At 38.2% G+C, this 72,089-nt stretch overlaps 2 pseudogenes across 2 annotated transcripts; both read left to right on the forward strand.

Moving 5' to 3' along the window:
- Positions 1-13,395: 13,395 nt before the first annotated feature.
- On the forward strand, positions 13,396-43,517 carry LOC308422869 (shugoshin 1-like; annotated as a pseudogene). Its single transcript has 4 exons — positions 13,396-13,521; positions 16,231-16,335; positions 41,777-42,784; positions 43,009-43,517. The product of its transcript is annotated as a shugoshin 1-like (transcript).
- An 18,476-nt stretch (positions 43,518-61,993) lies between these two features.
- LOC308422427 (developmental pluripotency-associated protein 3-like) lies at positions 61,994-62,439 on the forward strand (annotated as a pseudogene). Its single transcript has one exon. The product of its transcript is annotated as a developmental pluripotency-associated protein 3-like (transcript).
- The last annotated feature ends 9,650 nt before the right edge of the window (positions 62,440-72,089 follow it).

Below are 72,089 nucleotides of genomic sequence, written 5' to 3' on the forward strand. Positions count from 1 at the left end.
TCAAAAAAGGGGGGGAAAAGTCTTTGTAATCTCTGTATTGCAAACTCTTAGTGGTCCAAAATAATGCCAAATAGTGATTTCTGAAGCAACTTTAAGGATAAAGATACACAAAAACGTTTAGAAATCAGTAGGATCTTCTGGTTTAAATGTATATTTCTGCCCTGCCTTGGCCTTATATATGTACTATTTTCCTGCTTCTGGAGATGGCTCTTAGTTACTCAAACTTTATGTATATTAGAGTAGGGGGTATTAAACCCAAACTCAACTTTCTCCCTTGAAGATATATAAAGATAATATATATTTATGTACACATATGTTGTATGGAATTAGGAAATGACTGTTCGCTAACTCATTCTACTATTACCAGCTCTTGTCAATTCAACAACTTTATGCTAGGTATAAATAATCAATCATATATCCTATTACTCTAGCTTCCTGAATCATAGTGAGTTGGTAGAAAAAATGTATTGAAACTAATAAATTTGTTCTTTCTAATTATGAAAGATAACAAGTAGCTGATACTGTGTCTACATTTAGAGTTAGTATGTTGAAAAGCAATATCATTTGAGACATATCACTGACAATAGGACATGCCCAAGATCATACAACTAGTCAATAGCAGTCTCTACTAACTCTGCTTCCAGATTTTTGATCCTATACAATAAAGTAAAAAAATTAAGTTTAAGCTAGAAGGGATTGAAAAGGTAGAGAATAACATATGTTTTTAAAACTTCTGAATTTAATGACTTTTACTTAATTATCTAACATTAAGAAAGTATGTTTATAAAACCAAAACTAACTAAAAGTAATTAATATATATACACTTTTCCTTACATATAAAATACAGAAAAAGACATCTCTAATGTCTAAAAAAAGCCAGAGATATACTGAGCATGAGAAAGAGAGGGCTGGGCAAAAAAGAAAGTAAAGGAGAGGGAAAAGGAGAGACAGGAAGATGGGGGAAGACTGAAAAAAGAGAGGTACCATAAGAAAACAGAAGGAAAGAAGGAGGGAGGGAGGGAGGGAGCGAGGAAGGGAGGGAAGGAAGGAGAGAAGGATATAAAGATAACAGCTGGTTTTTTTCTTTTGTTTTGTCATGCATTAGAGGTTCTTATAGCTCCTTTTGCAATGTTAGTCTGCATTCCAAAATGTACAGAGAAAATTAATTTCTGATCATTTACAAAAAGCTGTTTAATAGAAATTAGTAAATCTCAACAAACTTACTAATAACAGAAAGATAATGGACACCAAGAACATTAAAACTAAAAATTCCAATCTTTTTTGTCTTTTGCTAAATCAAAACTTTTTCCTTTGAAAATAAAAGCCAAAAGCAATTGAAGAGATTAAGTCAGTATACTCAGCCCTAAACTGTGTGTACATTTTCCTGATGTACATATTCATGAGCTGACAATAAAGACAAGCTGCCTGCTTTGTTTGACTATAGTTCTGTTTACTTCATACTGTCAAGAATGGATTTTGACACTCAGTATTAATATTGCTATTTTTATTGATATAATTAGCATTGCTATAAATAATCTCTTGCCCTGCCATATTTATGTATATTATTATAATCAGCAATATTAAGACATAACTTCCTTACATGGTCTATGGGAAATGGACTGCTGACCCAAACAACCAAGGTGACCTCTAGATGTAGGAATTACTGAAAAATAAAATAATAATGTTGTTCTGTCAATAGAGACTGTTTTGTGTATGACTTCACTAAACAAACTAGTTTATATTTGTTTGAAACTCAAGTTTCTCACCAATCTGCTGTTTCAATTTCACATCACACCATATTGTACCTAAAACAGGCAATCTGGATTCCTATTGCTACTTTTTTTCCCTTCCAAACAGCTCAGGGATGGGCTAAAATATAAAGCTTGAATCTATAAAGCTAAATAAATAAATAAGAAACCCAAAATTGAGACTGGGTGGGTGAAAATAAGCATGTTTGAAACCATTTGAATAATTGCTAGTGGGTGGCCAACCCACTTGTGAGTTTTTGATCATTGCATGAATGCAAAATCAAAACATATTTTATCTTGCCTCTAGATCTTATCAGCTGTGACAATAACCTTATCTGGCCTTGAGTGGTTTGTTCATAAAACAAAATGGGGTGACTGACCCAGTACATATTCAACACAGAGTATAAAGGCCAAAACAAAATGACAATACAACTCAAAACAAGTTTGTAGAGATTTTTACACTAGTATATTAAAACCTTTCTTTGTCTCTATTGCTTGACAGATGGTTAGCCCTCACACAGCCTAGTATCTCTGGCAAAGAAATTACTAGGTCTAGCCAATAACACCCCAAATTTTGACTTAAAATGCACTGTACACACGCTTAGACATACCTTACAAATATGAAATCTAATACAATTAGTCATACTTCATTTATTACCATAAAAAACTGACACATGTCAAGATTTTATCTTTTGTACTAAGGCCATCTCACTTTGACACTCAGACATCTTATGCAGACTCCAGTCCATGGGCTTCCCACTTCAGTCTCCATTTATTTTATTCACTGCTTGGGAATCCTACTTTTAAAACTTCCAAAATGTCATCTTAGCTCAAAGTATTACACAATTTACAAAGATTTAATTAGCTTGTGTTTTTATGTTGCTCACAAGAAAGTTCTGGTAACTAACAAATTGTGTCAAACAAAATCACTTAGTAACATTGAAAACATTCCATGTCAAGGACCACAGGGCAAGACTGGGTTTATCTAGCACTAAAAATGTATTTACCCTAAAGTGTTCATCTGTAAATACATACTAACATATACATTGATCAACCACTCTTACTAGAAACAGAAAAACTTAGCTTTAAACATTGTTCTAACAAGAAAAATCAGCTGAAATTATTCTAATAGATTAAAAGTCTCCATTTTTCTCTGTTTTGATTAGAGTCTTCCTATGCAGCGGTCTCTGTATGTGAACCACGAGGTGCTCTAAATGCAGTATTATTAAGGTAGGCCTGAAAAGCCAAAACCTCAACAGCAGAGAATGGGGTGGGCTCTGTATAATAAAAGTTTTCTCCTATAAAGAGTAAGTTTATATATTGATAAAAAAAATCAGACTCATAACTGACAAAGAAAAATAATGAAAATCAGAACTTGTCATTTGTGGCTATCAACCAATGTCTAGCAAAGTAAGATTCTCACTACTTGAAGCCTAACATTTAAATTCAATCACATATGCAACTGAACCAGACACCAAGTTTCTGTTACAACCTAGGGTTTTTTCTACTTATAGACAAAAATGGCTAAAACTTCTTCTATAGTATTCTTTAATCATATAGGTTTATTAAACAGAGAAGTGTCAATCAAGTGATTTTGGAGTTCGAAAAGAATGAGATAAAAACAAAGCTTATTTATTTATTTAATTAATGTCCAGGCTTTTCTCTCCCTCTTTAAGGTCACCTGGAAGTTAGTTACAATCGCCATCTTCCCTTCTGAAACTAAAACTTGGAAAAGTTGAGATACTTGATTTTTCAGGTACATTCCTAAAACTTAAAATGCATGTTAGTGAGTTAGTGTTTTCTTTATCATTTTTTTCTGAGACCATGCTACAAAAAAAATTTACAGTTAATGTAAAGACACAAGATTTTACTAGAAGGCAACATTTTATTTATTCCAAATATATGATAAAAATAAGAATTTAAAGCCCTATGTGTCAAAGATTTTTCTGAAATTTTATGAAAACATTTCACAAAATCAAGGAGTACATATAATTTAAATAAACCAAGTTCTTTCAGACTGTTTGGTAATCATAAACACTCTATACCTTCAAACTTGGTAAGTTTAAAACTTGATTTGGAAAACACAAAAGCTGATGCATTTTTTAAGTTTAATTTTTTTTAAAAAATCTCTTAGTAATGTGGAGTAGAGAAAAGTATATGATGTAAGCCCCACAGAGACCAACAATTTCCCCTTTGATTCACTGTTTCATCCAAGAATCCAGAACTGCCTTCCACAAGCTCATGATGTCACCATCCATGTAAGAAAACCATGATTATTTCAGAAAATCCAACTTTCCTTCCAGAGCTGAAATCTTTTAACAATCAATTATGTTGTAAATAATTTACAAGAATTTAGTTGTAGCTTTTATTGCTCTTTTAAATGACCTAGTTATTCAGTCTAGGCCTTTATCTAGGAGTCTAATTCATCTGGAAAGTCTTCTGAATATCTGCACAAATGACACAAAAACAATCCACTTGAAAAGGCACTACTTTTCTATCTTCTTCCTTTATCAGGGAGTCAAATTCCTATAGGCCAACGAGAGTAGGCTATGTGTCCCAATGCTGTCCCACCTATCTAGGAAAGCATGGGGCACCATATCTAACCCATCTAAACACCCACTCCCATCTTCAGCAATAAACTCAGGATCTGGATCTGTGTTTTCTTGGTAGAGTGATAGTCCCAAAATGCTGGCCTACCTAGACAGATAAATATGAAAACAGGTTCGATGAAGTGGATAAAATGTACTAATTTTTAAGCTTCTTTATCTAACCTTATAACATTAGAAGGTCAACAGGAAAGGGTGTTATTGTTGCAGGGTGTGGTGGGAATGGAGTGCAGTGAAAATCTGAAGTCCAATCTTGGGCTTTTACATTAGAGCAACTGAAGAGAACATCTATGGTTCTTCAACAACTTTAAAACCAAGTTTCTTGGGAGTATTCAAGAGATGATGACCCTGGAGTACCACCATCTACTACCTGTGTATGCACTCTGATTTATTAGGAATCCTACTGAGTAAGGGTCTGAGAATAAGTGCCCTGTTTGTTGATTTATCCACTTTTCTTAGAAGTCAAACCTAATTGTAAAGCAGAACTACAAAATGTAGTCAGATTTTGACATACTCATTTGGGACCGAGGGTTGGGATCTATTCCCACAATATAGAAAAAAAAAAAAAAAAAAAAAAAAAAAGTCCTTGAGACAAGAAGCTAAACTAGGAATACAAGTAAATACTGTGAGAATTTTAAGTAGCCATTGAGTCCTTGAATTGAGAGTTCACACTATTTTCCACAAATTGGCATCTGGATATTTTAAGTTTGTCAATGGCAACAAGTTCCAGCAGAAACTTGGAACACTGTTCACTTGAAATCACTGTATACTCTGAAATTTTTATCCATCAGCAGAAAATACCAAAGTTAAAAATTCCACTTTAGCAACATTTTGGTGTGTGTGTGTGTGTGTGTGTGTGTGTGTGTGTGTGTGTGTGTTAAAAAATAGTAAAGGCAGATTTCACTGTGTACAAAGGTAACATGTTCAACTTAAAAGCTTGGCCAATAATTCTGAGGACTGTATGTACTTCCAAATGTCTTCCCATGCCATTCAGATTTCTGCTGGAGAACTGTCTTGCTTCTTCAGACCTCATTTGACCCGGTTCTGAGTAAGAGATCATCGGATTACTGAGCTAGGTAGCGTAGCTGTTCGCCATATTGTGTTTTTCGCTAATGTTTATAGTCTGTGTGTGTGCCTAGCATATGCTTGTGCAAGTGTGTTTATCAATACAACTTTTACGAAATCCCTGCCTCCTGCCTCTTCTGCATCCTTAAGAAGGGGAGGGACTGAAGGGGACCCTGAGAGCCACACACTGAGAAACCCATTAAAACAATTAAGAGTATCAAGTTTGAACTTCAAAACCATCCTTCACTATTTGGGAATGGGGTGGGTTTTTGTTATTTTGTTTAGTTTTATGTCTCAAGGTATGAAAGAGCTTTAACATTTTTTTTTTCTAAATATTTCAGAAGTGGCTCAAAGGCTAAAGAGAGAAGGGCACAGCTCATTCCTTGCCAAGCCCCCCCTGTCTAAGGGTGCGAGCACGGCAGGCGGGGCTACACGTCCCAGCCCGGGTTCTCGGCAGCCAGTCGTCCGCGCGGGAGGAAAGCGAAGGGGAGGGCCGAGGGAGGGAGAGGAGAGGGGCGGGAGCCGGCGCTGCCAGCAGCTCCGGAGCCCCGGCCGGTGCCCCTCAGCTCCTCTTCTGGGAAGCCGAGAATCCAGGAGCGGGGAGGAGAGACAAGACGCGGTGGCAGCGACCGGACGCCCCGCCCGGGCTGGCCGCGGACCCTCCCCACAGGGTCGCCTGAGGCCGCCGGGCGGGCGCGAGGGGGGGGGCGGGAGGGCGCGCGGGGCGGGGCACAAGCCCCAGGCTGCGGCTCGGAACTCGCGCCACGGCCCCACCCCGCCCCCTCCTCGGCGGCCCGCCACCCCTGACTCCCCGCGACTCGCAGACGCCCGGCCTCGCTCCGCACGCACACACCCCTCCCTCCCGCCGGCCCCACAACAAATTAGAGTTTTTGGCGTTACCTCCTCGCGCTCTTTAATCTTCTTTCCTCAACTCCTAAACTTCCCCCCGCCCCTACTTCTTCGGCAGAAGGCCCACATTGGGCGCCTGAAGCCGCGAACCTCTAACTTGCACAACTATTGGGTGGATCGCACGCCACTCGGTGTTTCAGCTGACCAATAACGATTGGACAGCCCTCGTGAGGTTGCCGCCCATAAACAAAATGCACTCTTCCTCCTCCCCTCAACGGCCCCGCCCCTAAATGTCCCTTCCCTCATCTCTGTCATCTTTGATTGGTCTAAGAGACATCCAATCCGCTATCTCAAGCACCGATTGGTAAGTGGAAACTTCACTCAGAACACTTTTAACACCCTATTGGTCAACGTTCTTAACACTTGCCGCCCACCAGCGCCCTGTGTAGAGAGGCCAGACGTCTCTCGTTGTTCAGTGATCCAAGAGCTGGAAAACTATTGGTCGACAGAGGCCGTCAGACCGGACCGTAGTGATCGGTGATTGGTCAGGCTAGGCACGATCAAGTTTGGTTGTTTACTCCTCCACTTCCCCACCCTCCTTTTCAACCAAGTCCCCGCCCCCTCCGACTGCTTTTACTTTCTACGCATTTCTATTTCCTCCTTTATTTATTTATTTGTGATAAACTTAAATGACCCGAGGATAGAGGCGGGCCTCCAAGAGGGGCTAGAGGATGACGGGCGGCGGCCTGGGGCCAATTGTCGCCGGGACTGCGGGGTGAGGGGCAGCGGCGGCGGCCAGTGAGAAGCAGGTGTCTGCCGCGCGCCGCCCCTGGAGCCGGGATGCCCCAGCGGAGGCGGCGGTTACCCGCTGTCTGGCTCGCCAGGAGGGGGAGGGGCGGGAGGGGGTTCAGTGCAGGGAGGGGGGTGTCGCGGTCACGGGCAGCGGCTGTCCAGGCGAGCAGGGCGGGAGGCGACCTGCGGCCCAGGGAGACCGAGAGGCGGGAGCAGTGTGAGGACTCCCAGGGAATGTGTTCCTACAGAAACACACCGTGTAAAACCGTCTGCAGAGAGCCGCCCTTAATATCAATGAGGATTTATTATCCGACCGGAAAAAGCAGATTATGTTTCTTATTACTAAACGCCTGAAGTACTGACGACCCAACTGGAGCCCACAAAATTCAATATCCTGGGAGCTAGAAGGAATAAAGCAACACGGAAAATTAAATGCAGTTCAGATGCTTCAATAAAACCTTCATCTTCATCCATTTGTCACTCAGCATAGTTACTCCCCAGAGCCAAATTCTAACAAATACTGGTCAGGCAAGGGCGGGGCGGAGGAGGAAGGGGGTGAGGCCTGAGACCAGCAGGAAGCCAAGGATAGATTCCTGAAAAGAATTCCTTAAAAGGACTAAGATGGAAAAAAGAATGGCTTTTCACTCTACAAAGAAAAAGAATTCCTGCCAAAATAGAACTAATACTTTTTAAGGAGCTTAATTTGTCACGAAAGGGATTTGTCAGAAACACCAAGCATACAAAGAAACTGTATTTGTAATATTAGTTTTTAATACAGAAAATAATCTTAGAGATTGTAGACTGGGAAAATAGCTTCTAGTAAACTGGAAGTAAGTTTAAGTCTGGATTTTACTTAGGCTTCCTTGCCACATACTGAATACTTTGAACACCAAATGTTTGCTTTGATTAAGTAGAAGTCTGGCATACCATAAGCAAAACAAAATTAGCCCTGATTTAAAAGAAAAAAAAAAAGTACAATGCCTTAACTTCATTAATACATTAGGGCCGTCCTGAAGATTATGGATGTGAATATCAGAATCCAGAAATTGCTTAAAATATAAGAGAAATGAAGGATGTTCACTGTAAAAAGTGCTACTGGGCGTGGATTTAAATTTGTGCATAAACACAAACCCTAAGTAAAAGTTTTACAAGAAATAGTCAATGCAGCACAATCAGTTTCACATAAAAAAATTTAACAGAAAAGTTTAACAGAAGTGTGCAGGTAGTTAACCCCATAACTTTAAGAAGAAATGACTACTTCAAATATTTAACGTTTCTCATACATTTTTGAAGATACTTAGCGGTGTTTTGTAAATGTGAGGATTATAATGTGGAATCATGAGGACAGCTGTGTAAAATAAATAAGTGATAAGGTGAGGCCTTAGGTTTTTACTATTTGTACTTTTTAATACCCCATTCTGGTGTTAAATTTCTTTTGACTCTAAGGAATACTTCTGTGTTCCTGTTTACATATCATGGCTACCCTCACTACAGTGCTTTTTGCTTCTCAGCTGGAGACATCCCAAACATGAATCAAGACCCCCCTCCCCAATAGTGGGGCATGAGATATTTTCTTCTTTAATACTTAAAACAACTGGAGAGTGCTTTTCTGTAGGCTGGCTTGGTGGTTCAGTCTGTGAAGGGATTTCTGCCAAGACTGATGATGTGAATTTGATTCCCTGTAGCCCACTTGGTAGAAGGGGAGAGCCAACTGTCCCAAGTTGTCCTCTGACCTCTAAACTTGCATCATGTACCTACACAAATACACAAACACAAATGAATAAATAATTTTAAATTGTGTGTCCATGAAGGTTAAGAAAAAAAAATTTAAGGCTGATCAAAAATGAAATACACGGAAATTATCACTATGTTGAATTAAAAACTAAAATAGTACTGCTCTCAAGGGGTTTAGATTCTAATGAGGACACTACATATATGCAGCATATAATATATAAGGTCCTCTATATCATAATTATATATACTGTGTAGCATAATTAATGGCACTACTTGGTGAAGTAGAAAAAGTGTCAGTGATGGAACAAGTAAAATCTTACAGAATATGAGAAGATATAAAATATTTACATTTGAGAGACAATTGAAAAAATATCAATGGCCAGTAAGCAGTTAAAGGAAGCGCAAGAGAAAGCAGTCAGTGCCCAGCTTAACGAAAGGTTTAGGAACCTCACAAACCATACGAATCTACAAACCCAGTTTTGCCTCAAAACGATTATTCTCTAGGAGGGCCATACTCTATTGTCAACTTAATACGGTATTTAGAAAATCCATTAGGGAAGTTACCACCCTGCATATCACACATCACTTAATATTTTTATCCTTTTGAGAACAGGCACTGCCTTTCTGTACCTGAGCTCACTAATAACAAAACCACATTAACAGCATTAGAAAATATGAAAATAAAAATCTTCCGTTCCTAGAGGCATAAAATTGAACTAGACAGAAAAATGTGTCAGGACAATATGCAAAACATTAAGGTTAGATGAGTCATTCGAAGCAACTTAAGGAGGATACTTGTAAACACACACGCACCCCAGATGTGAAGCAAAGTTCTCCTGCCCCTGCAAATGTTATATACAATTGCTTGAACCACGAAACCCACAATGTGGTAAAAGTCTGAAGCCCTTTATAATATTTCTTCATGGGAGTTGCAGGCCCTTAGCCTGTTTTGCTCTGTGCCCAGATTCTCCATCCAATGCCTACTCTTTGTTCTGTTCAAAGCTTTGTTTTAAATGGAAGAATCATCACAAAACCATAAGCAGTTTCCAATAAAACTTCACATAATTAGGATTTAATCTACTTAACTCCAGAATGTGATCCCAGGAGAAGAGGAATAAAGGATATGAATTTAGGTATGTATGTATGTACGTATGTATATTGTGTGGTATACAGATTACATTTATTGGGATAAGGGAAAGCCTAGAAATACAGTTGTGCATAAATACAATTTGTTAAAATTCCAGATTAGCAACAGAGATCATGAGGGAAGAGGCTGTTTGAGTGAGTAATATTAGATAAATCAGAACTGATCTCTAAATAATATACGAAAATTAACTTTGGGTAATTTATGGATAGCAGGTGGAGAATATAATTGATAGATCTATTTGAAACGCACAAGCAGATGTAGGGAGACATCAGTGTTCACTGGAAAAAGCAGAAACAGATCTCCAGCATAATGAAAGGTCCAGGAACTTGCTGAGATCCACAGATCCACTTGGCATAAAAACCCAATAAATCTGTGTGATGTCAAGATAACAGGTTCAAAATCGTGTAAGAGATCCATAAAGGCAAACCAGCAAGGGCATTGTAAGAGATGGAAGAGGAAGACCAGTGGTATAGGTGGGACCATCCCACTGACGAGGGTCCAAAACACAATAAAATGTACCATAGGACAGGTGACAGAGAGCCTGCAATCTGTCTCTTCCTGTTTCGTGGTCAGCCACGACTTAGACCACTCTTCCTTTCCATGTCTTGCAACTGACATGACATTTGACATTTGTCCTGTGTCTATTGTCCTAAGTGATCAAGAACTCAAACATCTAAAACAGTGAACCCAAATAAAATTTCCCTCCTGGAGGTTGTTCTGTTGGATATTTGGTCACAGTTGGCACAAACGTAACTGGTTCAGTTGCTGTGAATCCAAGAGCTCATGAACTCCATGAGCTCTTGTAATTTCTTGTAATTGATAGAGGTATTTTTAATTAGATTCATACAATTCAATAGTTATCTTAGTTGATGTTCACAGACCATTTTACTGTTTCATTAAGATAGACTGTTTCATTATTATCACGAGAAATATTTTACAGTCTGGCTAGCCTTGAATTCACTTTATATTCTTGACTAGACTCCAACTGAGCCTGTACTCTCTAAAGATGGGTTTGTAGACATGTATCCCCTGCCTTGATAGACAGTTTTTTTTTTAATTTTGCATATAGAGTTTGTATCTATTTGTCTAGGCAAACTCTGTTAGGACTTGCAATTTATTAGTGCTCTATGTTTTCTTGAGATTAATAGCATATGGGGTTTGTTCCTATAATTCATTTGTAAGTTGTTCCTATAGGTTTATGTGATTCATGATGTAATAACACCAGCAATGTCCTTTTTACTATGCAACACATACACTAGAATGTGACCAGACATTAAATATGGACATCTCCATCTGATAGCAACAATCTTTCAGCCCATAACAGAGGACCACACTTATTATAGTCTCAGATACACTACAGAATATAGGATCCACATGTTTTTAAATTAACTTTAATTTTCTAGGAGAATTTTATAAATTGAGGACAGAATTGCTGCATGTCTATGGCTGAATGTCTGGATTGTTTCCTAATATATAGACACTGGCAGAATATAAAGTAAACAATATTTGTTTATCAATATGTTTTAAAGAAAATGGGCCAACATTTTAAAACAAAAACAAAAAAAAAAAACCCTTAAACTGGCTTCAGTTTGAAAAAATATCTCAGTGAATAAAAGGCTAATTACATATCTTCTGCACATGAAAACATAATGGTTTCAGGTCATGTCAAGAATATGAGTGGAGAAGAAATGAACTCTGTCACATCCATCCTTTCTCTCTCTCAATAAATGCTACAAGCCTATTCTCTGAGAATGTTTTGTTTTCTGCTCACTAATTGCTCAGAAGAAGCAGAGTACCCTTGTTATTTGTCTGTCTTGAAGTTTCACTTTACCTGAAACTTTACCTGATGGCAGGGCGCACTAACTCTGTACCCGGTGCTGAAAACAGATCGCGCCTCTCCGTAAACACCATCACTTAGGAAAGCGACGCACAAAGGAAACTTGAGATTAGCTGTTTCTTCAAATGGTGCAGCCCAAACTTTACAAACAAAATGTGGTCTGATCTTCAGTTCAGTCACCAGAGAAGATTTGTGAAAACCCTCTTCAGTAACTGAAGTGTTCAATACCTTAGTTAGAAGTTTAATGTTTCCAGGCTTATGAAATGCACCTCTATTGTAAATGATTTATATTTCAGATAGCAAGTTATTTTAAAGCTTATAAACAAGATGCCTACTTGAGGTACAAGTTGTAAATATACAAATATTTAACTTTCCTTTTCCTGGGGAATTGAGAAGTCATGCCCATATTCTCTGGTTATACTCGAAAAAATTAGGATTTTTGGTTTTTTTTTTTTTTTTTTTTTTTTTTTTTGTCTTTTAAACTTACCATGTTCTGTAATCGCTCATAAACTGCAAGCTTACACATAATCTTGAAAATTCTGCAACTGCAATACTGTAATTGGAATAAAAATATCATTGAACACATATACACACATGGGTATGTGTCATTATGATTGATACTAATAAACTGATTTGGGGACAGGAGACTGATTCTGAAGCTAAGCGTTAAAAATGTCCAAGGATTAAAAGAGCAAACAAACAACTAATGCTGTTTAAAGCACATCGGAACTATTTGCTTGAATTAGGTAATTATATTCTTGGGAACCTGGGATGGTCTAAATTTTGAAAACAAGCAAAGGATTGTACCTAGCCTACAAATATTTGTAAAAACTAATTGTATATGCAGCCACTAGACATTTAATAATCATGGAATGGAATTATTACACTTTTTTACAGTAAGGTTGCATGTTCTACAAGGCCAGACAATCTACTTTGCAAGTAGGTGTATGTAACCCGTCTTTGCAGGAGCCCCCAGTATTTTTCAAGCCTAAACCATTTTAGGGCTTCCCACATTAGTAGTGAAAGAGGACAAATTCAAGTTATTCCATGTAGAAACAGGAACTCAAAGGACAGGCCTAAGACCTACTTCCTATGATTTTCCTCTGATTAATTGTGAACAGCCTTGTTTACTTAATTTTTTACATACTAAACAAATGTTTGATGTTGTTGTTGTTGCTGGTTATGTTTAGCACAAACTCACAGACCATATAAAATTTTGATTTACTGAAATGCCAAAAACATTTTTACTGCATTACATTGCTATTATTTATAAATATACATGGTGATTTAACTGTGACTTGGATAAATTGTAATAAATAAATAAATAAATAAATAAATAAATAAATAAATAAATAGATAAATAAATAAATAGAAATGTGCTTTTTCTGTTGTGCCCCAGGGACAGTGTATTTATAGTCTTCTTGACTGGTTCCCTCCTGTTCTGCTTGTTTGTCAGGGTGTCGGAGTTGCAGTGACAAAGTATGGAGGGACAGGAAAAACTCTTAGAAGACAGTTATGATCTGAATCTCAAACATCCAACATAGGCTCATTCTTTTTACCGCTTGCTCTCCAATGTATATGGGGCCTTACACATAAGGATGAGTTCCATCCAACGTGATGGAACTAGGTAATGCAGGGCAAGCTTCAGGAGGTTATGCCGGCTGCTCGTCCCAGTCCAAACATCTCTGCTTCTTGATCAGCCATAATGTGAAGAGCCCCAGCCTCACACCTCCACTGCCCCAGGCAACTCTCACCTGACGACTGAAATCTCTCTAAAACCATAAGCTAAACTCAACCCTTTCTTCCTGCGGTCATTCCTGTCGGGAATTTCTGCCACAGCACACAAAAGTAGCCAGCTCAAAGAAAACAAAGCTCTAGCAGCGATAAGTTTATGGAAGGCAAATCAGGAGTAGTATCTTCCTATAAAAAGAGAGAACTTCTCTATAGAAGCAGGGCTGGTGACAAGGTTCAGTAGATAAAGGCATACACCACCAAGACCTGACAGTCTGAGTTTAGTCACTACAGCTCACATAGGAGAAGTAAAGTGCAGATTCCTATAAGTTATCTTTTGGAGTCCACAGGCACCATGGCAAGTACACACATACACACACACACACACACACACACACACACACACACACACACTAAATAAGTAAATAAATGTAAACAAGTAATTTTTTTTTTTTAGTTTTCAAAAACTTCCAGAGAGATTTAAGAAAAAAAAAATGAGTAAGAAAAAAATGAAGCCTCATAGGTACCAAACATATTAGAAGATTTAGCTCTTAGCCTGAAGCCTAGCAGAGCTCTTAACATTAATACAGATAGTCTTTCCCTGTCTTGATGGTGCTTACATCTTGTTTCACATGTACTTTATGCTCATTGTAACTAGCAAGATTTTAATGCATACTATCAAACCTTTGAAAAAAATCAAGTACTGACAAAAATGTATTCATATACTTTTATGCAAAAATGTTTTTAAAATCTGTATATTTATCTCTGTTTTTTAAAATAAAGTTTGGTTAAAACAGAAAGAAAGAAAGAAAGAAAGAAAGAAAGAAAGAAAGAAAAGAAAGAAAGAAAGAAAGAAAGAAAGAAAGAAAGAAAGAAAGAAAGAAAGAAAGAAAGAGGAAGCCCTAAGCCTTTGGAGCCTGGGGTCTAGAGCAGCCTGTAATTCCCTGGTGGGAACAGACAGAAGGAGAGTTAAGCAGATACTAAGAAGGCCGTAGAATTTAAGCCAGTTTTTAACTCTGCACAGAAATTTTGGTCAGTACTAGAAGTTAAACTGGAGTAGCTATTTTATATTCAATTCTGAAAGAATATGGTGTTTGTTTCATTTCTTTGTTCTGTTTTCAAACTTATTTTTCATGATAGGCCTTTCAGTAAAAGAATCATGAATAATTTCTCAGGGTCCCAGTATCATACAAGTTAGAAAACACTACTGAATTAGGAAGGACTGCATTTTGCAAGTGGAATAAACCCAAATAGTAAAAGACACTGTGTTAATTTTCACTAAAGAAGGTACCTCAAGTGATGTCACCAGGAATCAAGTGCTCTTGGCATCCTTCACAATGGCTTTGTTTAGTTTCACTTTGATATGAATATCATACAACAACAAAAATGGTGAAAAAGAAAAGAAGAAAAAAAAAAGCTTTTGTAGGTTCTGTAGCTTCCATCTAAGGTAGCTACAGATCTTCAGAACAAATCGTAATTAATGGCAAATAGCAAGTTTACTGGTTCATGCAACAGAAATCCAGAAGTGATGGCAATTTGGATATGATTTGATCAAAATTCTGGGACATATTTAGCCTCTCTCCGTGTGTCACTGGAAGCAATTTTGATGGTTCACATCCTTGTAGACACATGACACCAGAGCAAGATGACAAATCTTTGACTAGTTGGATAGGAGTCCTATATTCCATAAATACCAATGTCACCCATTACCTATCCTGAATTTAGCGTTGAATTCTGCTGACTCGTTTCTAGTAAGCTGGATAACCCTTTAGACACGGAGTTTTGTTAGTGCTACCCAAGCCCCGTGGCACTGTATGATAGAAAAAAGGTAAGACTGAAAAAGACAAGGTAAGGGCCTGAGGTCCCAAAATGATAAATTATATGCTTGCTGTTTTATTAAAAGACCTGGGGCTGGAAGTTAGCACAGGAATAGCTCTCAGATAAGACTTTCTCAAACCTCAAGGTCTTCTAGGTTCCTCTGGACTGAGAGTGGACGCTGAAAGGATCTCTGTAAGAAGGAAGGTGAGTGGAAGGGAATCCAAACAATAGCTGCATTCTGCTAAGGTACTCCACAGACCCTTGAGCTTTAGTTCCAGACTGCCAGAGTAAAGTACATTTCTCAATAAATCAAGTCACAGAATGTTCTGGTTTCCTGCACCAGTGCACATAAAAATTATTTATTAAGCACTGTGTCTACAGAAGCAATGTACATAAAGACTTGGTTGCTGAAGTTCCAATGGCCATCTGAGCTTTTAGTGAGTCAGTAATTTTGCTATTATAATGTTGTGGCTCATTGTTGATGGGGACACATTGAGAACAACAATGATTTTTGTAGGGTTTTGCCTGTGGTGTTTTTAAAAAATGAAACAGCAATGAAGGTTGCTTTATCAATTGACCATTTCCCGAAGGATTTCTGAGTAACACAATGAAATTAGATAGCATTTTGTACCCAATCAAACTTCTTTTGAAAATTGAAGACAGTCTGTGCAAATCCTACTGCTACTATGTCAGCTAGATTGATACAATGACATAAATTGTCATGTTAATGTCTGTCACAGCATATTCACAAGGAGATTCTACCTCAAAAACAATAACAATTCTTTACCTATCTGTAAATAGCTACTCAATACCCTAAAGTTTCATTATAAAAATGTAGCAATTTAGTCAAATCTACTTTTAATTCTATTTCTACCTCATCTTCAATTAATTCTCCCACTGCAGACTTGGATCCCTGAGTCATTCATAAAGACCAGCACCACCTTCTTCCAAATGTCTATCCGAGTTTCTATTTTGACCCCTATAAGTAATCTCAGTGGATCTAGGAAGGTGAGTCTTTCTAAATCTGAAGCAGTGGGGAAAAATCTAGTTTCTGCATGTGTGTGTAGTGTATGTATATGTGTTCTGTGTGTGTGTGTGTGTGTGTGTGTGTGTGTGTGTGTGTGTGTGTCAGAGGCTAATATCAGCTCTTGTATTTCCTACTTGTTTTAGTTATGTTTTGTCTTGCTTTGTTTTTTGAAACAGTGTCTCTCGTTGAATCTGGATATCAACACAGAGACAAGACCAGACGCCTAGTGAGTCCCAGGAATCCAGGTGCTGCAGTACTCCAGCACCAGGATGCTGAATTCACAGGGTCCGTGTGGCATTTCATTTGTGTGCTAGGGAATCTGAATTCAGGTCCTCGTACTTGTGAGGCAAGCACTTTTAGCTGAGCTAGCTCCTTAAACCCTTCTAGCTATAGTCTTAGGAAATGTAATTTGGTGAGGGATGGGGGTACATGCCAGAAATCCCTGTAGTTAGAAAGTAGAGGCAGGACTATTGGTTTAAGTTAGAGTACAAAGTGAGGTTTTGTTGAAGAGTACGGTTAAAAAAGTAAAAAGAAAAAAGATAAAAAATATAAAAGAGAAAGAAAGAGAGAAAGGAAAACGAAAAGGGCAATATAATTAAAGTTCAAAGTGAACCCTTTATCTATGGAGTGCAGATTAGATGTTTCATTAGCAGAAATGAAGAAACAAAATACTTCTCCATCAAAGCTCTTGGGTGACCAAAGCCTAATCTTCCTGAGCAGTAATACTATGAAAGAAATCTGCTTGGTTGTTTTTTGTTTGTTTGGTTGGTTTGGTGGTTTTTTTGTTTTTTTGTTTTTTTTTTTTTTTTTTTTTTTTTGTTTTTTGTTTTTATTTTCTGCGAAGTAGGTCTCAACAGTGGGCTTATAATATTTAGCAAACCATATTGTAAACAGATGTGTTGCCATCCAGGCTCTGTCGTTCCATTTATAGAACGCAGGCAGAGTAGTCTTAGTATAATTCTTAAAAGGCTGCAGGCCTCTCAACAGTAACTGAGCACTGGCTTCTCCTCTGGGGGAGAAAGTAGTCTTACATGACACCTTCCTCTGTGTGGGCTTCCTGCTCACACTGAGCTCTACTTAGTGAACCTACTGCAGCTTCTGCATCAGCACGTGCTGTCCCATCTTACAGAACCCTTACACCCAAGAACCTGACCTCTGCCTGCTACCTTCTACCTTTTCTCTCCCACTTTCCTTAACTCTCCACCTTCATAAATTCAGAGGTACTAAGGACTTCTCTGCTTTGGCTTTGATCCAAGGTAGTTCTGGAGCTGGATGCTCTCTCCAGACAACGAAAACGTCTTCCACATCAGCAATGGCAGATAACAATGTTTTTATAAACTGTGCATGCTCTCTGAAGCAGAACCTCTCATTTCTTCCAGAGATGTTCTCTTCTCAGACATAGCTTGACAAATCATATGGTGCCAGACAGCAACTCTTAGCTTTTGATATATTTCCCTCAGCTTCCTAGTATTATTCATCTCTAGGGTTTTTTTCCACGCGTGCATGTGCATGCATGCAGGATTTGAACCTAGAATCTCACATATCCTAGGCAAGCCTTCTAACCACTGAGCGGTCCCCAACCCTTGTTTGTAGTCTCCATTAGAAGTGCATGATTCTTCCTTTCACTTGAACACACGGAGCTTTTAATTGGCAAAAAGTCACCATATCAGATATTATAATAGTAGTGAAAATATTTAAAATATTGCAACATTTACCAAAATCTGACACAAATATAAGTCAGCACTACTGCCCAAACTGTAGCAGATGTAAGTGATGACCAGACTTATTTGTAGCAAGGTTCAAATAAACTTCAGTTTGTTGGGCAGGGAGGGTGGTTGTTTTGTTTTTAATCAGTATCTGCAAAGTGCATTAAAGCAAGAGTAAATGATGTAAAAGCCTATATAGGCTTTTAGATCACATCTCTAATTGTCCTATTTTATGTCCTTGATGAAAATTACTCTTGTCTACTGACATAGACTGCTGACTAAAATAATTACATTTTAGAATTTTTGAACTGTAAAAGCTGAATTTTTATTTGTAACGTGGAAGAATTAACTAATATTTTCCAATGGGAAGTAATATTTGAGATATGTAATAATATTGCTATGCAAAAAGAAGTATCTGTTTTTTTTCTGGAAATGAAAAGTGTAAGAAAAAAATACAATGTAGGAGAGACTAAGTGAATAAGAAAGACTTTTCCAATCATTTGTTGCTGTGTAAATCTTAGCCCTAGATTTCAGAAGCCTAGGCACCATGATGCCTAGGACATGGGCTTAAGTAAATAAAAAAGGACACATGGCTGGTTTCTGGAGTTAAGAGAAATAATTAAATCAATTTTAATTAGAAAATATTAATAATAATTTGGTCATACATGCAATTTTTAATCCCAATACTTAGGAGTCAGAGGCAAGTGGATCTCTGTGAATTTGAGGCCAGCCTGGTCTACAAAGAGAGTTCCAGAGCAGTCAAGACTATAGCATGGAGAAACCCTGTCTTGAAAAATCTCAAACAAACAAACAGACAAAAATCTACAAAACAACAAAAAGAATTTTTTGTGATTGTTATTATAGGAGCTTTTCTGAACAAAAATTTTTAAGTTGAAGTTGATGCTTAAAATACTTTAAAAGCTTGAAGATTCAAGGATCTTCCAGGAAAGAATCAAAGTTAAAAACTATAACTTAAAAATATTGCCAGATACTTCCAAAACACCCTGCCTTTGCTATACCTGTTCTACTAACAAGTAACGATTGAAAATGTCAAAACAGCCCAGAGTTTGGAAAATTGTAAAAGTTGCAGAGTTATTCTGTATGCTTACACACAATCCAGTGCTGTGTTCTCCTTTTGTAGGTGGGGTTGAAGGTTCATGGATAAACACCCTCCTTTCTTCCTGCAGTCCTGAGAATGAGTGTGGCTGATGTGTAGGGGTCTATACAGCTAATGACAAAGTCACTCAGTATTTTCTATGTCACCCAAATTTCTCACTACAATGCTATATAGCTTGGTGGCTGGTTGTTTCTTTTCTTTCTTTTCTCTGTTTTTTTAAACACCTCAAGGTATGATTTTTATTCCTCAGAGAACCGAGGAGTTTAAAGTTTTTCCAACAGACATTTGTTTCTATGAATACATAGTTGTTGCTTAAGGAAGTTACTGACTGATTTCTCTCTCCAGTGAAAGTAAATCAAATGTGGAGAAGGAAATAACAGATAACCTGTTCTGTTCATTTTTAGTCTTAGAAGACATCTTGGAGGACTTCTCACATACGAAAGAAAAATTCAGCTGTCACTTTTTTTCTTATAATAGATAGCAAATACATTTTGGTATAATTAAAAAATTGAATTTAGAAAGCACATTGGGACTGCTGTCAGTTCAATTTATTATGTTGTTTCTGAGGAGCTCAGTGTTGGAAGACTGAGCTAACTCCTTGGGGAGGATGCATAATATTCCTGCCCTTAACAAAGAAGAAGAGCCCATAATGGTACAAAATAAAAATGCATGCGTGCTGTGCACTACTGAGCACAGGTATGCTTGTAAGAAAGGCTGTCTTAGTAAGGCATTCCCATGATTCTGTTTAATTTAGTTAATTGCTCAAACCTCGCTTAGGCTTCTCTCCTCCACCCAGACATGGACCGATGGGTAGGAGGACTTGTTAGCTTTGAGAGAAGTAAGGCATAATCTGTGATGAGATGCGCTATTTTCCTGGGCTGATTCACTGAGTTAGTGTGCAGTATGGGGCACTGGACCAGCGTGAGTATACCAGTAAGCACATAGCCAGTAAGTGCTTTGTAAAACCAAGTGTGATAAGTAGTCTTGACTGTCAACTTAATGGGTGTTAAATCAACATGGAGACAATGAGAAACCTCAGTGAGGGACTTTCTTTGCTCAGTTCATTGAGGTGGGAAACCTGTCCCTATATGTGAGCAACACCATTCTGTGGGCATAGGTTTGGGAGAAGATAAAAATGACAAAGAGCTGAACACTAATACCCATTGCGTTCTACTTCCTGGCTGTCACTCTGAGCCCCTTTCTATCATAGAAGTCTGTACCCTCAGACTGTGAGCCAAATTAAAACCCTTTTGTCTTATTTTTACTTTCCACTGTTGTGATTAGAAACACTGACCAGAAGCAACAAGGGGGAAGAAAAGGTTTCACTAAAGACCATCAGGGCAGAAACTCACACACACAGGGGAGAACACTCTTTACTAGTGTGATCCTTCTGGCATGCTCAGCTATCTTCCTTATAAACCCAGGCCCATTTGCCCAGGAGTAGAACTGTCCACAGTGTGCTGAGTCATCCTACATCAATCAGATAAGACTCACAGACATCACCAATCCTACTGAGGCAACTCTTCAGTTAAGGGTCCTTCTTCCCCGGAACCTCTAGATTTATGTGTTGACAGCTGAAGCTATGGTACCAAGTATTTTGTCACATCAAAAAAAAAGTAACAAAGCTGGAAAAATACATATATGATATATATCATATGTGTATATGTGTAAAGGACCACAACGTTACCCCAGAAGAAAATTGATGGCATCTAGAAGATGGGTGTATATATATGTGTGTGTGTGTGTGTGTGTGTGTGTGTATGTGTGTGTGTGTGTGTGTGTGTGTGCATGCACAGGTACATGTACATGTACAGGTATATATAATGGGTGTAAACACATAAATAAAACTATTTTAACAGGAAAATGAACTAGCATACCAAGTATGACCTTATGGTAGGGAGGATCTAGACTGTGAGATGAGTGGTAAGCAATGAATGCAGTTCTAAGAAACATGTAGAGCAGCTCTACTGGCTGGTTGTGTGTCAACTTGACACAGACTGGAGTTATCACAGAGAAGGAGCCTCCACTGAGAAAATGCCTCCATGAGCAGCTGTCAGTTGTTTTCACAATTAGTGATCAAGGGGGGAGGTTCACTACGTTGTGGGCAGTACCATCCCTGCAGTAGTCTTCAGTTCTATAAAAAAGCAAGCTGAGCAAGCCAGTAAGTAACATCCCTCCATGGCCTCTGCATCAGCTCCTGCTTCCTGCCCTGCTTGAGGTCCAGTCTTTTGGTGGTGAATGGCAATGTGGGAATTGTACGTTGAATAAACCCTTTCCTCTCCAAGTTACTTCTTGGTTACGATGATTTGTGCAGGAATAGAAACCCTAAGACAGCAGCATTCTAACATAAGAACATTGGGCCAAATAATAACTACAAAACAGCCTTTATTGTTCCTCATTGTAACTGAGACAAATTTTAATGTAACTTTTAAAGAACTTGACTACAAGCCCAAAACCATGTATACGAATTAATTACACCAATTAAAGGCTAATTTTCTGCTTGTGGAGGTAAAGCTAGAGGTAGGTTTTCTTTTTGCCACAGTACCTTAATAGAGACACATGGTCTCAAAGTGGACATATGCATGAACTGATTGTAGTGCTGCTTCACATCCTAACACAAATTAGAGGACGGCCTGGAGGATCCCCATGGAGACAACAAAGTAGGACCACAACTTTACCCCAGAAGCAAATTGATGGCATCTAGAATATGGGTTGTATTTTAAAACAAGACTTCTCTCCCTGCAGATTACTGGCTGGCCAAAACAAGAAGAGGAATGCTTGGAGAAGGTGTACTGAGCAAACAGAGAGTAAAAGAAAGTATTAGTGATGTATTTCACATCAATGAAGTATCCAGTTTTTCTCCTATTTGGGGGTTTAGTTTTGACTGTGCATTATTTGAAATCTGAGCGCCACTGTGATTAGCTCAAAGTTCTCTAGGACTTTAAGACTTCACATTGAAGAAAATGGGTAAAGACAGCTAGATTATCCTTTTTCATGGTTCTGTGGAGTACCAAAACTGTAGAAATATAATCAAGGGTACCATTTTTTTTTTAATTAGCAAGATTCTGATCTCCCTTGTCAATTCTTTAAGAGAGATGTGACTTTTAATGTAAGGGACTTATCACCTGTGTAAATTGCCTAGTCCCATGTGGTCATCTTTTGGGAGATATTCCCTCACCAACTTTTTCAGGGAATGTTCTCCCCACCAAGGTTAATGACTCCATTATAATTAGAAGCAGTGCAAGTCTGGGAGGTAAGGATATGTCTAGGGTCTAAGCAAAACGGTACAGGCTGAGACCTTCAGGACCCCAACTTTAGGCTGTGAGAAAGAACTCTGAATCCATTAGTTCAAGAATATATAATTTCCCAACTATGTAAAATATAAGGATGTAATATAAATTATATAAGGAGCTTCACAGACCTAAAAGAACAAAGGCAGCTGCACTATGAGCCAGCTTGTTAGAAAGATACTAAGGAAGGAGATAAAGATATTTAGGGAATGGTGATTTCAGATTGGGATCCTACCCAGATAAGTTTATTATTTGTGCTTACAAAGGCAGGCAGATTCCTGAGTTGTTGATGGTCAGCCTGGGACAAAGGGAGTTTAGTTCCATGCCAAGGCATACTGAGCATGGTCATCTCAGGGTGGGATCTCACCCAGCTAAACATATTATCTGTGCTTACAAAGACAGGCAGATCTCTGAAATCATTCGAACTGTTAAAAAAAAAAAGAAAGAAAGAAAATGTCATTGTCCTTTTCTAAAACCAGGGTGATGAGTTATGAATTGCTGATTTATGGGATAATCAGTAGGAAACCTGGAGTAATAATTGAATTTATATAAAAGTAAAAGACGGGGTTTTTGGTCTGCAAGAGATAAAAGATCTGTTTTTAGATTTATTTATTTATTTACTTTACTTTACTTACTTTAGAAAGAGAGTTCTCTCAAGCAGAGAGCTGTCAGAATGCTGTCTCAAGAAGAACACAGGCAGTCAGTGCCCAAGATTTAACTTTGAGTCATATTTTGTCCCTTCCAACATCCCTTACTTAGATCTTCTTTCCAACCTAAGACTGGTACCTGGCACTAAAATCCAAGTTTTGTCTTTGACTTTTATAGATGGCCATTGAAATCCTTCATCTCTTACCATTTATAGAAGAAAAACACTAAAACTACATAGTGTTTAAAAACTCAAACACTTCAGTTGAGAGTTCATCCTGGTGTAGAAACAGGTAAAAGTGTTCAATGCTTAAATGAGTATATACTATGTGTTAGGCATGTTGCAAACCATGGGTCAACACAATATATTTGGGTCAAATGTAGCTAGCTATATGTTTTGTTAAATACCATTTGTTGAAAAATAATAACTTTATTTTGTTTCCATATTGAATAGGAATGCTGTTGTAATGACACAACAGAACTGAGAAGTCAAAGATTTTTTGGACCACAAACATTAAAATATTTACTATCTTAGTCTTCACAGAAAACGTTTCTGATACCTGTTCTGAGCTCATTGTATGTATGTGTGCGCACATGTGCACACAAGCATGCACATATGTAAACATACATGTACATTTGTGTATATGTGTCCACCCACATGCATGTAACAATTTAGTGGAATAGGTAATGTTCTCTTTTGCTTTCTTTTAATAGTTATATTTGGACAAATAGAATTTAAAATGTTCTTAAACCCACAAAGCTAGTGTCATCTCTCTCAAAATTTTGAATATGGGTCAGAGCAATGTAATAAAGATCTTAATGCTAATAATTACCATTGATAAAGAGCACAAACGAAGGCTGAGATGAATAAGTTTGACATTTTGAGTCCAGAAAGTTCCATAAAGGTCCATGTGATAAAGGCTTAATTCTGCGGAGGATGTTATGAACTATTAACAATAGGCTGATATAAGAGAACTTCGTGTCACTGTGGGTAAACTCTTACAGGAGAAAGTAGAATCCTAACACTTTCCTCTTCATTGTCTTCACTTCTTGGTCACAAAACTGACTTTTCTCTGTTATGTCCCACCTGTCACATTTGCCCACCTTCTTACGTGCACAAAAGCAATAGAACTGATTAGTTATGGTCTTCACTCTGAAACTGTAAACCCAACCAACTTTCCTTTGTTAGAACCTCATTACCTAATTGTTTGCTATAATAACAGGAACCTAACTAGTACAAGAAGATCCAATAGTTCTTGACCAGGCATGAGTTTGACAGCCAGGATACATTGAGCAATGTCTGGAGATATATATATATTATTTCATAGCTAGGGTTTCTAAAGAGGAGGTTTCCACTGGATAGGAGCCAAGGATGGTGGTAAGAATCTGACAGTGCTTGGAAAATACCCTAGAATGAAGAATTAAATAGTGGAATGTTGGTGTTAATGTAACTGATATTAAATCCTCATCTGACCTAGTTAACTTACTATAGGCTAGCCTCTTCTAGGTTTTAATAATCACTATCTTGTTCATCTTGCTACAGGTGATTGGTTTTCAAATATGCATATAGGTCAGATAAAGAAAAATTAATATTAGTAGCAGACACTAAAGGCCCTTTAAGAAATGGAAGACCCTTTAGACTGTAGAGTACTTAGAATAGAGGCAAAAACCATTGCGCCTGGTGGAGACTCAACTCCCTCTCTCACCTACTGGTATTTCTGTAGACTACTGGTGCCAGCTAATGTGTTCTCTTCATCTTCACTTCCTTTCTCTGACAGAGGCTTTAGAGCTTCTGTGTCTCATGCTTCTGATTTCTTGATTATATAACCATAAAGAATTATTACTAGGAATGAAATAGCACAGATTTATTCTCTTACATTATCTGTTGCATTCTTTCTAACTAGCTTTGGTGTTCCTCTCCTAAGGACCACTATGGAAACATTATCCTTTCATAGATAATTCACAGTTCTCTTTCCATCTCAAAGTCCTTAATTTCAATGCATCTGCAAAATCCTTTTATTATTGTAAGTGGTGTTCACGGGTTCTAGTTAATTAGAATGTAGACATCTTTGGGACCTTTACCCTCTGTGCCTGAATCTCTCTGCCCATTTTCTTTACATTCTGTTGATCAGCTTATGCTGGCATTGATTGTTCAGTTCTGTGTCTACTTAAATTTCCCCACCTCTCAAAAATATCAAATTGTATCAGTAGGTTATCATACAACTCAAATGTTTTCCTTTATACCAAATCTTTACTTTTCATTACCTCATAAGCTGATAGCCATAACAGATGACTGCTAACAAATCAGACATTGATTCTTACCCCGGGATGTATTACAAAAGAAGTGAACATGTGGTACACAGCAATTGACAAGCAAAGAAAAGCTTATGGTGGTACAGAAAATCATCCTGCCTTCCAGAATCAATGCCATTTGATTCATTATCCTCCTGTTTTAAGATGCAGATTTCTTTCTTTCTTTTTTTCCTATTTTGAGCCTGCCCATATAACCTTTTGTTATTGTTGTTGTTGTTGAAAGAATGAGTACACATGTCCGTACATCACTGTGTGGCCTCCATTAGGGCTAAAGGGACTCCTGTTCCTTCTTTTATGTACTTTACCAGGAAAATAATGTAAGACACTTCTAAGGTATAAGTGTCTTAGCTGAATTATCTCCCTGGGCTCATCCTAGATCAGCTTACTTTCAATCTACCCACTGATAGATGAGCTCGATTAGTACAATATCACTAAGAAGTAAAGGTATAGTTTGATTTTAAGGTTTTTGTCACACAGTGAAAGCCAATAGAAATGGGCAGCTGTCTTCAGAGTGAGTCTTTAGATGTTCTCACTTTTACCAGTATGGGGCTGTGGAAATGTCAGGCATTCAATGCCATGAGCTTCCCTACAACAAAGAGGTGGTTCCCTTAAAGTCACAAACTTCACTCAACCTAGAAAAGTATACACCTGTAAGAAGAAATGCTTTTGTCTATGTTAAGTTCATGTTTAACAATTTCAATTCTTGTCTATCTAGGCTCCAAGTATTGCTGCTACATCAAATATGATATCTGGGATAAAAGACTTTCAAGTACCTTTTGAAAGAGAAAAATCTATTGGTATCTGAGATTGTCCTTGTTCCTTTCTATTATATTAAGCAACACTCAGAGACACCATGGAAAATGCAGGGTAGCATAGATACTTGAACACAATGGGGGTGGCACATGTGGATTGTAGAGCGATACAGGTTAAAACCAAGATCTGAGATCAAGAGTCCAGCTGGGGAAGAATCTTGTCTTTATGGGGTTGATAAGAAATGTCAGCATAACTATTACAGCATGCTGGAGAAGGTGCAGGCTGCACCAAGGCTCCTTCCATATCTACAGCATTCATATTCTCATGGCATAAAGAATGACCACCACCGTTTAGGGTGTTGGTAAGCATGGCAGCCACTCTTCAATGTGGTTATTATAAGTTATTTAGCAGTTTTGGCTTGATTAATCTTTAGTTAACATGTTTCTGTGGTAAACTATAGTTTACATGTTTCAAGGAAACGAGAGAACATTCCTGTAAATATTCTCAAGATAATAATGAAAAATTTCCAGGTACATGCTATGGCTCAAACCTATGAAAATATGTGGCAATAGAAAGGAAATTATAAGGTGTTTTCTATACTAAAATATGTCATAGGAGAATAATTATACAACTATAAAAATGAATCCAGGAAATTTTTATTCTTTAGGATAATAATCTCCAGCATAATAGAAATAAGATACCACAGCAGAATGTACATGTGTTTCTTCCTGTACTGGTGAGTATATCAAAGAAGGTAAATGAGGTGATGTCATAGGATACACTGTTTTATTCAGTTTTAAAGTCATTTAATTTACAAGACGGTGATGGAAAGCTAGTCAAATAAATTAAGACTCATGGGTATAAGTCAAATAATCAAATATTATTTTAATCCAACTATTCTTTGTTTGTAAATATAATTTTATTTTAAAATATTAAATATATCATAGCATAGAAAAAAGTTCTTTCCTGAGATATTGTGCTGGAAAACCTTAGGCCTTAAAACAAATCCTTAAAATTTTGAAATGGATAATATTTTCTTTTAATTTGATGTTTCATATGTGTACTATAAAACCACAACAGAAATGTCTCTTCTTCAGACACATAAATAACAATAAATACTTCTATAATCACCACCTTGAGATGAGTTTTTAATTGCTGTGATAGTAGCAATTCCAAAAATATGCTAGCTCTATTTACTTTGAATTTTATTCAGCATATGGGCATAGGAAAGTGTTAGCATTTTCCAATTCTGAGGATGAATGTGTTTAAATGTTAAAATAACTCTGAACAGTTTCATGTTTTTCGTCATGAAGTTTGAGAAGAAATGTAAATACAGAAACTGTGTCTGCCACTGTTGTTCTTTCTACAGATTTGATCAAGTTAGCAAAGACATGACCATAGTAGATGAATAATTTTGGCTTCCTACATCTACAACCTCAGTTAAACTCATGATGCAAAAGAATTTCTACCATCTATTCAAAACCGTTACACAATGTAGATATGTTTACCTAAACTTTGCTCATCAGTTTTGAATGTCCATTTAATGGAAGGTGAAGAAGTTATACCTGGTAGTGGAATATTAGAAATGAAGAAGCTCTGGTACTGGGTCTCAGTCTATACACTCATAAGAAATACAGATGTCATTTGTTTTATAATTATATTTAGTGTGTGGTGAGACTATTCTGATGAGGTGCAGAAGCCCAATCAAATCACTGGGGATTACTTCCCTGTTCTCCCAATGTTCATCATTTGCACAGTGTTGCATGTGTTAACCCCAGCATCATCAGAGGCAGCTGCTTTACCCTCTACCGTTTAGCAGTCAGTCTATCAAGAATAATACTTGGGGCTCTTACTTTTCCTGACAATAAAATATATCTAAGTCATGCCACAGATGTACTGAGGTACCTCACTTAGAGACTCTGACTTGCTCTGTTGCTTCAGCTTTATACCCCCTTAAGAACCTTGCTCAACGAGTTTGGAGTTCAGCAATTTTTAGTTCTCTTACGCACGATAGTATTACCCTACCCTTCTTTATCATGTTGGAGAAGTATTTTGAAAGGGCATCAAGTCAATCTCTCCCCGGACTTCTCTGGACTATGACACCATACCAACCTAGTGTTCTATTTGCATTCTGGGGCTGTACAAATGTATTCAACATTGAACTAACACTTCATAGCTTGGAATTCAGTTTTGTCTTAGGCACAATCCCCCAAGAACCTTAAGAAAAGTCAGTTCTTTTAGTCTCTGAAACTTATGCTGGATATTAAAGGAGTTAGATTTTATGAGGAAGTGTTAAAACGAGTGACTCTAGGAGTCAGAAAGCACAGAAAAAGTAGAGGCTAGTGCTATGAGACAGGGACATAGCTATTGATTCAAGAACAATACGGAGACTGGCTTGATTATAGAGTTAGCTTCTACAGGGAAATAATGGAAAGCAAGATTTAACACATTGGATGAGACACTCTTGGTTGAATTTTTCTGGGGTCTGGGCTAGTTTTTTTTTTTGTTTGTTTGTTTGTTTTTCTTTTGTCGTAATGAGTTTTTCCTCAGACTTTTGGTGGAAAACAATTTGTGGGAAGTATAAAGCAAAGAAGAACAGTTCTAAAATTTGTGATTATGGACACTAATTTTGATTTTAGTATAGTCAATAATGCTTCTTTCCTATCATCCCTCTATTAAATTTTTAATGAAGAGAGGTGGATTTCCAGTTCTCTGATAGACTTGAGAGTCTGTGAGATGATCTTCTATGGACCTCAGGGAGAAAAACTCAGCAAGAAGAGAGCCACAGACTTGTCCATAAAGAAAATCCAGCCCAAACCGAGACAGGTGAAAGAGAACCAGTCACCAAAAACTGTTCAAAGCCAATTGGAGCAGAGGTTCATAATGCTTCTGTGTTCGCCATGGTCCTATGGGAAACTTTCCTGACGCAAGGATTATTAGAGTGACAGCCACACATCTGTGGTTTCTTTCTTTCTTTTTATAATTGAACATCTTCTTTATTTACATTTCAAATGTTATCCCCTTTCCTGGTCAGCCCATCACATTCTCCCTCCCATGCTTTTATGAGGGTTCTCCCCCACCCACCCACTCCCTCCCACCTCCCTGCCCTGGCATTCCACTACACTGGGGCCTCTCCTCCCATTGATGCTCAATAAGGCCATCCTCTGCTACAAATGAAGCTGTAACCATGGGTCCCTCCGTGTGTACTCTTTGGTTGTTGGTTTAGTCCCTGGGAGGTCAGGAGGGGGCGGTGTCTGGTTGGTTGATATTATTGTTTTTCCTATGGGGTTGCAAACCCCTTCAGCTCCTTCAGTACTTTAACTCCTCCATTGGGGACCACATTCTCAGTCCAATGGTTGGCTGTGAGCATCCACCTCTGTATTTGTCAGGCTCTCGAAAAGCCTCTCAAGAGACAGCTATATCAGGCTCCTGTCAGCATGCTCTTGGCATCCACAATATTGTATTGTCTGGGTTTGATGTCTGTATGTGGGATAAATCCCCAGGTGGGGGGCAGTCTCTGGATGGCCTTTCCTTTAGTCTCCGCTCCATACTTTGTCTCTGTATTTACTTCTGTGAGTATTTTGCTCCCCCTTCAAAGAAGGAATGAAGTAGTCACACTTTGATTTCTTACAGAAGTGAAATCATCCTTTCTTTCATACTGTTTTGCCTCAGCCCAGCACACACAACTCGACTCAAGCCGTGCTGTATGCTGAGACAGAAGTTGCTGGAGACCTCTGTGCCTTAACCATTCTCAAATTTAACTTTGCCCTTGGAATGTCTTCTGCTCTTCACCTTTGTAGATATGCACAGGAGTATTTCTACCACTTTCCAAACCACCTCAAAGAATGCTATGCTTGCCATTTTAATAGTGCTATCTTGAAAGTACATGTGTGTGTGTGTGTGTGTGTGTGTGTGTGTGTGTTTGTGTGTATGTGTATGTGTGTGTGTGTGTGTGTGTGTGTGTGTGTACTGAAGAGCATAAGGGAGAGTGAGTGAATGTAGTGATATGAATTTTTGTATCCTACCAATATTCATAGGTTGAAACCTAATTCTTTGTGCAATGGTATTATGGATGGAATAAGTCATCATGGCATTGAATTAGACAGGGTGCTAGGAAACAGACTGATAGGATGAATGCGTGTGTGTATGTGTGTGTTTATACACCGTATATATAAAGAATTTATCATCAAATTATCTTACTCTGAAATAGTAACAACAGTTGTCTTACACTTGAGTGGCTGAGAACCAGTTGTTGCTTCTGTCCTTAAGGCTGGATGCCTCAGACATCAGAGTAATTCCACAATGGCTGTCTCACACCAGAATGGCCATGAACCCTGTAGTTGCCCAGTCCCTGAGGATGTGTACCTTAGCAGTTCAAATCTGGCCCTGGGAACCTGGAGGGTTTCAAGTAGCTGATGATCTTCAGTCCACAGCGGAACCCCGGAGATGCTATCAGTGGAGAAATCAACTACAGCAACCGGGGAAATCAACTCAAAAGCAAGAGGAAAGACCATGGGAGCAAAAGATAAGTCATCTTCCTTCTGCTTTGCCCTTTAAGCTGGGCTGTTTCTAGAAGGTGCCCCCCAAACACCATTTTGTGTGTGTCTTCTCACATCAGTTGAGGCAATCAGGACAGTCCGTCATTTGAGGCTCTCTACTCAAGTGATTATGACTTGTAGCAAGTTGACATGCTCTCAACAAACCATTAGACTGAGCGTGGAGACCCCAACGGAGAAATTAGATAAAGAACTGAGGGAGCTGAAGGGGTTTGCAACCCCACAAGAAGAACAACAATATCAACCAACCAGAGCTCCCAGAGACTGAACGACCAACCAAAGAGTTCACATGGAGGGACCCATGGCTATAGCCACATATGTAGCAGAGGACGGCCTTATCAGACATCAAGGAGAGGAGAGGCCCTTGGCCCTGTGAAGGCTCAATAGCCCAGTGTAGAGGAATGCCAGGGTGGGGAGATGAGAGGGAGCAGATGGGTGAGTGAGGGGAACATTCTCAAAGAGGCAGGGGGAGGGGAATGGAATAGGGGGGTTCCAGAGGGGAAACTGGGAAAAGGGGATAACATTTGAAATGTAAGTAAAGAAAATATCCAATAAAATAAAAGAAAAAAATCATCACAGGCCTCTTGAATGGTATTTGAAACTTTATAAAAGGGATCCAGGCCATCATCTAAAAACAAAAACATAACCCCCTACCCCTGAATTCACAACATGTCAGTACCTCAATTTTAAATCTCAGCCTCCAGAACCGTGAGGAATTTCTTTTGTTTGTAAGCTATCCAGTTTATGACATTTTGCTATGGTAGCCCTAATGGACACACAATGAAAGAGGGTTTGGGGGCAGGACACATAGAGGAAAATGGGATTCCCCTTCAAATCATTGAGAAATTAAGCCAGCAACAAGTGTGTGTGGCAAAGAAAAGTAATGTAATGACTAGTACCGAGTGGAGTATAGGGGCTATTTCTCTGCTGCACTGAGGATAAGATTATAATCAAGACACCTTAAATATGCATCATGAACTAAAAATACCAGTAATGACATTTCTATGAGTTTTGAAAGAAATCTCACATAAAGACAAATTTATGCACCAAAATGTTCATTGGAAGATTATTTCTAATAAACACTGAGACAAAAATATCCAAGAATTATGAATGGGGTAGGAACCGTTGTTAAAATATACTTACAGGTAATGGAAATTACATATCTATTAAAAATGATGTTTACAAATAGTGTTTAATTACACGGGTAGCAATTCTGATCACTACACTTAGAAAACTGTATTTCAAAGTTAAATGTGCAATAAGATTTTAGATATGTAAAATCATGCATTAAAATATAGGGATTATGTCAGAATGAAAGCAGTGGTGGGTGATTCTTTTCTCACCTTCTCATACTAATGTCAACACACTTTTAGCCTGTGAGTCTCTGCAAGATTTTTATAACATCATTCTTAATAAAATCTACTACACTCCCCTAATAGATGGTGATAATTGAACCACATATGTCACAATATAACGTCTTACTTTTCATTGACCCAATCCATTACTTTGTAAATTGTCTCTTTAGGAAATATTGCAAGTTCATGTTTTGATGTCTGTTTTACCTGTTTAAAAAATATTCGAAAACTAAAGTTTCAGGGTCCTGAAGAGATGACTCAGTCATTTTAAGTACCTGTTGGTCTTCCTGAGGTCTCGGCTTTCATTCTCAGTACCCACATCAGGCAGTTCAAAACCACCTGTAACTCCAGTTTCAGAGAAGTCAGTGCCCTCTTCTGAGTACCAACACTCATGTGGTACATATCCACACACACACACATTATACACGCAGAGATAATAAATAGACAAATAGCAGGAGAAATGCTGATATGGCCTAGAGAATGGTTTCCACGGTAAAGTCTGTTTCTGGAACCAACAACATCAGCACCACTTAGAAACTTATTAGTGATACATATCTTCAAGTATTTCCAGACATCTGCCTAATCATATGCTCAGGAGAACTGACCTTGCAATCTAAAATTTAAAATACCTGGTTGATTCAGATTCATAAGTGAATTCAGGATGTTCTGGCCAAGAGCAGGGGTAAGATAAATACCATGGTACTAAGACCAAATCTGCCCACATATTATCTGTGGATGTTTTTGAACCACTGTAGTGAGGGATAGTTTTGATAAACACATCAAGTCTGAAAGAACATAAACATTTAATGGAGGCTCCGTTAGGCTATGTGTTTCCTTAACATTAAAGGTACAAAAATATCTTGAGAGTTTATAGTTTGACCAGTGTAATTTGATCCAGTGTCTGTAAAGTTGTAAGTTCAACTGAGTATATTAATATAAATTCTACCAATGGTGAAATTTTGTGGCGAATATATGTTGACCATTCTTACATACTCATTCTGTTTCAGAAACAAACATTAGATAAACTATTTCTAAAAATGAAAATGGATCACAGAGGGTTGGTTTATCTAGCACTGAGACAAAATAAATCTAAAGGGTTCCACCTGCTGGTAGAAATAAAAAATTACTCCAAAATAAAATCTGCATTTAAGACATTGTTTGGTTTAACAGAAATGGTAATTTTGAAACTTTAATTAAAAAGGCAAGTGTATGGTTCATTTATTTTAAAGGAAAACAACAATTTTAAAGAAAAGAATAATCCATTTCATGGATATGAAAAGAAAATCATAGGTATAGTTCATAAAGGCAAACATTGATTTGTTAGACTAAAGTTTAAGAATATATAGGCCACATATTTCGTAAGAACTAAAATAATTCATCAACTAATTAATATATGGTAAAACTATATATAAATAATTCTGTAATACAATTCAGGATTATATGGCATTCTAAATTGCTAAACATTTCTGTCTTTAATTTAAAAAGCCATGAAACTATGTTATGAAATTATAAGAAACACATTTAGTGGTAATTTTACTTCTTAAATAGGCAGAATAGAAAGTCTGGCCAGAAGAATTTTAATTCGGTATGTAAAGGTGTGTTTATTTCTCAGAAATAAAAATAATCCTAATTTGTATGTAACTGGTCATTTGAACACGGAGAAGCAAGATCAAGCAAACCAGATATAAATGTTTCCCTCTCTAAAAGCCTTAGTGAAATAGAATTCTTGTGACTTAAATACACTCATCCAAAGGAGACTATTCAGTGACCTTTATGAAACTTAGACAGTTGTACAACTAACAGCTACTGCCCATTTGAGAACACATGAGCTCTCTCTCCTGTACCTTTGCAGTACTGGAATCCATACTTCTGGCCATAGAAAAATAATTAATATTCTATCTAAAATTTACCTTTATGGATATTCAATAGGAATAAAAATATATAATATAAATAGCTTTTAAGGTGTGATTCCTTCTACTTAGCATATACTTCGACCTTATCTTAACTGTAGCAAGTACTAATTTTCTCTCTGGTTGCTGAGTAATTTTTCTTTTGCATATTTTATTTAATTTTAACTTCAATGGATAAATAGCAATTACACATACTTAAAATATGCAACTTGATGTTTTGTTACATGTTTACATTGTGAAATAATCAAATTAGGGAATTTAAAACACCCATCACTTCAAACGTTATAATTTTTATGATAGAGACATTTAGTATCCTCTCCAATAGCTATTTAAAATTTTACAATGCATTGTTAGTTATAAGCCTCATGGCAATACAACACCAGACTTATTCATTTTTAAAATTTACTCGTATTCACTTTATCTTACGTGGGAATGCTTTGCCTGCAAATATGTCATGTGCACCATGTGTGTTCTTGATACCTATATAGGTGAAAACAGGGTATTGAATCTTCTAGAAATAATAGGGTTATATATATTTGTGAACCAGTATGTGGGTGCTGGAAATAAAAACTGAGTCTTCTGCAAGATGCCCTCAATTGCTAAGCTATCTATCTCTCCAGCCCCTTACCCCAACTTATTCTTTATACCCTTGGCTAATGCCTCATTCTCCTGGCCTCTCTAATTCTTTTGGTAATCACTATTCTAATATCTACACGTTTGGCCACTTTTATTTACCACAGATTAGAACAAATGTGACATTTCTCTGTGACTGGCTTCTTTGACTTAACGTTCTTCAGATTCATTCACTTCATATTGGCAAATGATGAAATTTCCTTTTCTCAGGCTGAACACTGTTTCATTGTGTGTCTATGTCCCATATTTTAACATCTGTTCATCCACTGATAGACATTCGGTCTGTTTTTGTGCTTTGACTATTGTGAATCATTCTGCAAGGAACATGTAAATGCAGACATCTTCCAGCATACGGATTTACTGATGTTAGTTCCTTTCATACACAGGTAGTAGCAAGACTGCTAGATCATAACATAATGATTATTAGTTTTTTGAGGATGTTCTATGGTTTGCACCAATTTATAATACCACTGACAATGTATAAGGATTTCATCTTTTTACATGTCATTGTTAAGATGATGAAAATCTTTTTGATACACAGTCTAACAGATATGAGTTGATGGTACACTGTGGTTTTAATTGGTATCCTATTGATAGAATATTGAATGTGTGTGTGTGTGTGTGTGTGTGTGTGTGTGTGTGTGTGTGTGTGTGTTGGCCACTATAATTTTAAATGGGGCTGTTTGTTTTCTTGTTACTAGTTAGAGTTTCTTATACCATTGTTCTATGTAGGATTTGCAAATATTTTCTCAAACTACGTTGGCCCTTGTTCAACTTAAATGCTGTAGTGTAGTCTTTATGTGGGTTGTTTTACTATAGTTTATTCTTTGTAGTATGTTGTATGTAGTGGTATAGTTGAACAGCCTGACTGTCTCTACATGTTTAGTAGATATAGAAACACTCCTGTGGCCCAGGAAGCAATTATTCATACAGAAGTAGTGCTGAAGTGTTTGCTGTGCATTTATTCTACTGACCCCAGTAAGTGTAGTATCATGCTTGGTATTGTAGAAAGGATTTATGGGAGTGTGGTGGCATGTGTCTTAGTTTAGCACCAGGGAAGTAGAGGCCGGCCACAGGCTGCTCTACATAGTGAGGCCCTGTCTCAATAAACAAAGAACTTATATGTCCGTTTACATGTCAGTCTATGGGTGATACCACTGCTTTATGCCTAGGAAGACGTGTTATGGAACACAAAACTGTTGAAACACAGTGTTAGCCTTCATAGGCCACAAAAAGGTAGGACTACTACAGTTAGCTCAGGATAGATATAGTACAACTGTGTGGCATTTCTGCTGTGTAGTATATACCTGTGACTTGAGGAATTGGTGCCAAGTTGGAGTATCTCCATCATGCCTGGAGAACATGCAAATCAAAAGAACCCTGAGATTCCACCTTACACCAGTCAGGATGGCTGACATAAAAAACTCAAGTGACAGCAGACCCTGTTGATTATGTGGAGAAAGGGGAACACTCCTCTATTGCTGGTGGGATTACAAGCTGGTACAACCACTCTGGAAATCAGTCTGGCAGTTCCTCAGCAAATTGGACATAGTCCTACCCAAGTACTCAGCTATACCACTCCTGGGCATATAACCAAAAGATGCTCCAATATATAACAAGGACACATGCTCCCCCATGTTCACAGCAGCATTATTTATAATAGCTGGAAGCTGGAAAGAACAGGTGTCCTTCAAAGGAGGAATGGATACATAAAATATGGTACATTTATACAGTGGTATACTACTCAACATTTAAAATCAAAAACTTCATGAAATTATTAGGCAAATGTATAGAACTAGAAAATATCATCCTGAGTGAGGTAACCCAATCACAAAAGAACACACATAGTATGCACTCACTGATGAGTGGATATTAGCTTAAAAGCTTGGAATACCCAAGATACAATTCACAGACCACATGAAGCTCAAGAAGAAGGAAGAACAAAGTGTGGTTGCTTCAGTTCGTCTTAGAAAGGGAAACAAAATATGCAAGGGAAGGAATATGGAGACAAAGTGTGGAGCAGAATCTGAAGAAAAGGCCATCCAGAGACTGTCTCACCTGGGGATCCATCCCATATATAGACACCAAATCCACACACCATTGCAGATGCGAAGAAGTGCTTGCTTATAGGAGCCCAATACAGCTGTCTCCTGAGAGGCTCTGTCAGAGCCTGACAAATACAGAGGCAGATGCTCATAGCCAACCATTAAACTCAGAATTCTGTGTAGTATATGCCTGTGACTTGAGGAATTGGTGGAGGAGTTAGAGAAAGAACTGAAGGAGCTGAATGGGTTTGCAACCTCATAGGAAGAACAAAATTATTAACTAACCAGACCCCCTAGAGCTCCCAGAGACTAAATCACCAACCAAAGAGTTCACATAGAAGAAGCCATGGCTCCAGCCACATATGTAGCAGAGGATGGCCTTGTTGGACATTACTGGGAGGAGAGGCCCTTGGTCCTGGCAAGGCTCTATGCTCCAGTGTAGGGAAATGCCCAGGGTGGGGAGGTGGGAGTGGGTGGGTGGGGAAACATTCTCATAGAAGCAGGGGGAGGGAGGATGAGATGGGGGGGTTCCAGAGGGGAAACTGGAAAGGGGACATTTGAAATGTAATAAAATAAAGTATCCAGTAAAAATAGTGGATTCAATTCATGTTAAAATCTGGGAGCTATGAGAAATGCAGTCACTAGTAGGTTCAAGTAATCTGTACCTCTGGTGACCGAATAAGAGTTCAGAGTTGGAGCCTTGTCAGCATTAGAGGAGAGCTTGATATATAGGGCAGCAGAGGTAGGACATAGCTGTTTCTGATCTTAAGAACAATGGTGCTGTCAGCAGCAGTGTGGATAGGATCAGGCACTACCTGAACTGGGTTTCTCGTCTGCACTAGTGTAATGGCACACACTCCCCGACAACTTCTCATACTGTGCTTGTAGCCCCTGGCGGGTTCGAGATTCTCTAAGCAGCAATAATTTTAGGGGACCCAATATGTTGGGAGTCTTCCACTATATTTCTCCCCATTTTAAGAGGGTTTTTCTTTACTGTTCCAGCCTTGGGATAACTTGGCAGGCAGTACAAGATGGTCCAAAAGTTCTCTATTTGATTTTTCACTGCACCCCGGCATTCCTCCCCCAGCGCTCTACATGGACAGGAACTGTCCATCCTCCATTAAAATAGATCCTTTTTCTGATCGAAGGCATACATTGTTCAGTGCCCCATCCATCTTGCTGGATTCTCCAGTTTAAGGTTGCTTGCAATAGGACATGACTAACTCATACCATTTCATAGTTGTTTTCTTTTTGGTTTGGAACTCATTCCATTCTCTTCATTCTCCTCCTCTTTTATTCCCTCACACAATGTCTCCCTGCCTAGCCTGGAACTATTTAAACCACACTGACCTGGAACTCAAAGCAATCTGCCTGATTCTACCTTTGACTGTGGGGTTAAAGGAGCTGCAGCACCATGCCCTGCTGTTTGTTCTCATCTGCTTTTGTGTTTTGGTGTCTCTCTGTAGTAGTGTACTTAGTTCCATTTTAAACCAGTGTTTAAATCTATGGTGTTTTGAATGAAAATGGCCCCCATATACCCATAAAGAGTAGCATGGTCGGAAGTGTGGTATTGTTAGAGCAGGTGTGGCCTTGCCGCAGGAAGTGTGTCACTAGGAGCGGGCTTTGAGGTTTCAAAAGCTTAAGGCAGGCCTATGTACCATACTGTATCTCTAGTATCACATCTGTCCACCCATCACCATGGTTACTGCCATGTTGATAATGGACCAAATCTCTGAACTATAAGCCAGCCCCAATTAAAGAATTTTTCTTTTATGAGAGTTGCCTTGGTCATAATGTCTCTTCACAGCAATAAGATGCATCGGTTTCTAAAATCTATTATAGGTTTTCTGTTTGTTGGTTGGTTGGTTTTCTGGTTTCCCTGTGGTCCTCAGAAAACATATTAATGAAACAACTTTAAAAAAAGATGACAGAGTTCTTTTTCTCCTCCCCATATGCCAACCCCACACTCTCACCGCCCCTCCTTTCACAGACCTTCATGCTGTCACATTTTACATCTGTCCATCACATGTATTTTTAAACAAGTCATTGTCGTTTGGTTGTTTTGTGCAACTCTTCCTTTTGACCATTATACTAGAGACATAATTGGGTTGCTTGCTGCCCTTAATGTTACAGATGTTGGAATTCGACAATGATTTTTACCATTACCAGTGGTTTTGTTATGACCATATTGCAAAAACTCCAAATAGATCGCCAAGAACCACAACTCCGATGCAAGCACATGAAAATATTTATTCAAGCTCTCAAGCTTGGGCTACAAACCTTCCTGATTTAACAGGATAGGAGAGCAACCTGAGGTATAGGGGAAAGGGATTTATAAAGGGGAAAGACCCTCAAGCAGGGGTTTCCAAGTCTTGACATTACAATAAAGAATGTTAGTCTTTAAGCTAATTGGTTTATAGCACCTGGTTATACTTTCTAATCCTTTCTAAACAGTTCATAAACTGGGGACTAAGTGTGAAAATATATGAACCTATGGGGGTCATTTTTATTTAAAACACCACAGATGGCTATTTACCACCCTGTGCTGGTACTCAAACCTTTGCAAGAGCAATAAATACTCCAAACTACTGAGTTATATCTCCATTCCCACTATCAGATAAATTTAAAGTTGCCAATTGCCATCCTTAAAGCTGAAGTTCTTCCTTCTCTGTTTCTTATAAACCTAGTCATGCAGTAATAATAACCCCCCTTCAGAAAATAATTATCACATCTCCACTTCTGAACATCAGAATCGATGGATATAGTAATCTTGCTTAGCGGTTGTTTTTTTCTTTCTTTTCTTTTTTTTAAAAATCTTTATTGGTTATTTTATTTATTTAAATTTCAAATGTTATGCCCTTTCCCAGTTTCCCCTTTGCAACCCCCCTATCTCACCCCTTCTCCCTCCTACTTCTATGAGGCTGTTCCCTGACCACCCACTCCTGCCTCGCTGCCCTAGTATTCTCCTATGCTGAGGCATCAAGCCTTCACAAGACCAAGATTCTCCCCTCTCGTTGATCCAGACAGTGACATACCCTGCTACATGTGCAGCTGGAGCCATGGGTCCTCCATGTGTACTCTTTATTTGGTAGTTTAGTCTCTGAGAGCTCGGGGTGGGGGGTGTCTGGTTGGTCAATATTGTTGTTCTTCTTGCTTAGCAGCCTTTTGCACTGTTATGATTTCGAGTATCTCAGCATACTGTCTTCTGACTTTCAATGCTTCTGCTGAGAAAGCCACTGATAGTTTATTGGGGATTCCTCTATCTGTAACAATTTGCTTTCTCTTGCTTCTCTTTATGTTGTCTCTTTGCCTTTAACTTTTAACAGTTTGACTCTAAGGTATCTTGGTGTGGTCCTGTTTGAAACTGTACTGTTTGATATTTAATGGGATGCTCATGTTTGCATTCAGACATTGTTTATTTAAATATATTTTCCATTCTCACTCTCTTCTCCTTGTGGCACATCAATATTGCATAAGCTATTCTGCGAGCTGACGTTCTATAAATCTCCTAAACTACAATCATTCTTTTCCTTTGCTTTCCTTTTTTTCCCCCTCCTCGAATTGGAAACTTTTCAGTGACCCCTCTGAGTTTATGTATCTATCCTTCTTTCTGCATTGTCTAATATGTTGTTGGGCACTCGACTTAAATTTCCAGTTCAGTTACAGAGAACATTATCTTACATAGACTCGGGGAGATGTAGGGTTACTGCTTAGTTGGTAGATTGCTTGCCTTGCAAACACTTCGTTCCATCCCAGCACCTCATACATTGGGAATGAGGGATAACACTTAGGAGGGAGAAGTAAGAGAATTGGAAATTCTGCATCATCCTCTAATACAGCCTGGGATTGAAGAGCTTGTTTCAAACGAGCAATAACAACAGCAACAAAGAGCAGAGTGCTCTCCAAAGGAGAGTGCAAAGGTAACGCTATCCTAGATAACCAGTCTCTTAAACTAGGTGATCAAGAATGAAATTATGAGTGATGTGTCTAGGCAGCAAAGATAACTTTAATGTAATAGGACAAGAATAATACTTCATTGCTGCAGTTTTTCTCCCTGAAACACACTGCCCTAGCTTAATAAAGAGAGGTCAGATACAACCCAATCATCCTCTGAAAGAATATGATTAAATATTTTTCCTTACTTAGTTTAAGGAAATTAGTTTTATTTTATTTATTTGGTTTTTTTCCCCCAGAAGGGTCATATCATCCAAGGCAGGATGCAGTTTTCATAGCGACATTAAAAGACAGTTTCCTACAAAGCTAGTGGCATTTTTACTATATGATCCAGGAATTAATTTCTAGGAATATGTAAAAAGAAATTGAAAGTTTATATTCACAAAAAGCCCTGCTCATAGATGTTTATAGTAGGTGTTTCCTAATAACCCAAGTTGATAACAACCAAGATGCTCTTTAGTAGATGAGAGGGATGAGTGTGATATCCCCAGATGTAATACTATATGTATGAATACTTAATCTCCAGTTGGTGGAACTTTTTGGGACAGATTAGGAGTCATGGACTTGTTGGAGGCAATATGGTACTGGGAACTGGCTATGTGGTTTCAAACCACTTGTGCCATTCCTCGTTCTCTCTCTCTCTCTCTCTCTCTCTCTCTCTCTCTCTCTCTCTCTCTCTCTCTCTCTCTCTCTCTCTATTTCTCTCTCTGTTAAGATCAAGATGTGAGCTTGTAGCTGTTTCTCCTACCATGTGTTTGCGTTATCATCATAAACTCTTACCCTCTAAAACTGTAAGCCAAATTAAACACTTGGCTTGCTGTGCCCTTCATCTGAACATCTGAACTCTAGACCTAGTTAGATCAGGGAGCTAAAAAACAAACTGGGAACACAGGGCTGTATCTTACAATATAATATAATGTTAACAATGAAATAGGATAAAAATAGTGAATGGCTAACAAATGCCTTAAAAAGTGTCATTAGGGAGTGGGAGGCTGAGTTATGCCCGGAAGAGAGCTGCAGAAATGAGTTTCACTTGTAGTCTATGATCTACCTGCCTTATCCCTTTCAGTAGCTTGGGTTATTCTACAACACCTGACTATTAATATTTCTAAGCTGAAAAATCACAATTACTGGTTTTGAAAAAGGTGGTTAAGGAAAGGTGTCAGAAAAGGTTCTTTCAAGATACTCTTGAGACATTAAGAAGAGAATGAAAGAAAAAAGGAATAAAAACTTGGCAGAGATTGGCAAATGCAAGGCCCTTATTGTTGCACCATGCCAAGTATCCACTAACACTTCTACACTGCTGAAATACTCTGAAGGTAATGACAGGTTGTTAGTCATTGGCTTTGGAAAATGAAAAATCCAAAGTGAGGGAAGCAGAGGGTATCATCCTACAGCCAGGAAGAGGTGCAACATGTCAGCTACAGACATTGAAAGAGAAGTGAGCTTCCCAACAAAGAAACCGCACAGAACTGGAAAGGACCTCCTTCAGAAGTGGTCTTCAGTGGTGAATATATGACCAGGGACTTGTCTGTGAAGACTTTACAGCAAATTGCTCTTGAAGAAACTGACAATTCCTACCAAACCACCGAACCAAGTCCTACTGTTATACCAGAGACACTGGGTTGCGATTTTGATTCAGGTAAAGTCGATTCTACTAATGAAGTCTTATCTAGAACTGTATCTTTCCATTGCCACTTAAGGAAAGATTTTATTAATATAAGTAGCTCCACTGCCTTGGAGGATTGTAAAGCCAGTTCAAGAGTGGGGCAGTCCTTGGAACTTAAAACAAGTAGATGTACACCTAACCATAACCCTACATCGACTTGAAAATGTAGAACAAAATGTTTGTGTGTGGAACAAAGACCAAATTAACTTCTGCTTTAGACTGATTAACCCAGCAAAAGATTACTAAAACACAGTAAGTCATTTTATCATCTAAACCTGAACAAATAGAAAGGAAGTATAAATGTGCACAAAAAAGAACAGAGCAAAGAAGAACCAACCAGAGATGCAACTCAAAATCCTTGTTGAGAAGTACGGACAACGAAGGCAAAGGTAAGCAGATTTTACCCCATTACACTGGATGGGTGTATTGGCTCCAGTGATGCTTATGATTTTAATCTAAAAGAGAGTTACAGTCTGTCCTACATGTACTTTATGCTTATGGTAACTAGTGGGATTTCAATGCATGCTATCAAACCTCTAAAAAAATTAAGTACTGACAAAAATATATTCATATAGTGTTATGCCAAAATGCCTGTATAAATCTGTATATGTATTCCTCTTTTTTAAAAAAGCAAAGTTGTAAGATAGAGAGAAAAAGAGAGTGTTCAGCATACCCCTTTCTGACAAAAATGAACAATGGCTCCAGTAGGGAAGCCAAGAGCATCAACTCAGAAGTGAGTGCCCTTGAATGCAGTACCTCCGAGGATGAGTCTGATGACTTCTACCTGCCTCCTTGCAAATGCTTGCAAGACTACACAGTGTCACACCGGCCAGTTACCAGGCCTCAGTCTAAAAGAAGACTTAAGTACCCCAATGAAAAAAGAGATGGAGGAGGTGCTACCATCTACAGCTCCTACTGGTACCCCACCTGAGACTCAAGGGTTGTCTCATTGTAGCCCAAGGGATGTCATCAATAAACTGTGGCATCCTGTAGTGAAAATCAGGAAGCTTTCCCTGCCTCCAAAATGGCTTGAAGGCAGCCCAGCAGTCTCTGTCTAAACACAGGTGTACCACCATCACAAGCTATATAGAACCAACACTCACTTCAAAGGTAAGAAGAGGGACCCTTTGACAGACTGATGTTTCTTGATTTCTCCTGCTTTCAAGCAGAGAAAGGATATGAGACACCCTAAAAGAAGAACAAAGCAAGCACAATAACTCCTTTGATTGGATACTGTTGTGACACTTCTCTTTTTGCCTAATTGAGTGTTATGAGACAGTGTGCAATGGGCAGAACCATTCCTCATCAGGCTCTGGGTCAAGAGTGTCCTTTGACCTATACTTTGTATTGATTACTACCAACATCTAAAACTTCTCAGGCATCATTTTTCCCCTTAAGTAGGATACTTGCAGAGTAGAAAACTTACATAGGATGTAGATCTTTCATAAATCCTTAACACCACAGTAAGACATACCATAAGTGGGTGAGGATTCCTTCTGTCATAGTGATTCTTCCTGTAAAGTGCATAAAGAATCATGAGAAGAGAATTAGTGAATTGGGTTCTGGAACAAAGTAACTGCTGTGAACTGTGAGTACAATGCTACTCCTCAGCAGAATAATATCATGTCATGGACCTCTGGCTAGCCCGTCGTGTGGTCAGTCTACAGTGTAGAAGTATAAGTAAAGGGGGCTTCTGGTTTTGATCTAACAAAATATAAGTATCCAGCTCAGAAAAGTGAAAAAAACCTGTCATTAAAGAAATTCATCCACTGAGTGTAGTTGTCCAAGCTTTTAAGCCAAGCACTCTAGAGGGAGAGGTGGGCAGATTTCTGTGTGTCCTAGGCCAGCACAATCTACATAAAAGTCAGACAGTAAACATCTATCTAAAAATAAGTTCAAAACAAAATAAACCATCAATAAACTTTATATATTTCCCCACATTTCCTGGCTTTGCTCCTGTATTACATAAGACATCTTCTTAGTATTCGCCATTGGCTAATTCTATATTTATTCTAAGGAAATAAAAGAATATGTTTTCTTTTCAAAGTCTATTTTATAATGTCAGGAGGCACATGTACTGTAAGGTACTAAAAACACTTAACTAGTATATTCAGCCTATACAATAGTTATAATGGTGTTTGCCATCAGATTAGGGGATCTAATCAAAAGAATAGTAATGGTGTCTAGGGCTGAGAAGGGGAAGTAGATACAAGTTCCCATTCCTAACTGAGAAGCTAGCTTTAATTGAAAACTGCTTGCAAAAGAAAAGCATTTCTGTAATGGAGTCTCACTGGGTATACAAACAGCAGACCTTACAAACAGTGGTAGTCACAAAATGGTGTTTTGGAAATTTTGGATCTTTGGATATTTTGTTTGTGTTTGTTTTGTTTTGTTCTGTCTCAAATTTGCTGTTTGGACACTTAACCTCACTTGTCTTCTGTATGTATATTCTGATTCTGATTTCTGACTTTGTGTTTTTATGGTATGTGTGTTTTATCTTTTTTCTTTTGTTTCATTCTATTTTTTATTTTATTTTGCCTGTCTATTTTTGTGAGAGATATAGAAAGAGAAAGACACACAGAGAGAGACAGAGAGAAAGAGAGAGAAAGAAGAGAGAGAAAAAGAGAGAATGAGAGAGGGAGTGAAGGAGGGAGAGAAAGAGAGGGAGAGAGAGAGGGGTGAGGGGGAGTGGGAAGATGTAGGGGTAAAGGAAAGGGGAACCGTGATCAGAATTTATTGTATGAAAAAATTATTTTCAATAAAAAAATAAAAGAATTATGTAGCAGTATATCAATAGAAAATCTCCTCTGATGTATAATTTATGTTTAAGAATATTTTTGTGCTTCTGATCTTATGCTGGTGAAATTTTTATTACTTTAAATAAACCATTAAAAATCTATTTTTTGCCGTATGTTCAGTAAGCAAATGTTCTCATCCTTTTTACACTTGTAAATGTACAGTAACTTTACTTTTAGTAAAACAGTTGAATTTCTTTTCCTTTTGCCCTGGAAAGTATGCACACACACACACACACACACACACACACACAATGTATCGGCAAACAAACATTTTTTTGTTGGTTATGTATCACCATCGAAATGCTTGCTTTGGGGAAGAATTATTTGTTCAAAACATCTGTGAAACATGCATTCGTTTTTAGACCATCCTGATGTCTCAAATATTTCTGTCTACATTTTCATAGGTAACCTTCTCTTCAACACTAAGCTTTTTAAAGAGTTCTCCTGTTGGCCAAAATTCTCCCCGTGAGGCTTCAGGATATGTCTGGTTGGAATGCTTATAAAAACATTTGTGGGTAGCCCAAACATTTTTTAAATAGCATTTGCTTGGAAAATTCTTACTAGTAGTTTGGACACATTATTTAAACATATTTCAAAATATTTATGTGTCCCTGCAATCCTTTGGTGGTGCCTGTAGTGTGAGGCTGAATTGATGGTTCTGTAGTTCAGTCTTGTTTGCTTCGATCGTTGATGGTGGCTGATTAATGAATCCTTGACAGAGCTTCCTCAGAGCACACGTGATTAGCTTAAATAGTAAGGTGGCTCCATCCACAGAGGGGCTTAAAAGTTTCTTGTCAGAGAAGTGACTTTAATAAACAAATTAATTTTACAATAATCTTGCCAGATGATGAATTTTTGTTGTTCCTTCTCAACTGTAATTCATAAAGTGATGAATTTGGGTCTGATATTTTGTGTTGCTATTTAGTAATAGATAAAGGTCTAGTGTGACCTGTGGGTCTTTCTATGGGGTTTACATGACTTTTGAAAGATTTAAAATTTTCCATCACCATATCTAAAAAAAGAAATGGATAACTTATCTGTACATTTATGAGGATTATAAATAAAACTTTGGGGGAATTGTGTGTGTGCTTTCTTAACAAGGCTTTTTTAAGCGTTTCCAAAATAGAGACAGAAACTTAATTCTATAATTATATCTGGGTCTTAATTTTAATTTATCTCATCTGCAAAAAATTAGAAAGAAGTATTTACTTTAACTCTGGCTCCTAAATGTGACAATGTCACATACTTTTAAGTCATAAGTATATCTTATTATGACAAAATATTAGCCATATTATTAGTCTGTGATTTGTGAAATGCTCTTCTCTGAGTTTGCTTATCATGCGTTGCCAAGTCTGTTGCTGTGTGACCGGTTTTTATCTTTTTTTTTTTTTTTTTTTTGGTTATGTGTGTGTGTGTGCTTTATGTGTCTATTATATGTCTATGAATATGTCTATTACTTATGTAATTATATATAAATTGATAGATGGATGACAGACAGACAGATAGATAGATAACATATCTTATGTGGATTGCAGAGAAGGTTGGATAGATGAAGCACTTGCACTTGACTTGCAAACATGAATACCTGAGTTTGGACTCCCAAAGCCCTTTATGTAAAACTGAATGCTGCACTAGAATTTACCTCTATAATTCAGTGCACGTATAGTAAGACTGAAGACAGAGACAAGACAATCCCGGGAAGCTTGTAGATCTGGTATCCCTGGTACACAAATGGTGAAAGGCAAAGAGATTGCTTTAAACATGGTCGAATATGAGACTGACACTTGTGGGTAACTTCTGATTTCTTTTTACACACTGACACATGCACCTCACTCACAAACATGCTTACATTCAAACAGACAACATTTCCATAGTACACAAATATACATACAAAACAAAAATAATAATTACATTTAACAATGTGCTATACCTTACTTATATTTACCTTACAATATTTATTATAATTTTTATTACTTGAGAATTTCATATGTTGTATTTGATCATATTCCAGTTTCCTATCTCCATCTAGATTCTACTCATCCAAATTTGTGTTCTATTCATTCATTATAAAAAGACTGTGGCATGTATAGCCATCTACTAGAACATATTAGATCTACCAGGTGCTCCAACCTAAAAACAAACAGACAGACAGATAGACAGACAGACAAACTCTCTCCCAGTAGCTATCAATTACCAGTAACTTCTTGGCTAAATCTGGGCCATCAGGTGCACATCCAGATTCCATGCTTGGATTTTGTCTAATGTGAGCTTGTTCAGGTCTTGTTCATCAAACTGCTATGACTTCATATGTTCATTTGTGCTAATGTGTCTGGAAAATACTGTTTCCCAGTAGTCATAAAGTCATACAGTCTGGCATTTGCAATATTTCTGATCCTTCTTTTGAAATAATTCCTGAGCTTTGGGAGGTGAGGGTTGTAGTTGACAAGTTCCTTTGAGGGCTGAGCAATCCACAGACATTACCATGACTAATTGTGGGTCTTTCGAATAAATATATTATAAAATTAAAACATATATATATATATATATATATATATATATAAAATGAGAAATGGCTAGGAGTCTTTTTAATATTAAATCCCATCAGCAGAGCAACAGAATAATAGTATTAGTTTCTCCTCTAAGCTCAATGTCTTCTTCATTCATGAATTCTTGGCCCAAATATTGTGTCAGCTATTGGATAGAACCAGCTTTATTTCTCCATGTTCTATGCACAATTATGTTTTATCTTAAGCAATACAACTTTACTATCCAATTCTAGAGAGTAAAGTAACCAAGAGCAATGGTAATAGTGATGTCACTGTTTAACAATTCTAATAGTTGAAACCCATTATGAATTTTCGGTGGGGAGACAAATAGAGGCATTGTTGCTTCATTATAGGATAACTCCATTTAAACTTTATATATATACATGTGTGTGTGTGTTTATATTTTATGCAATTTCTGTAGTTGTAGTCTACATATTTTTCTGAAAGTGTTAAATATTAGTTTTCCCTCCCCATATTCTCTCCTCCACTCTGTTTTTCCATAACCATCAATCTAACCCTTTCTGTTTTACTATTTTCCCATTTCCCCTTTCTCCTTTTCCATTAACGTATTGTATCTTATCCTCCTTTGTTAAGTCCCCTGGTGTAAAAGTAACTTTTATTTGCCAGGTGTAATTGTTGTCTTGAAGGTTTACTGCTGAACAAGTTTACCCTTTATACTTCTTTCAAACTCTGGCTGGCTGGTTCAGCTCAGCTGTTCTGGCTCCAGATCTTCTCCAAGTTCACTGATTCAGTCTGACTTCTCTCAACTTCTCACTCACTTGCTTTGCTTGGCTTCAAACTAACTCTGGAAATTTGTTCTAATCTTCTAGCTCGTTCTTATTTTCTGGTTCCATCTGCCTCTGCTGGTGTGGTCTGCACCAAACTGCAGAAACTGAAGAATGAACTCAACTCTTCTGCACTACACTGACTCCCAACAGATTAAGCTCCCAATTTACTGACAATTGAACTGACTGAACTCAACTCAGCTGCACTCATTGGAACTGGTTCTGCACCTACTGACTCTCCCTGCATTGCTCTTTCTTTTCTTTTCTTTTTTTCAATTTTATATGATATTCTCTGTATTTACATTTCAAACGTTATACCCCGCACTGCTCTTAAATAGCATCTCTTTCCTTTGCTGTTCTCTTAAGATGGCATAACCTATCTCTGACTTATTATACTAAGATAGATTTCCTTCCAATTCTGTCCATTTATCTGCAGATTTCGTAATTTCAATTTTATTAACAAATGAACAGCACTCCAAGTGTAAATGTATCGCTTTTTATTAGCCACTCATTCATTACTGAACATCTAGGCTGTTTCACTTTCCTGGATATTGTGGATTTAGTGAATAAACTGGATGGGCAGGTGTCTTTGTAGTAGGATGTAGAGTCCTTAGAGTATATGACCAAGAACAGTGTACTTGGATCACATGGTAGATATAGTTCTAGTCTTTTGAGGAACTTCCCTACTGACTCCCATAATGGCTGTACCAGTTTGCATTCCCAATAGCATTGAGTGATTCCTTTTCCTCATAATCACACCAGGACTTGTTACGATTTGCTTTGTTTGTGTTTTTGTTTTTTTGTTGTTTTTTGTTTTGTTTTGTTTGTTTGATTTTAGTCATTCTGACTCAGTAGATGATATATCAACATAGTTTTCATCTCCATTTTCTTGATGGCTTAAAAAGTTAACAAAAAAAAAAATAAAACAAACAAAAACACTTCTCAGCCATTTGTATTTCATCTCTTTGTGTACTCTCTGTTTAGTTCCATGCCTCATTTTAAAATTTGGCTGCTTGTTTCCCAAGTCAGTAAAAACTTTTGTATATTCTAGATACAGTCCTCTATTGGATATATAATTTGTAAAGATTTTTTCTATTCTGTAGGCACCTATCCATGTGGGTCATTTTATCTGTTGCCATGTTTCTTTAGTTTCTTTTGATCTCTGTCCTGTGCGATTATCAATGCATATCTCAGCATGTCATTGTGACTACATGCTTCTTTTCTTGCTTGGGTTTATATTGGGTATTCTTTATTGTGTGTTCATTTTAACATATCCTTCTGTTTTGAGTTTATTCTTTACTTCTATAATTTGCTTTATATTTGTCTTTATTTTATTTTAGTTCTCTAATCTTTCTTTAATCTTTTTAAATCTTCTTTATTTTGTGGCTTTTATGTGGCAACATATCTACTAACTGGAATTTGTGATTTGCTGTTGTGCATATATCAAAACATCATTTTGTATATCATAAATATATACAATTTCTATTTGTCAATATAAAAATATAAAAGAAATCAATAAATTCTGAGCAAAAGTTAAAAACATAAAATTATCCTATTTTATTTTACTAGAAAAATTAAAGACAAAAGGAAACTCACAAGAGAAAATACAAAATTGCTAATAAAAGTATAAAATAAATATGTTTTCACTGTTAATTAAACACATCTAAATAAAAATAATGAAATTTATATAAGATATGTTACTAGAAGTATCAATTATGAAAAAATAGTTCTAAAAGAACTTATTATGTAGTAGTAATTCAAAGTAATTCAGGCCATGAATTAAAAAGTATGCTATTTTTAAGTATATACAATATTTTACTCAACAATTTTACTTTATGATTGTACCTCAAGAAATAACCAGAAGAAAATGCACCACTGGCTATTTCACATTATCTGTACTATAAAACTGAAAGTAGATGTTCTTTAGTGGGACACTGAATAAGTTAATTATATAATATCAAATCTAGTATTTATGAATATATTGTAGATACAATGGACTATTGTTCCCAGAAGAAATTTAGTTCCATAGTATGTTGGTAACAAAAAGGATGTGAAGTTTACATACTGTGCAAAAATATATTTATTTATTTTTTATTTCACTAACTGAGCCAAATATTATGGAAGCATTATGCATAGATATCCACATTCTTTTATATTGCATATAAAGGAAAGCAATTGTCTTTTCTGTATTTTGGATTTAAAAAGAAAGAATTAGGACCAGAGGCCCACCCACAGGTCACTGGTTGCTTGGAAGAGCTGCAAGAGTGCTCTCCATCCTAAGCAGAAGAGTGAGTCCACTTCTTCTGCCCACTGTCTACCCCAGGAGAGGCTGCTCAGAACTCTCACGGTGCAGGAGGCAGGGATACCTGTGAGCACACACTTCTGGCCCAAGACCAGACCCAGCCCAGCTGCATCAGGTCTGGGCTCTGCCATCAGAACTCACAGCCTACCCAGAGAGACAAATACTCAGGAACAATCTCCATTTGGAGACCACAGACCCACAGACCTACAAGAGAGACAAGCTCTAGTAAGAGACAACAAGATCACCTAGCATCATCTATAACGAGATGACAAGAGACAAGCACAAGACTCTAAGAAACGGAAACCAAGAAAACCTGGCAACATCAGAACCCAGTTCTCCCACCACTGCAAATAGTGGATATCCCAACTCACCAGAAAAACAAGATTTTGACTTAAAATCATACTTCATGATGGCGATAGAGATCTTTGAGAAGCATATAAATAACACATTTAAAGAAGTACAGGAAATCCAGGAGAACACACGCAAACAACTTGAAGCCTTTAAAGAGGAAACACACACACACACACACACATACGCACACACACACAAACGCACAAAGATCACTTAAAGAGTTACAGGAAAGTACAAACAATCAGGTGAAGGAACTGAAAACAGAAATAGAAACAATGAAGAAATAACAAAAGAAGACATCCCTGAAGTTTGGAAAACCTAAGAAAGACATTGGAAGTCATAGATGCAGCATCACCAACAGAATACAATAGATGGAGGAGAAAATCTTAGGAGGAGAAAATACCATAGTATCATTGAAACAACAGTCAGAGAAAATGAAAAAATCAAAGAGATTCCAACCCAAAACATCCAGAAAATCCGGGACACAATGAGAAGACCAAATCTAAGAATAATAGGTGTAGAAAAGAGCGAAGACTCCCAACTGAAAGGCTCAGACAATATCTTCAACAAAATTATAGAAGAAAACTTTCCTAACCTATGAGATGACTACAAACATACAAGAAGACTACAGAACCCCAAAGAGACTGGACCAGAAAAGAAATTTTTCCTGACACATAACAATAAATGCTCAAAACAAAGAAAGAATAGTAAAAGCAGTAAGAGAAAAAGGACAGGTAACATATGAAGGCAGATGGATCAGAATTACACCAGACTTTTCAAGAGACTATGAAAGCTAGAAGGTCCTGGAATGTTATCATACAGACCCTAAGGGAACACAAGCTCCAGTCCAGGTTACTATATCCAGCAAAACTCTCAATCACCATAGATTGATAAACCAAGAGATTCCAGGACAAAACCAAATTTACACAATATCTGTCCACAAATCCAGCCCAACAAATGATAAGAGATGAAAAACACCACTACAAAGAGGGAACCTTCACCCTGGGAAAATCGAGAAACTAATCCTCTTGCAACAAACGCCTAAGAAGAAAAGCACATAAACATAACTCTACCTCTAACAACAAAAATAGCAGAAAACAAAAATCACTATTCCTTAATATCCCTTACCATCAATGGACTCAATTCCCCAATAAAAAGACATAGACTATCAGACTGGAAATGCAAACAAAACCCAGCATTTTGCTGCATACAGGAAACTCATTTTGGTAACAAAGACAGGAACTAACTCAGAGTAAAAGGTTGGGAAAAAACTTTCCAAGCAAATGGTCCCAAGAAACAAGTTAGAGTAGCTATCCTAATATTGAATAAAATACATTTTCAACCAAAACTCATAAAATGACACTTTTTACTCATCAAAGGAAAATTATATCAAGATGAACTCTCAATCCTGAATATCTATGTTCCAAATACAAGGGCACCCACATTCATAAAAAAAACTCTACTAAAGCTCAGAGCATATATTACACAACACACAGTAATAGTGGGAGACTTCAACATCCCACTCTCATATATGGACAGATCATGGATGCAGAAACTGAACAGAGACACAATGAACCTAACAGAAGCTATGAACCCAATGGTTTTAGCAGAAATCTATAGAATATTTTATACTAAAACAAAAGAGTATACCTTCTTTTCAGAACTTCATAGAACCTTTCCCAAAATTGCATAAGGAAATCTACAAATTCAAAGCAATCCCATCAAAATTCCAACTCAATTTTTTATAGAGTTAGAAAGAACAATTTGCAAATTTATTTGGAATAATAGAAAACCCGGGATATCAAAAACCATATTCAACAATAAAAAAATTTCTGTGAGAATCACTATCCCTGACCTCAAACTGTACTACAGATTAATTGTAATAAAAACTCCTGGTATTAGTACAGAGACAGGCATGCAGACCAGTGGAATAGAATCATGACCCATAAATGAACCCACATACCTATGGTCACTTGATCTTTGACAAAAAAAAGCTAAAAACATTCAGTAAAAAAAGGACAGCCTCTTCAACAAATGGTGCTGGTTCAACTGGTAGATAGCACACAGAAGAATGCAAATATATCTCTCTTTATCTCATTGTACAGAACTCAAGTCTAAATGGATCAAAGAACTCCACATAAAACTAAGTACACTGAAACTAATAAAACAGAAAGTGGGGAAGAGCTTAGAACACATTGGTCCAGGAGAAAATTTCCTGAACAGAATACCAGTGGCTTATGCTCTAAGATCAGGAATGAACAAATGGGACCTCATGAAATGGCAAAGCTTCCATAAGGCCAACTACACTGTCAAAAGGACAAAGCAGCAATCAACAGATTGGGAAAAAAAATCATTACCAATCATAAATTTTATAGAGGGCTAGTATCCAATAAATACTAAGAACTCAAGAAGTTAGACTCTAGACAATCAAATAATCCTACTGAAATTGTGGTACAGAGCTACACAGAGACTTCTCAATGGAGGAATATCACATGGCTGAGAAGAACCTAAAGAAATGCTCGGACATCCACCACCAGGAAGAGCAGAGACCCAGACACACAGGACTGCAGAGAACCGGGTGAGAACGGATTCCGACCAGCCAGGGGGCAGAGAGATCTCAGTGGAGAACTCGGAAAGTGTGCATCTGCCCGGCTTGATCCGGGGATTCAGGAACCTGGCAGCAGCATTGGGCCCTCTGTTCCCAGCCAGATGCTTCTGGGGTGCACAATAGGCACTCGGAACATCCGCCACCAGGAACAGCAGAGATCCAGGGACACAGGCCAGGTACAAGGGAAAGGCTAGAACCAAACACTGATAACAAGATGGCAAGAGGAAAGCGAAAGAACGTACCCCAGGGAAACCAAGACAACATGGCAACACTAGAACCCAACACTCCCATCACAACAAACAGCAGAATGCCAAACACTCCAGAAAAAGAAGACTCAGACACAAAATCCTACCTCAAGATGATGATAGAGATCCTTAAACAAGAACAGGAGGAAAAGCATAAAGAATTAGAAGCTTTTAAAGAAGAAACAAGAAAAACACTCAAAGAATTCAAAGAACTAGAAGAAAACAGAACCAAAGAGATGAAGGAATGGAAGAAGGAATTTAAAACAGAAATAAACACAATAAAGAAAACACTAAAAGAGACAACCCTAGAGGTAGAAATCCTAAAAAAGAAACCAGGAGTCACAGATGCAAGCATTTCCAACAGAATACAAGAGATGGAAGAGAGAATCTCGGGGGCCAAAGACAACATTGTAAACATAGACAAAACAGTTAGAGAAGATGCAAAAACCAAAAAGCTCCTAACCCAAAATGTCCAGGAGATCCAGGACACAATGAGAAGATCAAACCTAAATATAATAGGAATAGAAGAGGGCGAAGAATATCAGCTAAGAGGTACAGTAAATATCTTCAACAAAGTCCTGGAAGAAAACTTCCCTACCCTTAAGAATGAGATGACCACGAGCATAAAAGAAGCCTACAGAACTTCAAATAGGTTGGACCAGAAAAGAAATTCCTCCTGACACATAATAGTCAAAACACCAAGTGCCCAAGGAAAAGAAAGAATACTAAAAGCAGTAAGGGAAAAAGGTCAGGTAACATATAAAGGCAACCAATCAGAATCACACCGAATTTCTCAACAGAGACTATGAAAGCTAGAAGAGCCTGGACAGACATCATGCACACCCTAAGAGAGCTCAAGTGCCAGCCCAAGCTGCTCTACCCAGCAAAACTATCAATCACCATAGATGGCGAGACGAAGATATTCCAAGACAAAACTAAATTCACACAATATATGACCACAAACCCAGCACTACAATGAATTATAGGTGGAAAACCCAATACAATAAGGGGAACCACCTCTTAGTAAAAACAAGAAACCTAAGCAAGAAAACCAAAAGAAGAAGGACACACACAGGCACAATTCAACCTACCAAAGCAACAATAGCAGGAAACAGCAACCACTATTCCTTGATATCTATTAACATAAATGGACTCAAGTCCCCAATAAAAAGAAATAGGCTATCAGACTGGATACATAAACAAAACCCAGCGTTTTGCTGCATACAGGAAACTCATGTCAACTTGCTTCTATGAAAGTGTTCTCTCTCTCCCAATCACCCTCTCCACCTCAGTGCCTTGGCCGGTTGATGATGTTCTTTTTCTCATGAGGATGCAAACCTTTTAGCTCTTTCAGTCCTTTTTCTAGCTTTTTCGGTGGGGTCCCCAAGTTCAGGCTGATGGTTAGCTGCAAGATCCTCATTTGTATCTATAAAACTCTGGGAGAGCCTCTGAGGAGACATCCATATCTGGTTCCTGCCAGTAAACAATTCTTGGTATCAGGAACAGTGCATAGGTTTGGTGGCTGCATATGGGGTGGTTCTCCAGGTGGGGCAAGTTGAGGGGGAGGAGAGAGGGGATTGGGGGGAGGGCTTAAGGGTATAACATTTGAAATGTAAATAAAGAGAATATCCAATAAAATTGGAAAAAAGAAAAAAAAGCTTGTAGAAAAATAAGAAACTCACACCAGTTTGAGAAGCATTTTGTTATAGTTTTATTTTATGCATACAGGTGCTTTGTCTGCATGTATGTCTGTATGCCATGTATGTACTATGCATATGCTACACCCATGGAAGCCAAAAGATGTTGGATACCCAGGAACAACAATTACAGCCAGTTGTGAGTCACCGTGTGAACCTTGGTCCTCTGGAAGAGCAGCCAGTGCTCTTAACTACTGAGCCATCTCTACGGTGCCAAGTTGAACTGTAAGTCAGATGAGTGATTTTTTTTCAATTTTGAAATATTAAATATTGATAACTTTTCCTATTTTTGTTTTTATTTGCTACAGTGTGAGTCAGTGTTGCTTTTCAAATGCCAATTCCCAATCCTAGATGAGGAATTCAGATATAGATACAGAAGAGGATGCTTGCAGATAACCATCAGACTGAATATGGGGACCCCAATGAAAGAAGGACTGAAAGAGCTGAAAGGTTTGCAACCTCATGGGAACATCATCAACCAGCCAAGTCACTGACGTGGAGAGGGTGATTGGGAGAGAGAGCCCCTTCATGGAAGCAAGTTGACCATCTTAGAGGATTCTACATAAGATTAAGCCCTATACTTGACAGACTGTCATTGCAATGGTACGTTCAGAGAGTCTAAACCCATATAATATGAACTAATAAACATTAATTTTAGCTTATTCATTGGAAAATGGTATTGATATCAATAAAAATGAAAATTCAAATTAAAATTGTCAGTACAATCATATTGCAACTTAATATCCAAAGATTTACCTAAGGAACTATTTTCCAGTATAGACTCCTGGTCTTGGGGTTCTCATTTGGCAAGTCTTCAGTAGGATATAAAGCCTGCATTTTATTACCTTCAGAGGTAATTCTAACACAGAAACTTAAGGACCACACTATTGATTGCAGTGGCTACATTTTTCTTAAATTATACCTCCTAGATTCATTTCTAGGAGAATTTATTCTTAAAAAGACAAGCTTATTGAGGGGGGTCATGGAAGTTATTTAGGAGGAGGTAAAAATTCAGAAGCAGATCTACATTTCATCTCAAGACCCTTTGGCTTTCTGGACCACAACTCTGAGCCTACATTTTAATGAGCAGCTGATGTTTACTTCCGTGAAATAAAAGTTGGCATGCCTTTCCCCCAAAGAATGGCATTAATATTTATAAACTTCCCCTCTCTTGTTATTGTATAATCATAGGTGGATAGTGCGAATGCCCAGGAACATTGTAATAAAAGTGTGACCATGGAATAAAAGATGTGAATTCTGCTGAAGCAGAATCCTCATCAATGAAAGCAGCTACAGAGTCAAATTACCACTACGGAGCCCTCACGTATCAAATCTTCATGTCTTAAAGAGATGAAAGAAATAATAAAGCAAGCCTATCAGCCACTATGTACGACTTCGAATATTAACTCTGAACTTCTTAGAAAGAAGGGTCATGCCATGTGCAGTGAGATGTTTATGATGATTTCACAGTAGTACGTCACCTTCTCCCCATACCCACCCTTTTTGTCATCGTAAGTGTTGATGAACATTAATAGACTCTGAAGCTGTTTTCATGGAGACTGGAGGGAGAATGGTCAATGGTTGGTCCCAACACTGTCCTTCATCTGCATGAAGGACCGATAGACTGGTGTGGACACTTTTGCCATATCCCCCTTCTGTCTGGACACCTTTCTGTGCTGTCCCCTGGTGCTACAACACCAGGCCCTGGTTAAAGATGTTTTGCGTTGTCTTTTCTTGTTTGCATTTGATTTTTCTCATTAGTATCCTTGGATGGGACCTTGTATCATAAGCAGAAGTCGGCAGATGTGACGTCAGAGCTGTAGTAGCACACTCCAAATGTGGCAGCATTAGCAGAGGCACAGCAGAGAGAGCCACTGTAGTGACCAGAGTACAACTGAGGAAGTCCAGAGAGTGGAGGGGAAGAGATGGTGTGGGGAGTAGAGGTCATGAAGACAAGGACTATGAGGAATAAAAGATGAGAAACAGTGGTCCTGGGGCACCTAGAGAGTTCTAGAGAGCTGCCAAAGTTTAATGGCCAATGATCTCAGAGAGCCTGGGCCAGAACGCTATTATCCCTGTTTGACTGAGGATTCTAGTGCTTGAGATGCATATTGAGAGCAGTCCCACTAGACAGAATTGCAGGCTGCTTATGCCTGACTATGGCTGGGAGCTAAGAATATTAGCTGGGAAATGCTGGGACCACTGGTGGTTAACGTCCAGAGAGAGATAAACCTCACCTGGAATGCCGAGAGCTGAAACTCTGGCTTCTAAAGCCTGAAGCTTTCCAGGTGTCAGTTATCAGCCTCTAGCTCTGCCCTCCAGACTCCAGGTCTTAGTCCCAGCCTATGGATTATCAACAAGCATCTCCTAGGCTACCCCCAATCTTATCCAGGTAGAAAAAAAAGGGTCAATAGACAACTGAGTGGTATGTTTCACACTTCTACAGCCACACTGCCTCCCTGAAATGTTGGCAAGCAGGACAACATTGCAGGGAAGGGAATGCTACTTTACTAGTGTTTAGGTTTCTGATATCTTCATTTAGTGCCTGGCACAAAATAGGTATCAATCATTAGTTTTGCCCATTTTAATTTGAGACATTGTCTCACATTGCTCAAGGGGACCTCAAACGCACTGAAAGGACCATACTAGTGAAGCAGGACCTGAAATGTCTGATCTTTCTGCTACCACCTTCTGAGTTCTGGGGTCATAGGTGTGTGCCACCATACTCAGTCTTGTTGGTACTGGAGATTAAATGCTGTACACACTAGGCTAGTACACTACTGAACTACCTTTCCAGTCCTGTTAATAGTTCTTAAATGTATGAATGGAAAAGTATATAATCAATCACTAGCACCAAAAAAAAAGTGAAAAGGAAGAACTAAAATAGAAGAAATATGAAAATCAAATAGATACAACATGGTAAGTCCAGCTATTGGAACCATAGTCAGAGGTAGGATTGGTTATCAATTAGAGACAGAATTTCAGTTCTTACTGGTCATCCATACTCCTATTCATATTGCTAATTATTTATATATACAATTAAGAGAAAATTTAAGTTAGAAGCCCTTCTCATAAAGTTGCAAGTGGGAAGAATCAAGGCAAAGTAAATTAGGTATTGCTTGGGCTGCTTGGTTATTCTCAAACCTAAAGGTTATAGAATGTGGGTGACCTTGGGGTGATCCGCACTGGAATATTGAAGGTGCTAAGGCAAGCAGCCAAACAGATGATGTATTGCTGTTTCTGTAGAGCTGCTATAGATTTGTGTAGAGTTAGAAAGGAAACACACTGTATATCCCACAGTATACCAATTAACCAAATGAATTGCCTATCGTTTTAAAACTGTTCCCTGGAGACAGAGGCACAAAATATTCTTAAAAGCTTTATAGAAGTACATGGAGGAATCTTAGGATTAAAATACATAAATGGATTCACAAAAACAGAGGACTGTACTTTTCCTAGTGTGTGTGTTTTCACATGTATGTCTGAGTACAGATACCTATGTGTGGTCTTGTGAGAAGGAATCAGAGAACAACCCCAGGTGTCTCAGAAATACACTGCTTTTCCTGTCCTTTGAGACAGAGTCTATCTTTGGCCTGGAGCTCAGCAATTATTCTAGACTTCCTGGCTACAGAATTTCAGGGATCCTTTTGCCTTCATGTGGATTAACAAATGTGGATTACTACACCCAGCATTTTTTATATAGATTCTAAGGAATTAAACTGAGATACATATACTCTACCAGCCTAGCTATACTACCCAGCTGTGCACGCACGCACACGCACATGTGTGTGTGTATGTGTGTGTGTATGTGTGTGTGTGTGTGTGTGTGTGTGTGTGTGTGTGTGTGAGTGTGCATGTGTGTGTCATACAGAGTTTCAGTTTTGTGGAATAGCAGCTATAGTTAGTACTGTTGCAAAGGCATCAAATATCCTAGGTATTTGGTTTTATTTTTCTCAGGACTATCTAATACTTGTTTTTTTTTTTTTTCTTTTTTCTTATCTTACCCAGACCCCAGCACCAACAACCTTCTGCTTACAGATTTAATTCTATAACACTATGATATGAACCACTAGCCATACTTGTTATTATTTTAATTGCTCAAATTTCCAGGCAGCGAGGGTCTGGAAATAGTCTATGGTTCCTAGTCTGTCATTTGGTATCCCAGGCAGAACCCTCTGCACCTGCTTCTGCAGTAAGGAGCAATATGCCCAGTAATGCCCAACATATGTAGCCTGCTCCTGTGCCAAACTCTGTTTCCTTTCTGGCTTGCCATCCAGCTTCCTGCTGAGGCAATAGCTTTGGCATAATCTCCAAACCATTTACCTGGTACTTGATCTTCTCCCCACCTCACCCACCCACTTAGCTTGTGCTCCCTGGGAGCTGGGCCTTAGTTTGAGGCTCATTTCAACTTAGATTAGCCTAACTGTCTTTAGATTACTAATACAATGTCACCATAGTAATACTATCCAAAGATTCTTCCTGTAGCATCCTGCCCTTTCAGATGCCACAACTGAGTTCAATTTTCCATCCCCTTTAACGAGTATCACTACCGCTTAGTTACTTCCTCTAGCCTCAGCCGCAGCTCTGTCTCTTTTTTCTTTCACAGGACGGCAGGATAGGACGCCTAAGTTCAGAGTCCACTTGTTTTAGGACACATCCAAATGTCTGGAAACAGATGAGATCATGAAAACAATCGTGTGTTACTGAGTCATGGGACCAAAACTGTTAGAAAACTGTGTGAGAAAGTGGGTAGAGTTTCAATGAAAATGGCAATTAGGTATTGCTGTGCTCAGAATTCCTAAAAATCCTAAGTACACTGAGCTATCTGCTGGTTTTACTACAAGTGGACAAGTGTTCTGTCCTTGGGACTTTTCTCAGTTGGACAAGTTAGCAGTGTGACTCAAGTATGGCAAAGCTAGCTTCGTCAATTTATTACAAGCAAAAGCAACAATGGGACAGGGCAAGGGAGGACATTTTTGACAAGAACCGACTGCCAGCTAGGTCTAGTGCCAGTCATGACTGCCCATGATTCCAGTGTAGGTATAAGACACACACAGACTAAAGCATTAACAAAGAGCAAGGTAAATAATACTAATAAAAATAATTGGCTGAAGAAATAAGCCAATATAATATTCTATAGTGGACCTAGTCAAAAAATATGTGCTTTCCAACTTCAATGGAACTGTAAGTTGTTAAAAAGTTTATTTTCCCTAGAGGAAATATATGTTAATACTGGATTTCAGGAAATCACTATCAGCAAAAACTGTCTGCCACTGATCATATGACAATGACCAACATTGTAGATACATAAATCTGACTACTAATTATGGAGTTTCCAACTGTGTGTATACCTATGGTTGCATACACATGCTTATGCAAATGTATATGTATGTATATGTAAGTAAATATATATGATGAATTTTATGTGATTTACTTAAGCAGGTACACTCTTCTATTGGTTGGTCCATTATCAGAAAGCAAAATTAGCAATTCTTTGCACAAAAACAGTACCACAGCAAGGTTTATGAACCTCTTTAAGAAATTTTAAAAACCAAATAGAGATATGAATATATATTTGTTATTTAGCAAGGAAAATACTCACTCAATACTAGGAACTGTGGAAGGCATTCCATATAAGAGAAAGCAAAATCACATGGTTCCCGACAGGTTACTAGTTATAATCTAGTGATACATTTAATGCACATTAAAGATTAGTAATTATGATAATTAACATGGTGAATAGTGGTACAGCATCAGAACTACAGAGTCTAATAGCAAAGCAATGTGATACTGGTTATTTGATTTTGCTCGGAGGGGTAAAGGAGTCATTCTTTGAAGAAGCATCATTTGAGCTAAGGATGTGAAGTTAACAATTTAATAGGAGGAATCTAGACATAAATATGGGCATAGGCAAAAGCTCTAAGGTGGAGAGAGATGTGTTTTGGCAACTGAGGGATCTGTTGGCGTGACAAGTGGCAATGGCTCTCCATATGATTTTAGGGTAGGCAGAGTTAATCTTTGCAGAGTATCTTGAGTGTGGTAAATAGTTTAGATTGTTAGCACCACTAGAATTTAATAAAAGAATGACCATAGACAGTTCCAAAAGAAATGCGTGGGATGGGTTTGTTGAATTCTAAAGTAAAAAGTCACAAAGCTCAAGGGGACAGTCTTCCTTTACTTGGGCTTCCTTCGAGAGAACTTATTCGGTTTTTTGTTTGTTTATTTGTTTTTAGCAACTAGTAAAAAGTATATAGTAGGTGGGTTCACTTCGCCTCTGCTAGTTGGGTTTTGGTTCTCAGCCTCTTTAGACACTAAGCAATCTTGTTTGGAGCTAGTCTTTGAGGCTTTTCTGCCTCCCGCCATGGAGGAGCCGTCAGAAAAAGTCGACCCATTTGTGGACCCAGAAACTCCTCACCCGAAAGATGAAGAGGACTCATCAGGGATTCAGTTTCAGAAATCCTAGGACCAGAAGCACTAGTAAAGGTCATGAAAATGCTAGAGCCTGAACCCCAGCGCCAAGCGGTCAGCTTCCGCCGCCGGACTGAGAGCAGACCTGTGGAGAACAGAAGTGAGAAAATCTTGAGGGATGTTCAAAGCGCCTTTTCCAAGAGAAAGGTCCGCACATTGCTGTCGGTGCCGAAGGATCTCATAGCTAGGATGAGAAGACTTGTTCGGATTGAGCAGAGACAAAAAAGGCTTGAAGGAAATGAGTTTGAAGGGAACAGTGAACCATTCAGATGTCTCTGGACTTCCTGCCATTATCAAAGATGGGATCCTTCCGAGAATGCTAAACTCGGCAAGAATTAGGACTGTCATTCTGTTAGTGATGCCACACAGCAGATGTGAAAGCTGCTTCTTGTTTAAGATTAAACCTTTTCTGGTGTTGGGGAATCTTCTAACTTGTTAATTGGCCTTTAAATTATATAGGATGTGTAATGTTTGGATTCATGTAAATAACATAAATTTACCCCCAAAATGAAGAAGGAGTCAAAGCATTCTGTGGACTTTAGAAGCCTCAAGCCTGAGGCTGAAAAATAATGTAAACAGAATTTGGAGTAGTTTGTAAAAGGTAATTGGAATAGATCTTTAGATTTTGTAGTTTGCAGAAATTTGTAATAAAGGCAATTTTGTTTAAAAAATATACAATAGGCATTGGGGCTCTCTTTTTTTTAGTCCAAAACCATGTATTTCCAGATATTTTCAAGTAACATTTATCCTAGCTGAGAGCCCTGTACAAAGTTAAAGTTGTATAAAATATGTTAATTAAGAAGTATAATTTGACAATTGAGTAATCCATACATTAGCTGGCAAATTTGTTTGAACTTGAAGCCAGTACAGATTATCTATGTTGAATTATCCTAGTCTATAATTATAATGGGCAAAGCCACATACTCAGTATTAAAGAAAGACTACTTCTTGAAAGTCAACTGCAGCAAGGAAAGAGAACGTTCGCAGCCAAAGTCTGGAGACTGTTAAACACAGTCCTTTAAAATGTCATGGTGATGGTGCACATGTTCTTTTATACTAAACTTTTATACTAAACATTATACAACAAGTCCTTGAGACATTTTTTTTTTTTTTTTTTTGTTCTCTGAGGAAAAGTCTTGTGAATGATATTCGTATAGGAGATAGGAAATCAAGTCAAATGCCGCAGAGAAGAAAATCTTGGCTAATTTCAAATGTTACTTTGAAAAGATTGCTGACTTGTACACTCAAAAGTGTTCATACAGCAGTATGAATATTTGGGCTCTCTAAAAGAATTAGCTATGTTCCAGGAAGATGAATGCTATAGAGAACACTTTTGCACTATGAGTTAAATGCTTAGAGCATGTGTTGGGAAGATCTGATAACTGTTATGGATTCACTTCCTGGTTGCAGACACTTGAGATACTGAATCAGATATGACAGCAAGTCCTGCCAGGGATAAAGAAGTGGACTGGAGACCAAGTAATGTGGAAGGGATGATTGAAAGTTTGCCAAGAAACTATCCAAGAAGAAAAATGAACAATGATTTACCATTTGGACTAGGATTTGAATCAGTGAGTAGTAAAAATATAAGGCTTTGTAAAGATTAGATATTAGCCCTCTATCAGGTATAAGATTGATAAAGATATTTTCCCAATCTGTTAGTTGCCATTTTGTCCCATTGACAGCGTCCTTTGCCTTTCAGAAGCTTTGCAATTTTATGAGGTCCCTTTAGTTCATTGTTGATCTTAGAGCATAAGCCATTGGTGTTCTGTTCAGGAAAATTTCCTGTGTCCATGCGATTGGAGCTCTTCCCCACTTTCTTTTCTATTAGATTCAGTGTATTTGGTTTTATGTGGAAGTTCTTGATCCATTTGGGCTTGAGCTTTGTATAAAGAGATAAGAATGGATCAATTTGCATTCTTCTACATGCTGACTGCCAGTTGAACCAACACAGAATATTTCTTGAAAATGCTGTCATTTTCCAATGGATGGTTTTAACTTTCTTGTCAAAGATCAAGTGACCATAGATATGTGCATTTATTTCTGGGACTTTAGTTTTATTCCATTGATCTATTTGTCTATCTCTGTACCAATACTATGCAGCTTTTTATCACTATTGATCTGTAGTACAGCTTGAGGTCAGGGATGATGATTCCCCCAGAAGTTCTTTTATTTTTGAGAACAGTTTTTGCTATTCTACATCCGATAGAGGACTAATATTCAATATATGCAAAGAACTCAAGAAGTTAGACTCCAGAGAATCAAATAACCTAATTAAAAATGGGGTACAGAGATAAACAAAGAATTAACAACTGAGGAATCTTGACTGCCTGAGAAGCACCTAAGAAATTTTCGACATCCTTAGTCATCAAGGACATGCAAATCCAAAACTACCTTGAGATTCCACCTCACATCAGTCAGAATTGCTAAGATTAAAAACTCAGGTGACAGCAGTTGTTGGCAAGGATGTGGAGAAGGAGGAACACTCCTTCATTGTTGGTGGGATTGTAAGCTGGTACAACCACTCAGTCTTCTGGTTCCTCAGAAAATTGAAAACTGTTCTACCTGAAGACTCAGCTATACCTCTACTGGGTATATACCCAAAAGATGTTTCAATAGATAAAAAGAACACATGCTCCACTATGTTTATAACAGCCTTATTTATAAAATTCAGAAGCTGGAAACAACCCAGATGTAGCTCAAAAGAGGAATGGTTACAGAAAATATGGCACATTTACACAATGGAGTACTAAGCAGCTATTTAAACAGTGATTTCATGAAATTCGCAGGCAAATTAATGGATCTATAAAATAACATTCTGAGTGAGGTAACTCAGTCATAAAAGAACACACATGGTATATACTCACTGCCCATGATACAACTCACAGAAGCTCAAGAAAAAGGAAGACCAAAGTGTGGTTGCTTCAGTTCTACTTAGAAGGGAACAAAGTAATCACTGGAGGTAGAAGGTGGGAGCTACTTGGGAGGAAGAGAGGAGAGAGAAGGGGAAATAAGTGGGGCAGGGTTAGGTACCTGAAGAGACAGGTAGATGTAGAGAGGGTCAGGAAATTGAACAGAGGTGTGTAACAATGGAGGATAGGGAACTGGGGTAGCCACATACAAGTCCCAGATGCCAGGAAAGCAAGAGGCTTTAAGGACTTAAAGGGGATGACATTAGCTGACATACCCAACAAAGGAGGAGGAAGAACCTTAGGAACCATATCCAGTGGTTAAGCATGGCCTCCGGGTATGGTATGGGGCCACTTACTCATCTCCAAAATTTTTACCCAGAATTGCTCCTGTCTAAAGGAAATACAGGGACAAAGAGTAGAGCAGAGACTGAAGGAAAGGCCATCCAGAGATTCCCCCACTTGGGGATCCATCCCATATGCAGGCACAAAACCCAGACACTTTTGCTGATGCCAAGAAGTACATGCAGACAGGAGCCTGATATAGCTGTCTCTTGAGAGGCTCTGCCAGAGCCTGACCAATACAAATGTGGATGGTCTTAGCTAGCTACCAGACTGATCACTGGGACCTCAATGAAGGAGTTATGAGAAGGACTAAAGAAGCTGAAGGGGTTTGCAACTTCATAGGAAGAACAACAATGTCAACCAACCCTCAGATCTCCTAGGAACTAAACTACCAGCCAAAGAGTGCACATGAAAGGAACTCATGGCTTCAACCTTATATGTAGCAGAGGGTGGACTTATCTGGCATAAGTGGGAGGGGAGGCCCTTAGTCCTGTGAATGCTTGAAACTCCAGTGTAGGGGAATGCTAGGGAGGTAAGGCAAGAGTGGGTGGGTGTGTGGGTGGGTGGGTGGAAGAGCACCCTCACAGAAGCAGGGGGAGGGGGAGGAGATAAGGGGGTTGCAGAGGTGAACCCAAGAGAGGGGATAACATTTGAAATATAAATAAATAGTTAATAAAAATTATAAGACTTATCATGCAAGAATGAGGACCTGTGGTGGACCCACAGAAATCATGTGAGAAATTAATGTGTGGTTTCATGTGCTTGGGATTCCAGTGTTTGGCAGACAGAGACAGGTAACCAATTATAATGTAAAACACTATATAAATAGGTGGTCAGTTAATCTAGCCTAATTGGGGAAGTTCAGGCCAGTGAGAAATTCTGCTGCAAAACACAAGATGAGTATTTCCTGAAAAGCAATTTTTGAGCTTGATTGTTGCCTTTATATACATACATGTCTACCTGCACACACATAGATAGGTGTCCCCTGAACTCACCACAAAAATGGAGACAGCCCTAAATCTTGGATATTCAATTTTAGATGGCCTTGTTTGAAGCATTAGGCATTAATAGCTAATGTTCTCCATAATTCTCAGAATTCTTAATTAATGTTGAAACCCTTAATAGAGAAGAATAAACAATGTCCAACATGGATATTCACTGTGTTGGGCAGAAGTTTTGTTCTCATGATCTTCACTTCCTGGAGTTATTCTAATGAATATATTATATTACGTGGCAAGCAGACTTTGATAATAGTAGTTAAGGTTGATAGTCATTAGACCTTGGAATACGGAACTTAGTACATTATCCAGGTACAACTAATTCAATCATTCAAGCCCCGGAAAGCAGAGGGAAGTCTCTGATAGTAGACATTTGAAGTCTCCTGGAGCGAGAGATGATTGATTCAAAGATAAAGGGGGTCATGTGTCAAACGACCATGTGTCTTACAAGCACAGGGGAATGAATTTTGCCAAAGACTCCTCTGAGTTTGAAGAGATAGACTTTTCCTCAGGTGAGATCTCAGCCAACATGCCAACACTTGGATTTCTGGTTTATGAGGTGGTGATAGAAATAGCTAAGTAAAATGTGAAAGTGAGGATAGTCAAAAGAGATTGAGAGCAAAAGTACTGTGGCAGGGAAGAGTGTGTCCAGGCTGTATCAGGTCAGGGGTGGGGACTGGCACACTTGCTACCACCTTGTGGCTGGGAGGGGTGGGGTCTGAGGTTTCAGAGTGGTTAAAGGGAACAGCAGTGCCTAATACTGGAAACAGAAATGGCTCCTGGGAGAGTAACTAGGATGCCAATGGAGGGATAAATATTCAGAGCTGGTATTGTGGTAATGCTTGGGAGGGGAGGAGGGGGATGTGGGCGTAGATATTAACTGAAAGGAGATAACCATAAAAGAGAGGCCAGGGCCATGTCTACAAATGGTGAGTCAGTGGTAGTGTTCGGGAAATAGTACTGAGCACCCCATTATCAAAAAATTGGGATATGCTTCTCACAGATTATATGAAATGAGGTTTTAATATAGAAAGTAGTTTGGGAGGTAGGTAGATCTCTGAATTTGAGGCCAGCCCAGGTGACACAGTGAGATAATGTCTCAAGAAAAAAATAGAAAGAAAAGGAAAGGAAGAAAAGAAAAGAAAAACAGAAAAGAAAGAAGTTTGGGTTGCTATTATGACCTATATACCTCAGTCAAAAAATGAAACAAAATAATGCCAACACACACACACACACACACACACACACACACGCTCTAAATCTCTTCTGAAACTGTTTATTGATTGATGAGTAGCTCAATCTTTAGCTATAATTAATAGTGACCTAGCATAGGTATTCTATCCTTAATGCTTTTTCCCTCCTTTTAAAATCTGCATGTTTGGGCTGCATGTTTCAAGAGATTGCTCAGCGGTTAAGAGCACTGACTGCTCTTCCAGAGATCCTGAGTAGAATTCCCAGCAACCACATGGTGGCTCACAACTGTCTATAATGTGACCCAATACCCTCTTCTGGTGTGTCTGAAGACAGCTACAGTGTTCTTATGTATAATAAATAAATAATTCTTAAAACAAAACAAAAAATCTGCATGTTTGTTTGGATATAAATAGTGTATCATCATTGCAATATGGATGTTACCTGTGTAGAGACATCTTCAAGGGATTTGGAATTCAGAAGTTCAGGCTGTAGATCAAGGGAGATTGAATCCTAATGGGATTCCTGGTGATTGTTGTCTGTAATACAGATGAAAAGGTTTTGGTCTAAAAGGTTCGCCATCCAATAGATGCATTTAAGATCCTCAAAAACTCATCATCACCCTGTCTCGTTTGTACTGTACGTACCTTCTTCATACATACTTCAATGAAGCCTATAGCTTCAAGAGTCTGTAAGATTTCTCCACAGCCAGAAGAATCCCACTTTATGTAAAAAAATAAAAAGTCAATGGTATTCACCTTTGCCAGAGAAATGTGTTTTTCTAAATGTATGTAATGTAGACAAAAAAGCTTCTTTAAGAAAAGGTTAAAGCAACCACCCTGAGAATGTAAATCAGCCTCATTAATCAGAGCCCTGCCCTTCTCCAGAGAATAGTCCTGGCATGTGTGTTGGTCTTACAGATGAAGATTCTCACTTTTCTGCTTTCAGTTCTTTCTCCACTAATGCTTAGCTTGTGTTCTAGTTAGGGTTATACTGCTGTGGAAAGACACCATGACCAAGACCAAAACTCTTATAAAGACAAACATTTAGTTGGGTCTGGTTTACAGTTTCAGAAGTTTAGTCCATTATCATCATGGTGGGAAGCATGACAGTGTCCAGGCTGAGATGGTGATAGAAAAGAAGCTAAAAGTTCTACATCTAGCTGGAAAGAGCTGTGTGCCACATTGGGTGTACCTTGACCCCAAAGCTTGTCTCCACAGTAACACACTTCCTCCAATAAGGCCACAGCTACTCCAACAAGGCCACAGCTGATCATGCCACTTCCTATGGGCCAAATATTCAAACACATGAGTCTATGGGGACCATACCTATTCAAACCACCACATTTGGGTTGCTTCTTTCTGTTAATCTTACCATCTTTGAGGACAACTCTAATCTTTCACATTTTTCCTTTCTCTTGTTACTTTGTTATAATTATATTCATCTAATCCTCTGTTCTAACAGAATCTCATCTTCATTTTATTCAGATATTGTCTCAGGAATATTTTAATAAAATAAATAAGAAAGGTTGCTATTTCTTCATCATGTTCTTTGCTGGTTCTATTCAGTTGTCACAGGGTCCTTAGTTGTGTACAGAATCCTAACATATTTTCCAACCTTTTTTAGGTTTTGCTTTTCTATACCCAGTTCTATTAACTGTCGAAGATTTGACAACCATATAGTTTCTGCAGTTATACCGAATTCTAACAATGTCTCTTCTTGTTTTAAGAAGTGTTCTGTTTTTCTAGCTTATGATTCATCTGTTTAAAATGTGCCACAGAATTTTCTTGTCTAGAATAGCTTTTAATAGCAGTTGGTTTGCATTTTTCTAACTTGCTTCTGCAAAGTTAATAACGAACATCCTCCTTTTAAATATCCTCTCTCTGTTGTGCCTTTGAACAAAAGCCAATCTCCTCCTCCCCCCTTATTACCAAAAATTTCATCCACCATGCCAGGGGACTCATCTAGAGTTGACAAAGAACTCTGTAGAATCTTTTCCTTAAAACCACGTCATGGTCCAGCAACACAATGTGGTAAGGCAGAGTAAAAGGAAGGCAAGAGAAAAACAGGAAATTATACTCTCACAGGAAATTGTAGTAATAAAGAGAAAAGCCAAGGAAGTAACTGGCCTGCAAGTCATAAAATCCTAATCATGTGGCAGGGACAAATTGAAGCTCACTTGCCCGCAGAGTTTTGCATTGTTCTTTCAGTCATTAGTCACATCTAAATAGGAGCCTTTGTGACTTCAAAGTCATCGGACATTTCACAGATGAAGTAACTAAGGCAAAAAGACATTAGATAGCATTTCTTCAAGTTTCACCTTAAAGACTGGCAGGACCATGCCTAGGACACGGGTCTTCTGACTTAGATCAGGAAAGACATCTCTCCAGTAATTGAAATTTATTGTCAACAGCTTACCAGGTCTTGTTTGCTTCACATTTTAATGTAATAAATTCTCCTCACAAACCTTGTGAGACTACCTTTTAAAAACAGCATGTCTTTTATTTATGGAGATTATAAGATAAATACATAATTTTCCCCTTTCCCTCTTCACCATCCAAACTCTCCCATATACCTTCTGTTCATGGACATGTGGCCATTTTGCAGAAGAAGATCTACACATGGAATTTTACCCCACAAAGCAGGTCCATATTCATGAAAGGACCTTATTGTTTGAGTGTTAATATCTCAGCGGCCTGAGAGGGGCAGGAAGAAGAACACGTTCCTTTTCTAGGAGAGTAGTCGCCTGGTAGTTGTCATAGAAACTGGAAACCAATGTACAGACATCTCGGTGTCCGATCAATAGCTAAGAGAGTTTGATTAGCTTCATTAATTAAAGCAGAGGTATCTAACAATGAAGAAAATGTGCCCTAGCTAATACACAAATATGTTGCTTGAAGTTTGAGAAAAATATCGCTTAAGTGTTTTTAGCATAATGTACATGAGTGGGCATATCGTAAGCATATAGCTTAATAAGACTCCTCATAGTGAATGTGGCTGTGCCTCCAGATTCATTAATAATAATTAAAAAATACTAACATTCTAGAAGTCATGTGTGATCTCTCTTCTAATCAATGCTCTTCCAAAGATACTCTTAGCAGTGTATATTACGTCACTGTTTGGAGGCTTTGGAGCAAGGAATTTTGCAGTTTGCAGCTTTTATGGTGTCAGGTTTCTTTTTCTGTCTTGTCAGATTTCTTATATTCAGCAGTGTACCTGTGGGTAACATGACTGAGGTCTTTTTCTGCATTTTTATTTTTAAAAATATTTTTACGTATATAACATGCCTTTTAATGCTTGGTGCCTGTAAGCAAACCGAGTATGTGTGCTTCCAAGTTTAAATGAGTCTCACACTAACCAATGACAACACTTATTTGAATTTTTTAACTTTAAACCCAAGCCAAATTTATTAGTTCAGAGAGGACCGATTGTTCAGAGCTATAAACTATGATGATGTCAGCTAGGCATTGGTTATTTATTGTTGAATACCCACTCTGCAGGAATCTTTGTAGGTACTATGATAATTATGAAGAGGAGGAGCAGGAGGAAGATAAAGTGGTGGTCATGGCTCATATTCTCAGGGATTCTGTCAGTCTGTCACTTACGACAGACAGAGAGCAGTAAACTCAAATGATTATTCCAGACAGAATTAATGATCTGCAAAACAGACAGAGCTGAGATGTAAGTGTAAAGGATGACTATCTCCCTGAAACCTACAAAAGTCCCATTGAGATACATTTTGAGCTCCCTTTAACCTTTCCAGCTTCCAGGATTTAATCAGATTTCTCTGTACAAAAGTAGGATCTTTATTCCCACTGGCTGGCCTTCGGAGTTTATGGCTGTACGGCGTATCCAGCACTTAGTCAAAAGGGGGCAGCATTCATCCTTTTTCTGAAATTCGTAGAACCCTCTGGCTGCCTGTCTTTCTAGGAAAAGAATACTTTAATCAGATCGAATTTCAGAACATGCAAGTATTTTAAGTCCCTGTTTTAATTGTTTGTTTATAGAGATGGTAACTGATATGTACAGTTATGTTAGGGAGACCAACAAATGAGTCCTCTTTAAGTAAGTGGAGTTGTGTCAGTGCCCAGAGATTCCCCCCTTTCTGCCTTTGTCCCTTTACTGGGCGTGGCAGTCTTGCTCAGACTCAGATTGCAAAAGGGCGGTGGCTGAAATGAACAAAAGAATACAGACTTTTACTTTTCCCCAAAGAAAAGCTGGCCTGGGGAAGCCTGGGAAAACAAGGAACGTGTCTCCACCATTGTTCTAATTATCTGATGCTTTCTTTCCTTTTTCTTTTTTCTTTTTTCTTTTTCTCTTCTGAATGTTTGTTTACCTTAAACCTGTATTTGTAAGCAATGAGATTATAATAAAGGTGACCAAAGGCTCCTCTGTGGGGATTAGGGATCACATTCTGTTTTAGGGGTGGTCTCTGGATCATCCAAGTAACCTTTAGAGTTTAAGCAATGAATGCACCATGGTTTAGAGTTCTTTTCCTGCAGATGCATTGACAGGGGTGTGGTAGTGAAAACTGAGAGAGGCTTAA

The sequence above is a fragment of the Micromys minutus genome (assembly GCF_963924665.1).
Source record: "Micromys minutus genome assembly, chromosome: 7".
Taxonomy (NCBI): Eukaryota; Metazoa; Chordata; class Mammalia; order Rodentia; family Muridae; genus Micromys; species Micromys minutus.